We start from the raw sequence: 72,089 nt of genomic DNA on the forward strand, positions 1-72,089 counted from the left end.
TTTACGGCATGGAAGACCTTCCTGCAAACGTAAACCGTTTCTTCATCCCCGGTGGGTCGCATGATAGGTATGAGGGTGCCATCTATACAACCAAGCACTTTTGGAAATCTACTATTAGTACTAATGTTATAAAATGCTTTCTTCGTGACACGTTGGTCGGATGTTGCCTTTGGGAACGAAATAAGTTTTAGTTGTTTGACAATGGCTTCATGACACAGTGGACTGGGATACCCCATGCAAGTCTGCTAGTTCAGTGAAGAACGACCCCTTACCATAAAATCTGAGCGCCAGTTGAACCGTTGCTTATCACCCAATGCGATACCTACACACCAGGAACACGCTTGTCAAACTTCTGTGTTTAATGGCGGACGTTACAGAGGCCGGGCAAGGGAGATAACTCCGGAGACTTGCCATTACAATAACCACAAACAATAATGATGGCGTGACCACCTTTTCGCCTTCTCTACAGGAGGATAATGAGTTTCAACCAATGGATGGACAATCATTGACATTTATAGTTGTAGAAATTGCAAAATAACTGCCTGTTTTATAAAGTCCAGGATTGTTGAATTTATTAAATACTTATTGATTACGCACTGTAAGTCCCTTTTTGTTCATAAAGTCACACCAAAAAGTCAATGTTTTGAAAGAAACTGAAAAAGAAGAGTACTGATGAACCATCATTGGACAGACTTACCTCAGGTTCATGGGGATTATTCTGCCCCTTTTTGCGTACTCGCAAACACAAGTATTTATGTTTCAATCATCTGACATTGTAAGCAAACACAACACAGTATTAGAACCGTCATAGGACAGACTAACATCAGGTTCTAGGAGATTATTTTGCCCCAATGAAGAAAAAAACATTTAAAAAATCTAACACAAAATCTTGAAGATGTGAGGGTCTCCGTCTTTCCCGTTTTGGACGGCTAGGTGTAAGAGGTTGGCTACTGTCCTGTATGGGTTCTGGAGGCTGGACTATCTCTGATGGAGGATCTGGATATTGTGGAGGTTCGCTTCCATTTTGATTGAATAGGGGTTGAACCATGACACGTTCTGGCGGAGCCTCTAAAGGCTGATGTGGACTCTTGTCTGTATGCTCAATGTCTACCATGACTGACTCGTTGGACTCATCATTGTCCTTTTGGCTGACTTGGGGTTCTGGAAGGGTTGGCGAGACATGATAACAATCTGAAGATTGGACACGATATGCAGTGTCTCGCAATTGTGTGCCAACAAACTTGTGTATATCGCACCATGGGCCATCAACATTGGTGACAAGATACCGTGAACGAGAGCAAGTTTTAGAGCGATCTGATGTCAAGTACACAATGTCCCCGACCTTTAAGACTTGGTGTGTTGGTAAGTTGCCACTTCCAGCTTTGGCTTTAACACTATGAGGGTGGTTTTTCACGCGAGATTCGTGTTGTGAGGATATTAATGTTCTGTCTGACATGGGAATCTGTAAGTGAGAAAATTGGTCTCGTTGGGTCCAAACTTCTCGAGCTGAGAGACCACCTTGACGAATGCGTGTGTTTAATGAGGCAACAGCTACAGCTAGGGTTGTTGATGAGATCGGTCCCCTTGACGGGTCTGTTCGTAGAATTTCAAGTTCCAATTCTTGAATAGTTTTCTCAGCCACTGGATTTTTGTTAACGTTTTTAACACGGCATATTTCAAGTGACATTCTGTGCTTCAGCAGCAAGGGGTCGTTTTGCAAGGACAGAAATCCTGGGGCAGGATCAACACGAAGGACGCATCTAGGGCCATCAAGTGGACACATGCCTACACACAAGCGAATAAGAGCATCACGCAGGGTACATGCCTTCTCATCTTCAATGAGACATGATACTGTATATGATGATACACACTCTCTGAGTACAAAAATCATTTGTCTCTCTCGGCGCATCACATCAGCTGCGTAGGCAATTCCTATCACCTCGGGGGGTTCGGATGTTGATTGTTCGACTCTTACTGTTGGTGTCTGTCTAAGAGCCGCACACTGATGACAAGCTGTTGAAATGCGTTCAATTGTTTTGTCAAAATCGAGGGCATAAAAGTATCTATGCAGAACCTTCTTCAGTTGATATGCTGAGGGATGGTTTAACTTGAGGTGTAAAGCAGTTACAACACCATCAATAACCCTACGGGGGATAATGACACACTCTCTTGGCGGTTGCAAGGGATCAGCATACTTTACGACCAATAATCTGTCTTTAGCCATAGTGGCGACAGCTAGATAACGTTTGATATCTTTGATATTGGTCAGTTTCTTGGAGGGGCGTTTGCCTTGAACTAGGTGAGCATGAGTACGCCTCAAATCATTACATTCCCCCTGTAATGATTGCCATGTACTGCGAGTCATAAATGGCAGACGGGTTTTCCTGGACATTATATCCTCAACTGTGGTGCTTCTTACGACAGAGTCTTCCATGGTTTCAATGAAGGAGCATATTTGACAAGACTGGTCAGAACACTCAGGTGCATTTCTGCTGGCAAAATCTGAAGGAATGTTAGACGTTCCTGCTAGGTGATCTATTGTGGCTTGATACTGACTTACAACAGAGAGGAAAGTTGATACCCTCGGACTTGCTGAGAACTCTCCCTTGCACAATTTCCGAAAGGCAAGTACACAAGGTTTACTCTCTGTGAGGACGTGTGTTTTGTGGCATGATTGTATCAAATATGGGCTGAAGTGCCTGATGGCAGCAGCAATCGCCAATGCTTCAACCTCACATGGGATCCAAGATATCTAGGTGGTTTCAACTTGGCGCTGAAAAATCCCGCTAGTTTCGTTTTTCCATCTCGGACAAGGTACATTGTGGCACCAATACCTGGTTTTCTTAAAGCGCCATCTGTAACAATCCAAAGCTCATCATCAGGACGTGGAAGAGTGATTGTTTTATTCATGGCTAAGGATTTTTGAGCAGAGTGAAAGGCATCCACTAGGTCATCAGTCCATGCAACTCTATCACTTGACTGACGTCCTGCAGTTAAAGAATCAAGAAGACCTATTGTTGCTGCACAGTGTGGGAGTACCCGTGACAGTATTTTGTAGGCTCCAATGAATGACCGTAGTCCAGAAACAGTTGTTGGAAGCATGCAGGAGGACAGAGTGGCAATGCGATGAGGTCTTGCTTGGATAGACCCGTCTTGCCACTTCCATCCTAAAATAGTTACTGAACGTGGAGCAATGAATGTCTTGTTGGGGGACAGTTTCAAGTTGTTTTTATCCATAGCCTGTAGGACCAACTGCCAGTTTTCAAACAACTCAGAGGGGGATGATCCACCACAATATAAATCGTCAGCAAGCTTCGCTACTATACCCTTTTCAATAAGGTCGCTGAGAACACGGCACATGAGTTCCTCCAAAGCAGTCTCGCTACCGGGCATTCCCATCGCTGATCGTGCATAAACCCTCACTCCACCGAATGGCGTTGCCACCCCACAATACTTCATAGAATCCTTCGACAGAGGAGAAGGCACTGGACAGGTCAGTAGTGATGAAGGGTAGAATCAACATCAGAGAGTTATGATGGTTGGGGTTTGCTGTAGCGTCCTACGTCCCCAAATGAAGTTACAAGACGGTATCCTCCAGATGGCTTTTTGACTAAGAAGGATGGGTTCAAGTATTCGACATTTATGCCTACATCTTCTGGGCGTTTGAATACACCTTTATGTTCAAGATCATCGAACATGTGTTGCAACTCTACAAGACGACCTTTGGAATATTGCGGCAATCGTCCTTTTATATTTCCGTTGAGGTGGGAGTACAGGACCCATGTTGACTTTAGCTTGGAAAGGACCTGAAGCACCATTGTACCCTTCACCAATGGGACTGAACACACTGTCATATTGTCGTAGTAAAGCATGGAACTTATAGCTTGTGTCCTTGGGGAGTATATTGTGAGGGTCGACCTGTACATTCTCAGAGAAGAAGGAAGATGAAGAATTTTGTGATTGAACATTTTCTGTGTGTTGTTGAGTAATGTCAGAAGAGTCTGTAGTAACCACAGCACGAACAGAACAAAAATGTTCATGTTTTCTTAAGGTCTGAGGATTGTTTGACATATTAGGGATTCTAACACGACCTGATAAACATGGCAATACACTTGGGGGAGGCCATGATGTTGATAGTGATGAACAAGATGGACGAGTGTCCTCACGTGGTTCGATAGCGACAAAGTTATCGGTTCTGAACTCCTCAGGTACCAGTACTTCCAAGTAGTCACCAGGCCAAACAGTGGTTGTGCTCTCTGGAGCCCTCACTACAACGGCTCTCCTCACTGTGTGCATATCCCGGTCGTCATTTGATTTGTAACACAGGTGAGTATTATCTGCAAAGATAACACGTTTCAGTGCCGGGCGTATGGTAATGTCATTATGTGACAAAAATGGTATACCAGCAAGTATCTCAACATCAAGGCTTTCTACTACGAGACCTTCAAAATACAGCTCTCTGTTGTCTCTGTGCACAGTGAACTTTGTTTCCCAACAATGTTCAGTTTCGACATTCCATCCGCCTGTCTGGCAGACTGAGTGCTTTTGTTGATAGAAACACCTAGTACCTTGGCTGTATTGGCTGAAATCATGTTGCCTGTTGCCCCTGAATCGAGAGTAAGGCGAACACACCGGTGGTGGAAGAAGGCATCCATGTATGGAGATTTCTCAACGTGGACTCGCCTCGCTGATGTGTTATTATCAGGTAAGTCTGTCACATCAGTATTTGAGCAAAAATCCTCCTCATCACTTAAGGGTGTATCATCAAAAATGTGTGCGATCTGTCTTGCCTTCATCATATACTTGCGATCCCTCTCCGGTAGAAATTTGCACTCACTCAAAAAGTGGTTTACATTTGTCCGTTTTGCTGCTGTGCAGATCAAACAAGATTTTGAATTCTGAAAAAAACGCTTTGGATACTGGCTATGCGACGAGGCCTGAGATCGCATAACCTTTACATCTTCTGATGTGCGTATTTCCTCTAACAATGAGTCCAAAGCCTGAGAGATTTCAGGTTTGATAGAGGCAAGTGTGCGTGAACGTAACTCGGTTCCGTACCGTTGCTTAACTAAGCGAGGCAGGTCTTTGTGTAGAAGTCGTAGCCATGTCAATACTATGAGATTCTCTACAGTAGGTGATACTTCCTCATCTTCTGGGATCTCCTCACCGTGATGAGTAATACCTGAGTCGCGCTGAAGCAAGTTGTCCTCAATAAATGCTGTTAAACGCTGGTATAAGTCCTCTGGTCTTTCATCTACCCCTAAGTGAATGTCGTCAAAGTCAAGAAAATGACCTCCAGTTGACTGAAACCCATAATGAAGGCGAATTGATTGCCATATGTACGGTAATGAAGTTGAATTCCTCACTATTGTACTCCTTGATATGACTGGACAATAGTTGGCAATCTGGCCTAACATTAGTTCCAAAGTTCTAACTTTCTCAACGGCAGTTTTACGCCGTGCCTCGGCGACGCCCTCGCCATCGTCAGTGAACCCCCTGTTTGGGTTTGCACGAGATTTCTTTAGCCAACTAACACCTGCTTCTAATAAAGGGGTAAATGCGGTATCTGTTGATAAGGTGTACAACAAATTTTGTTTCCATCCCTCAAAGGAATTAATTGTCTCATTCTTTGTGAGAATCCACTGTTTTGGAGCCCTGTGTGTTTGTGCCATTGTGGTAACACGTGGAGTTACTAATACTAGCGCGTGCTAATCAAAACATCGATGCGTTTACCGATCCTGGTGAGAGCGTGACGCTACGATATCGCCTTGGAGAGGTTTACCAGTCTCATAAGTTGCTACCGAAGGGTGAATACGTTTCCACGCTGCCACCACGCCAGTTGAACCGTTGCTTATCACCCAATGCGATACCTACACACCAGGAACACGCTTGTCAAACTTCTGTGTTTAATGGCGGACGTTACAGAGGCCGGGCAAGGGAGATAACTCCGGAGACTTGTCATTACAATAACCACAGACAATAATGATGGCGGAGGGCAATCAAAACTTGTGTTTCCGGGGACAATGCCTGGGAATGCTCTGTTTGGGAAGCAGGATATGGTTTTAGTGTGTCTATAAGTTCAAATATGGAATGACGTGGTAGCCGGTAGCGCCGGATTATGCTGTCATCATCGAGCGTGTCAAGTACTTGACTTCGGTCTCGAAACACCCTTGGTCGTGATCGTATTGCCTTTTCTTCTAATAAGCCAAGCAAAAAATATGCCGCCATCTTGATACTAAAGTTACGTCAGAAATGCTTGATTTACGATAGGAACTGACCACTCATAATTTTTCTCTTAACTTTACGAGATATTTTCACTAAGATAGCTTTGTGGATCGCTTAAGATTTTTGTCATAAAGTTACGACGGGTTTTACGAAGTTCGTAGCGCTACGAAGGCTTTGTGGATCGGGGTCATATTTTCCCGATTTCCATTTCCGTCCCTGCTTACATCAGCAGCCACTGAGTGTCCATCAAGCAGTATTAAAGACATGGAACCACTGATCACATACCCAAAAGGACTGTATCAGCTAACATTTATTACAGTCAGTTGGATGTATATGTGATTTTTTTCATGAAATGTTCAAAGTATAATCAAAATTTATCTCCATAATTAATCTTTCTGTCGGGAACTTTTTGATGAAGGATTTCCATGGCGATGTCGTAGACTAACTGTTATGAATACCATTATCCGAAGTATATTTCAACGGACATTTAATAAAATGAAACTATGTATAACTGGTAATGTTTGACGAATTTGAAAAAGGTAATTTGTGAAGAATTTGAAGAAGAAAGAAGGCACAGGTTACCCGCCTGAAAAAAAAGGACATTTCAGATTAGCACAAGCCGTAACAAATACATTCACGGCTTGATGTCTTCTCTCACATCCGCGCTTGCACGTGGCATTTACCGCTAAAATTTATGGATAACATTATGTCAGTTGAGCGAACTTTGTCAGAATACGTTACGGCAAAGATGTGCATGTGTTGCAGTGGTTGAAATTGGCACTTGTCCAATAGTCCTTGCCAAACTGACCAATAGTTAAGTTAAAATACGGACAAGAAGAAATTTGCAATTTTTAAGGGTTTATCATTATAACTATAAGGAATAGAAGAAAAACGTTTAGTTTCTATAGTTGTGTAGATGTATGTACGTCATTGATTATGATAACATTGGTGAATCGATTTCTATATATCAATTAATAATTAAAATTGTATGCTTACAAATGCATACATGAATAATCTGTGAACATTTTTGAATATTCTGTTAATATTCCAGAGGTACACCCACACTTTCATAAGCCACTTTCTTATGGCTGTAATGGGAAGAACTTAGAAAACTATTTCTTATTCAAAGGTCCTTACTGTTATACTTACTGTCCTTAATATCCTTTATTTAATCTTTTGAAAAGTATCATCAGTCACAAATCTTGTAACTGTTTAAATGAGATATATAAGACAAATGTACAAATCTCTCAATATATACATATTTATTGTCAGTATTTACATGTGAATAATATGTACAATAAAAATAAAGTTTTAAAAAAGTGACGCATCATTGCTGGATACTGCTGAAAGCGGCATTAATCATACTCACTCTATTTACATGAAGTACATAATTGTGAACAAAAGATAATCCAAATAATCCAAATACAATGAATCGCCACGAATTAACTGGAATATTGCAAATGTGGCGTTGAATCATACTCACGCACCAACATGTCCTTTGATATATATACACAAATCCATTTTCTATTTACAGTAAGTATATATATATATATATATATCATTAATATAATTTAATCTATTTACAATGAATCGCTGTGATGTTGCTGTTATATTGCAAATACAGCATTGAGTCATGCTCTCTCACAGAAATATCCTTGTATAACATTGGAGAATATACACATTAAGTATTTACAGTAAGTATATATATATATACAATATATATAATCTATTTACAAAGATTCGCTGCGATGTTGCTGGAATATTGCAGATGCAGTTGGAATTCCTACTCACAAACAGATCCTTACATACACACACTAATTACATGTACAATAAATAGAGAACATAATATGAACATATGTACATTAAACTGCCATATTTTTGGGAATATTGCTAAAAGAGGCATAAAACAAACTCACTTCATTTACAATAAGTACATTATTATTACAATAGACAATGATCTATTTACAATGAACCGTCATGATGTTGCTGTTATATTGGAAATACGGTGTTACGTCATAATCTCTCACAAAAACATCCTTTAATATATTTACACACACATGAAAAATTTACAATAAGTACATATATACAACAACTTGCTGTGATGTTGCTTTAATATCGCAAGTGCGGCGTAAGTCCTACTCACTCACTAGTTATTTACAATGAAGCACACAGATGGGGAAACTGCTTGAAGGGTTGATATGATGGAACATGAGTCATGTTCCATCATATGCCAGTACACACAGCCTTTCACTCTTCAATGTGATCAGCTGTGTGATACTGACGGAAACAGCGTGCACAGAGGCCAACGTGCAGTCAGGACACCAGGTCCTGACCTTTCCTGCGGAGCCATCGATGGTCCTCTGTCTCCTTCTGCAGAGAACACACTGTTTCCTCTTCCCTTCAGGCAGCACTTCTATGAAGTGACGTCCGGCCAGTCTTCGGGAAGGAGGCTGGGTCCTGGGCCTGCCAGTCCTCCTCTTCACATGAGTGTTCCCGACGAGTGAGTGGAGAAGGGACATGTGGAAGTCCAGACGGGAGGTCGTTCTACCATGAGTGTTCAGGAATGTCTGATAGGCATTAACTGAAATGAAATGAGTATGAAACATTAAAATCAAACATTATGAAATAGCTGTTCAGAAGATGAGGTTCATGTTGATTAATCAGTACAATGAATAAACAGTGGACATGGTGGAAGTGGTACCAGATGCGAAATTATTCCATTATTGTATTCAGTTAATGCCATTCATTACATATTGGTTGATATTATCATGATTATGACCGTATGGTTGGTAGTAATCAGTAGAGGACGTCTCGCGTACAAGTGACCACCTGAGAGCATGGAGAGGGGGTCACTCGTATGCGTGACGGCCTGTCAGTGGACCATGGATTTCTGCATGTTGCACAAAAATGTATCTACAAGCGTTATTTGTGAAAATAATAAAACAAAATTAACTACAGTTATTGATCATTCTACTAGTTATCGAATGACATGAAAAAAATGTCATAAGAAAAATAGACCGCCTCCGTGGTCTTGTGGTAGAGCGTCCGCCCGGAGAGCGGAAGGTCCAGGGTTCGATCCCGGGCCGCGTCATACAAAAAGACGTTAAAAGATTGTACTTGTTGTTACCCTGTCTGGCGCTCGGCATTAAGGGGCTAAAACAAGGACTGGTCGGCTCGGAGTCAGTATACTGTGTCTGAGTGGGGTATTCATGTTAAACTGCGGCATGGTATCTCAGTGAGCTAGCACTATAAATCGGCATCAGTCCGGACTAGTACAAGCAGCCACACACACACATACACGTGCATGCACGTCGCTATATAAGTGCAATAATCTTGGACGCGACGTTAAACCCAATTTCACCTCACCTCACATAAGAAAAATAATAAACGGTCAAATTGGGAGAAAAATGTGCAAAAATCGAGCAAGATGTTCTGTTTTTGACAGCGATTTTCTCCTATGTACATATTTTTCAGAAACTAACATGTAGTATTTTCTAAAAGCTTATTCATCATGGAGTTACACAATGTATAAATTATTTCACGCACACCAACGCACACCCATTTTCCATCGCGTTGAAACATGTTTACTTTCTTTGAAACTGCGCGAACCGTCTCGCGTACAAGTGACTGATCGACAAGCCGATAAAGGGAGGTAACCGATGCCTGACTAAAATGTTCAATCGGAACATCTGTCTTGTTACACTAAATGTGTCTGAATCAGAATGATGCGTATAATATGCACGATATTTATTTAGCGCGTAGTTTCGTGGTTAGAACAAGGAGGAAATGTATTTTGATCACGTATTGGGAAAACAATTTTGGTAATGACATAGATCTAGAATTATAAGTTATTCCTAAATTCCTTGTTACCAAATTATTTGATTTTCAAATGGATAAAATAATTCTTACCTGATGCTGTGAGAAGAAAGTTGATTAAAACTTTCTTCCACAGCTTCACAGAGTGGACTTGGGGATCATACACACCCCAGTGAGTTGATCCCCAAGGTCAACTCCAACCATTAGAGTGTTGTACAGTCTAATGACTGAGGGCGAGTGACAGACCGGCCCCGTGAGTTAAGCCCATCATCCTTTCTGTAAATAAAATATTTCATATTAATTTTTTCAAAAACATGTACATAGAATCTCTATATTCTTTTCATCTTTATGAGAAATTTAAAGTTATTGACACTCATCAAAGCGTACATGTATGAAAGAAAATGGTCACTTGGAGTAGGAATCATACTGACTGAACAGCATTAGAAATTGGCACTAGTCCTAGGACTATTAGAAATGTGCCTTCTATAAGGGTTTTGCTATATGTCATTATAATGACTAGTGGACTGAAACTGTTAGTTTCTAACACTGCTGAACACTAAACAGAATATTGAGAAATATATTTAATATTTTGAATTTACCTTGGACTATCCATGGTAGATAGGATTGTGAAGACCTTCCTGTCTGAAAAGAGCACTGCCAGCAATGGACCCTGTCTTCTCACAATTGTCAAGCCCCTGGGTGGTCGTTTCCCAACGAAAGAGCTCAGCATTCCCTTCCTCCGGACGGCGACAACTCCTGTGCAGAATGTCTTCCTGTCAACTAGAGCATGGCAGAGAGACGGACTGCTGAAGTAGTTGTTGCAGATGATGTGGTGGCCCTTGTCGAGATGCGGTTCCATCAAGTCCAGGACCACACTATGCCCAAGACCTTCCATGGGCGGTGGTCCTCCAAGGTTCCGGCCCTTGTAGATACGAACTTGATTGGTGTAGCCAGTACCCGCCTCGGCAAGGATCCACAACTTCACCCCCCATCTGTGTGCTTTCTTGTTGGCCATGTACTGTACAAGGTGATGTCGCCCTTTGAAGCCAACCATCCTTTCATCAACGAAACACTCTGGGTCAGCCTGAAAAAAAGGAATTGTGTGTGATATGCATTACTTACCGGTAGAAGTTGATGGATGACAAAATAGACACAATGTATGGATAACAACTTATTTATTTACTGTCAACATGGTCAAGGTGACGTTTTGGTATAGATCCTTATATCTTTTTTTTTACTTAAGAAGTTTTCAATAAAAAATAGTTTTACAAATGTACATGTAACAAATCTGTAATTTTTGGTATATGTAATTTTCATATTGTCATTTACCATGTTTAATTCAATAGGACCTCACATCGGTTCAACATGAAATAAGTTCCATAATGAATAGTGTTCCAATACTTTTCATATGATATATCAGAATGGAGAAAGTTTAAAGGTAACATACCCATGAAAGTTTGCGAATGATCCATTCACAAGATCACGAACCGACCTGATATTGTGGAGGGGGTCGTGATCTGGCTGCCCTCGGGGCACTGCAACAGAGTTGTCTTTGCAGTGGAGGAACCGCATGATAACTTTGAAGCGATTCCTCGGCATGATCCCCCCGAAGGAAGGTGTTGACGCCAGCCAGTTGTTGTCCCCCTCATTCCAGTAGGAAGCGATGGTTGGCTTCTTGACGACACCCATGGCCAACAAGAGTCTAAGAAATGCTTTATCAGCCACAGGGTTAGAAATAACCGAGTTAAAAAAGAATCGTAGTGAAAATAACACTTCTTGCGCACCGGTGCATTGTTGACGTCATTCGAATCTCATTGTAACGTAAGGACGGAATGACGCCACACTAGAAATGACTGTAGATTGTTGACGTCATTGGACAAATTATGGTTTCATAGGACAGCAGTGGTGATCAGTGAAGGTTCTTGTAAACATGGTAAAGGATGAAGCAATAATGGGTAATAAAGAAATTATTACACGCACATGTGTGTCATAATGATTTGACAAAACTGGCTCTCGCTCGGGAAAGACAAGAATTCTGACACTCATAAAACCAGTAAGATACACATGCTTGTGTAATAATCTCCATCTATAAATGACGAGGGCAAGCATATCGGGGTTCATAAAAATCATATACTCAACAACAAAAGTTCCTGTGACACCAATATTTAGTGTATTTTTCAAACAAGTAAAGTTTGGTTTTCAATATTGTAGTGCATGTATGGAATCAAGTCACAAAAACGCAACTGCTACAGAAAAGCATGCATTCCATGCAAAAGTTGACTTTTATGCAAGCCCCATGTATTTCACTACCCAAGAATGGGTATAAAAACATGTGCGTTAACGGGATTCCATATGCATTGTTTACCATCATACTGACAACAACCACACAGAAAAACAACAAAATTACGCAATTATTCAACATTACAAAATGCTATGCCTGTCCGAAAATGAGCATCTGGGAGGCAATGGTATGCTTGAAGCAGGATCGAGTCAACGTGAATGGCAAGACAATTTAACGTCCACAGAAAGACCATTTGGTGTTTATGGCAACGTTGGCAACAGACGAATACAGTCAGAGACCATCCTCGGAGTGGCAGGCCATGCGTAACCAATAATCGACAAGACAACTAGATTCGAACAACACACCTACGAAATCGATTCCAGCCAGGAACAGTGACTGCAAGAAGAATCCCTGGCCTTCGACGAATATCTTAACAAACCATACGTCGCCGACTGAGATGTGCCGGGATTGTCGGCAGAAGACCCACCAGACGTCCCATTTTGACAGGAAACCACCATCAAGCATGTGGTGCAGACAGGTGAACGTTACGTCAGTCATCGTGTCATGGAAGAAGATCGGTTCGGGGGCAGCAGCGTTATGGTCTGGGGTGGGATTACAGCAAGACAGAGGACCCGCTTGATAATGGTAGAGGGAAATCTCAATGGACAGCGCTATCGCGACGAGATCATCGGCCCTGTTGTTCTACCGTTTTTGCGTCGTCATGGCCTGGGCATTACCTTTCAACATGACAACGCCCGGCCTCATATTGCTCGACTTGTTCAGGATTATCTTCAACAAAACAACGTGAATGTCATCCCCTGGCCGGCTCGCTCCCCAATCGAGCACATGTGGGATGAGATGGATCGGCGCCTTCGACGTGAACCACGTGTTCCACAGACACTCCAAGAACTTCGAAACATGCTCCAGCAGTTATGGACAGATATCGAACAGGACTTTGTGCGACGCCTGGTCCATTCCATGAGAAGAGGATGTGTTGCTTGCACCGCAACCAGAGGTGGACACACACGCTATTGATTTGTAAATTGACATTGTGGCATGTTCATGTTTTTTTATGAAATCACGCATTTTCTGAAGTCAGTATGGCAAATTAAACCATTTGAAAACTTACAGGAGTTTTTTATCTGTTGCAAACCGAAATTGTTTCAGATTTGGTAAAAAACATAATTTTGCATTAAATGTTATTCAGTGTCACAGGAACTTTTGTTGTTCTGTATATATGTGGGTCATATCACGTCACGAGACAACAGGGTATTGTCACCAGGTCGGGATTGTTGACGTCATTTGAATCTAAATGCGACGTGAGGTCGGACGTCATAGCTGAAGATGAGGTTGACATCATTCCATAAATTGTGGTTGCGCTGCATTTGCGACTTACTCGTGTTGTATACATAGTTTGACTTGAACACTCATATCATATTCTCTATTTACATTACGATGCTTGCTATTAACAGTAAACAACACTTGGCATTGTCCACATGTTTCACAGTTCTATCCTACAATCTCATTTAGAAGATACGATAGTTTAAGAAATTAGAAAATAAATCTCACGGTATTTTCAAGAAACCTCTTAAACTCACAGCTGGTTTCAATAATACTGCGTGAAGATTTGCGTCTCTAGTCGTGCCAGAAACCCATAATTGCAGGTTCGAATCCATGATCCGCCCTGACTATGTGTCCATACCATGTATACCATTGTAATTTTCACCAAAGTAGTAAACGTCTGATAACCATGATAACTGCATCACATTGGGATTACCACCCACATTAAAAACACACAAGAAAATGTTTGTTGTTTGTTTCTTTGTTGTTTAACGCCGCCCTCAGCAATATTCCAGCAATAGAACGTCAGACTCTTTTCACATTCGCTACTGTATCAAACGATATCGTGTTCAAGTTACATACAGCTTCATCTACAAATAGCATCTAGATTATGCAAATGGTTATTTACAATACAAAAACAACAAAGTTCATATAAGTTTGAAACTTGTGCTTTAATGTGTCAAATGCGTCTGGCCACAAAAAAATGTACGTCAAAAGTAGCCGATGTACATGATGTAAGATGCAAAATATAATAATTTCTAAGTAGGTGCATAAGGTTTAATATACATAACACACTTAGGGACTGCCCATTTTCTATTCGGGGGTGGAAGGGTGGTGGTGTCCTGGGATTTTGTATGGAGCTATTGTTTTAATAAAAGCTACGATCCTAAATATATTTTTTTCAAAAGAAAAAAAACCTTATAACAATATATTTTTTGTGTTAAGAGGCTAAAGCATATTCTTTAAAACTATAATCCTATGTGTATCTTTTTTGGAAAAAGACCTCACCTCATAACACTGTATTTTTGTGTTCAGAGTCTGAAGGATAATCATTATTATGCCTTGTATGGGACAAAGTATTGTTTCGACATAATCCCAGACACACCCACCCCACCCCACCCCACCCACCCTTAACATTAGGGTTGGGAATTGGACCAAAAAGTGTATTGCGATATATTGTAATATTTCAAAAACATATTGCAATATATTGGGAAATAATTTCTACCAAGAGAAAAGCTTTTTTCATATCCCTTTGACAAATATTAATATGAAAGCTGCAATGTTAACAATTTGGTCAAAATTATGAACCAATTTTAATAAATTGTACTATTATGTTTATCTACAATCAAATAAAGAGTATGAAGCATTTGTTTTTATCTTTGTTTTGATTTAATAAGGTAAGACTATACATCATGGCATATACATGTCAGTCACAGTCTCCAACCTTTTTCAATCACATTTGAATGATGTTACTCTCTGAAACAGTTTGAAAAACAATGAAACATTAACATTAACATAAATTTGATAAGAATTATACATCATGACAAATTCCATGTCAGTCATTGTCTCTCATCAAACATTGTGAAAAAAATTACACTCAATGTCAAAAGATACAACTGGTCAAATTTCAAATGTTTTACCACTACCAGCACTGTGATCAGTGATCACAGTACTGGTAGTGGCCCTTTTGTTCGGCACGATGTCAAAGGCGTCCGCCATGTTGGATAAACAATCAAGGAAAGTAACTCTAGTTCCAAGTTGTCAGCAACGTTCGTTCCCGATGATTTCCGATTGTAAAATAGGTATTTTTATCAGGTGGTGTTTGAATAAAGAGGGAAAAATCGATACGCCAAACACGTTTCGTGATGAATTTGTATTGCAATATACCGGTATACCGATAAAACCGCACATCCCTACTTAACATAAAACGCTGGATCCCCTTTGGTTCATGTAAATACACAATGCCAATCCTAAAGACAATCAATCTCTACTGAAAATAGATACTAGTACAAGTGTGCGTAAAATTTAAAAAAGCGTTGAACGTTATATGAATGGAACACTGCGAATCAGGGGTGACTTCAGGTGTTTGCAAAAAGGTTAAGCATATCCAGCTCTACCGATGGCACCCAACACTAACACATTGTGCATAAAAAAGTCAATGTTTGTTGCCTGATGCCGCACAGCTACTCCTGCCATACAAAGACGGCTTGTAAACAATCGAGTCTTCATATGGAGTGAGTGAGTGGGTATAATTTTACGCCGCTTTTAGCAATATTCCAGCAATATCACGGCGGTGCACACCGGTAATGGGCTTCACACATTGTACCCATGTCGGGAATCGAACCCGAGTCTTCTGCGTGACGAGCTAACGCTTTAACTACAAGGCTACCCAACCGCCCCCTTGACATGGAAGGAAGTGGCGGTTGTAGCCCACACGCTGAATGCTCGAGCACATTTCATTCACATAGATACAATGCGTGAAGCCCCTGTCTGGTGTCTTGGTATTGTTGGAATACTGCTACAAGAGGAGCAAAACCAAACGCGGGCCCACAGCCTTAATATACAATGACAAATGAACAGTTTGGAATGTATTTACCAAATAAATCTGTAAATAAACATACAAACAAACAAACGCTATCATAAAGAGCTGATTCAATAAGCAACACTAAAACATTAAGGTAGGGTACTATGTTCATCAATGACATGGTCTTACAAAAATAAAAAATAAACATAAAAATATAAAACGTATACACCCAGAACATGTATATAGTGGCATATATATATATATATACCGTATTCGACGTAATTGGCGCCCCGCTCTAATACGCGCCCATCGCGATATTTGCTAATATATTTGCTAGTGTACAATCCAAATTAGCACCCGTTCCGACTGATCAATGTGCGCACGACTTATTGATTCGTGTATAATACACACTCGCGTGTTATATGCACCCTTAATTGTGGGCAATTATATTCTGGAAAATATATCTGTCGTGTATGATACGCACATACTTTTCTTTTGTATCATTTCTGGCTGTCAGCATAAACTACGAAATTTACAATTTTTCAACTCTGTTTTTGTTCTCACCAAAATTATATTCTAATAAGAGCCCACTATTCCAATTTTGAGAGCGCCCCGGGCGCTTATTACGTCGAATACGGGTTTATATATATATATATATATATATTCTATCAAGTTCACATTAGTCCAATTTATATCAGTAAATATAAAGAAGATATTGGTATATGTGGACTTTCTTGTTTTATTATGTATTACATGTACACCGAGTGAACATTCGTGAACATATATAATTACACAACACAGATTGTTCTCCTACATATTTCAGCTTCATCTGTATATTTATTACTTGCCTCTAAAGAGATCCCCTGTTTAATAAACATACAGCTGTATTATACATTGTGTAATACCATAGCGCGTGCTTATGTACTGCGGGAACAACAACAAACATTGAAAGCTCTCATCATCTCTTGGCTTATTCAACCTGAGGAGATGATAGATCACTGAAAGGAGCTTATGCACACTCAATGACCCCAGGAACCCCGTTGCTAGGCTGACATCACATGGCATTGTTTCTCCAGTGGATCTTGCAACAAAATTCCACAAATCACGTCACAGAGTATTGTGACGTGATTGTAAAATTTGTGGTGCAGGCGATCATTTTGTAGCGTAAGTTTCTATTAAAGTATGTGAGTTAGATAACCTTATATATCCCGACACCATAAGCAGATACAGCATGTCCTTTATGATATTATAGAAAATATACAATATTGCTTTCCTAATCACCAGTTGGCATAAACATAAGCTGGAGGATTAATATTCAAATCTAAGACTAAGGGTTATATATACACAAAGAAAAAAGTTAAGCACACCCCTATTTCTGAAACATGACAAATGGCAAAAATCATGGCATGGGATGACTGACCACAGGACTTGGGCAATACCAATGTCATCGGATAGAACAAACATTTGACAACAAATAAAAAAGATATTGGTGAGTTGTGATTGAATTTTACTGACAAAAACATAGTAACACAGGTACTGTTTTTGACCTTAGACAATACCTGAAAAAAGTATGGAGCTGCAGGATTAAGTAATCGAGTTACGTTTGATGTTTAATGTGAAAATGTTCCTGAAAGTCTCCACTTGACACGACACGTGAAACAGATAAGTAGCGGGTATAATCGCCACGTGCCCGGATGACGAATACCACCCTACGTCGCATGCCTCCAGTCAGACATTGGATCTGTTGACTGGTCAACTACAAACACTCCTGATGCAATGCTGCTTCCAATTGGCGTAAATCGTGTACAGGAGGACCTGGTGTGTTTATGCGCCACCCCAGAATATCCCAAACGTTCAAGGGGGTTCAAATCTGGGCTCATTGCTGGCCAGGATAGAGTCGTTATTGCATTGGCCCTCATGTAATCCACGACTGCATGCGAACGATGAGGCCTGGTATTGTCATCCATGTACTGAGGTCGAGTAGTCAGTGGATGGTTGTCAAAATGGGGAACGACGACTGGCCTCAAAACGTCCCGGATGTACTGAATCCCTGCTAAGATGCCCCTTATGGTGACTAAATCCAACCTGCAATCATGAGAGACCCAAACCCAAACCATTACCGAGCCCCCGCGGTAGTCAACAGTCGGTTTAATGTTCCTGGCGGTGTAGGCCGTGTTCCGGTGTCTCCAAACTATCCTTTTTTCCGTCAGTGACGTGGAGCAGAAAGCGACTTTCGTCTAACCAATGGATCCGTCTCCAAGTTCTCGGATTACAGTTCTGTCGCGCAATACATGCTAAACGAGCAGCTTTGTGGTGATCTCTCAACAAGGGACGTTTTATGACGTTAGGGTTCTCGGCGTATGAGACGAAGAAGGTTCCTGTCTTCGCGATGTGTCGTCACAGGAGGTGTTCCGGATCTTGGACGTTCCTTTACATCACCGGTCTGAGCATGTTTCTCGACTTAACGGCTTACGACAATGTGATGATACCCCAAATTCCTACCAATGGCATTACAAGACATTCCTGCGTTATGCCATCTTGTGGCTTTTGATAATCGCCTTCGTGCCATGGTCACACAATGTCATGGAATAACTGTTTAAAACCGAGCTTAAGTAAGCAATTTTAACGAGGGTAGCATGCTGCATTGGCATACCACGCATGTCACGTGAGCTTTTGTCACGCATGACTGATTACATCATCTCGAGAAAACATAATTCTTCCCGTAATTATATCTTTCATGACTGTTACAACTATTGGGACCAAACAATAATGAAATATATAAGGGTGTGCGTAACTTTTTTCTTTGTGTATATGTACGAACAAATAAGCGAAATAGCAGTCGTAATATCAAACCTGTTTGTGGAATTTAATGGAATGCTTGACCAACCTGTTTTACACACTGGGTTTATAGTAGATTTTGTATAAAAGATCGATATCTCATTTGACTGGGGGTTCTTTTGCATTAATAAATACACGTACATAAACACTTTAGGAAGGGACTTAACATCGGTTTTATACGTTGAATCGTTAGTCTACGCAAGATTCACTTTCACTTACATATTGATCTATTATTACGCTTGGATGTGCTTTATTTTCTACAATCACATGACCTTAGCATACGAGCATAGGCCACAAAACATTGACTCATATTTTTATCTGTTCTTGCGCTGTTATAAGTTCTCAGAAAAAACAGATATATAACATTTCATATGCATCTGGACAAACTGGTTGGCTATAGGTTACAAGTATTGAGTCATGTTATGAAATTAACACCTTTTAAACAATCTCAGATAATGTTATTTAAGCTCACAAATCATTAATCAGTACTATATTTACAATGTGTTCTCTGTAAGGAAACTGTTTGTCAAATATGTATCATCGTTAATACTTCACAGGATTGTGTGCTTGACGTTACTCCACCGCCCATAGGGGCGGTCGGGTAGCCTAGTGGTTAAAGCGTTCGCTGGTCACGCCGAAGACCCGGGTTCGATTCCCGACATGGGTACAATGTGTGAAGCCCATTTCTGGTGTCCCCCGCCGTGATATTGCTGGAATATTGCTAAAAGCGGCGGAAAACCATATTCACTCACTCACTCCACCGCCCATGTATGAATACAACAACTCTGGGGTACATGCTATTGTACATGCCTGTTAACGAAACTCACAGATGTTAAGTGGGCCTGACTATATATGAATCTTACCATTGCCTGATATTGAAACTATGTGAAGAGGACACGTTGCTCAAGAAACATAAACGTTTTATGTGATGTCATGTGGGTCACCAGAGGCTTCTAATCTGTTTTACATATTAAGAAAACAAATATAATTAGTGACGTGTTGACATTTGTGAATATCAGATTGCTTCCAATATATTGTGTCAACTGAGTACTTATAGACGCTACTTTGATAGCCATCGTAAGATCAAAATAGATCCAAATTGTTATGGGAATATGTACATTATATTGACTGAAACTTTCGGTCAATATGTACATTGCCTGACTGAATCTGTCAATACACATATTGACTGACATTTTCAGTAAATATACATATTGCCTGATAGTAGACATTGACTGTGACATATACAATATTCTGAGGAAATTGGTTAATTACACACTTAAGTGATGTTATGCATATCATAGAAAAATTGGTTAAGTCACTAAATGCAACCGAACTTGCATAATGGTTAAGTAAAGACTTAAGTGACGTTGTACGCAACCCCTTTCACACATTGGTTAAGTAAAGACTTCAGTGACGCTATATGCAACCCCTTTCACACATTGGTTAAGTAAAGACTTCAGTGACGCTATATGCAACCCCTTTTCACACATTGGTAAAGTAAAGACTTCAGTGACGCTATATGCAACCCCTTGAACACATTGGATGAGTCAGGACTAAAAAGACATTATATACAACATCCTGTACAAATTGCTTAAGTAAAGACTTAAGTGACGGTTTTTTTCAGCAACACCCTTAACACATTGGTTAAGAAAAGAGTAACATGACACTATAAATGACATTCTGGGGGAAATTGGTTACAAAGGAACTCAAGAGACATTTTAAATAAGACGTTGAGCAAACCGGTTACTCAGAGACTTAAGTAAGAGTGTATTCACTGTTCTTGGGAATTTGTATAATTGGAGAATTGTGTGACACTATATACATGTACGTCATGGACTAATTGGTGAACAATAGATGTACCTGGAATGTGAGATTATTAACACACCTATGACATATTAGCTGTGTAGGTACTTGTCATGGTGATTGTATTGGTTATGCTCATGGTACAGTAGGCATTGTACAATGGACAAGAGGCATTATTGACATCAGTGTGTTCAAATTGTTTTTGTAGAGCCTAGAGTGAAAGTTCAAATGGTCCATGGGAGACATCTTGGACAATTTTGTTTATGTACAATAAATTGGTTATGTAGAGTCTTAAGTGGCGCTATGTACAACAAATTGGTTGTGTAGAGTCTAAAGTGGCTTCATATGTACAACAAATTGGTTATGTAGAGTCTAAAGTGGCACTTTGTACAACAAATTGGTTATGAAGAGTCTAAAGTGGCACTTTGTACAACAAATTTGTTATGTAGAGTCTAAAGTGAAACTTTGTACAATAAATTGGTGATGTGGAGTCTAAAGTGGCGTCATGTACCCAAAAAGATCCAATACGATCGCAATGGAGGAATGAAATTCCATTGTAGTTCATGTGAACGCTACCCATATTCTAAATATACAATGAAAAATGAACATTTGGGAATGTATTTACCCAACACAACAGCTGTAAATCAAATACCTTTATCATAATCCACTATTTTTCTTGATTAAGGTAATCTTAAGTGTGAAACTGAAAATGATAAGAAATATTCTTATCTTTCTTCTTCTACACATCTTGAAGACATGCTTCATTAAGGCCAATTAACTGTACCAATATCGTATACCAAAATGTTCATTATCAAAGGAGATATCCTAGAGTTTCATTCCTCCATGGTTGTCATTTTGGACTTTGCGGCCACATAGGATTTGGTTTGGGTGGCCTCCATATTTGAAAATATTTGGAATGTCATTCCATACAAAATGTGCCAGGTTTCATGCTTTTGTAACAACATACTAAAAACTCCACGAAACGGCTGCACTTTAAGGCATTGATAAGGATTTGGATGGCTGCACGGACCACATGGACAGCAGCACTCTGGTAATACTCCATGGAGAGAGGACAGGGCTTTGAACTTGGGCCAATAAATATTCTGGCCACTTCAACCTTTAGCTCATGGTAGAAAAATGTGATTTCAAATTGCCAGTGACTCCAGCACTGTAGCCCCAATGCAGATGTCATTAGTCTCTGAATCCCCCATCTCGCTATGGCTTCTTTTCAATTCAAATGTAGTTTTAAGTCTAGAATGTAATACATTGTACATCTACACTTCAACAGTTTGAATTAAACATGGGAGTCCATAACTCGTGATCTTTGAAGCCATTCATAGCGATCCATCCGACAGACAGAACCACCATCATCTATGACATACGTTCTGGGTCCTTGTTTGTCATAGAACACAACACCATGACAATAACGAATGGCAACTTCCAAAACAACTGACTCAGCACCCTGAACTGGAAGTTTGTGGAATGTAATCCTGATCAAGTCCTTTGGCCCATCTGTAAATGTTCCGTCACCATCCAAGACACAGATGTCAGATTCCAACTTCTTGTAAATATGTTTTGCCAGCAACTCTTCTGGTATATGTAGCTTAAAGCCTTCGTATATTGGTATGCATGTGGTATATCCTTCTTTTGTTCTCATCATTGATTGACCGATTCCCAAGTAGTATGACCCCCCACCAACAACCTTGGACATGGATGTTATAGAGTCTTTTAAGCTCATATTGTTCCATATGTACTGAGTCATCTCCTCAACATCTCTCTGCATATCTTGTAGCATTTCTTTTTTTCGAAATGATTTCAGTTGTATATGTCGATTCATTTGAAGGTCTTGGACCATATCTGGTAGTTTCCTTTGCACAGGTCGGCTATGTGTCGCTCTTTCCGTTTTTCTCAAAAGTGACTTCATGTTTAATAAGCTGATGGGAAGATTCTCAACATCATTCGTCATTTTAGTATTGAAATCCACAGTACATACATTCTCAGTTTTCTTAACTTCTATCAGAACAAAGTCTTTCACGTCTTCAAATGTTTCAATCTGACACAACCATTTACGTTTATAAATGTCAGTATAAAGTTCGCCATTTTCAAGTAATCTTGATAAAACTCTTCCGATGGCCTCGTCCAAGTGATTGAGATACCTGTTGTCCTGGCTGACCCCTTCCAAATGTACCACCAACGTTCCTCCACCACTGTTGCGGAATGCTGACACTACTTCAGAAACCCTTTCTATGAATTGGGCCTTCTGACTGCATAGCCTGCGCTTAAGTCTTAGAACATAACATTCTGTGTGCAATGATGAACAGTATTTGAACGGTCCTGTTATCTTTGTGAATCTCATATTAACATGAGCACAACTGGAACACTCTTCTGTAACAGAAAACAAATCAAATATTTTACAAGAAATCCATTGTTCCCACTGACGCTTTTTTCATTCCCCTTGATTTGGTAATTAACTAATCTGCGTTATGCCTCAGAGTACACAAATGCCCTGAACCTTTACATTTAAAGATTTATGTTTGATAAGTAGATTAAGTCGTTGTTCATTCTATGTGATTTCGCAATGAAACTTGCCCAATCCATGGATTACGCAATCAGGTTTATTCCTGCTAAATGACGGCGGTCAGTAAATAATCGAGTCTGGACCAGACAATCCAGTGATTGACGTCATGAGCATCTATCCACGCAATTGTGATACAATGACATGCATCAAAAGCGTTAGCGAGTCTGACCACCCGATCCCGTTAGCATGGGTTACTGAAGACATATTCTATACCGGGTCTTCACGGGTACGCGAATTGGACAGTTGCTGAAGGAATGTATCCAGTTGATGTGACTGTGGTTGATAAATAACATTAAACTGTATCATGTGGATGCAAATAAAAAAGTTTCAGATAAAATCTCGAATGCAGTTGGTTTAATATGAGTTATACGCGAACACACGATTGCCTCGCGGTATACAATAGCATAAGCACCACCACACCTCAACATGCTCAATGCCTTGTCTCAGTGCATGAGCCAGTTTATATCCCGATGGCGTTTGTTTGCTGATGGCTAAATGATCAATGTCACCTGTATAATTGTGTATGCATTTGTTTCTATTTATAGATTCTAATATAATATAAAGGTGAATAGATAATATTTTATATATAAAGTGTACTGTGATGCTTTCAAATGTCATGGAATTGTTTGGTTCGTTGAAGGTCGACGATGTTCTTCACTCTGATGCCACAGTGTCTCTTGCATTCTTCTTTTTTCTGTGTAATAACCATAATCATTTCACTCATTTTATCAGATCAGCATGATAATAATCAATTTTATCTTTTCATGTCTTGTTTGTTTGTTTGGTGTTAAACGCAGCACTCAGCAATATTCCAGCTATATGATGGCGGTATTTTTATGTCTATTATCGAACAGAAACTATTTCACTCTTGAGTATTGAAGCCAAAAGGGAACATGTGTGTTGCATTAAGAACATAAAGTGAAAGTAAAGGGATAATAAACAGTTTTACATCATATTAACAAGACCATCTTCCTTCACTTTATCAAAATATTTTCAAACACCCCCAAATATATCCAAACACCTGCAACTAAACTGAAGTCCAAAAGAAACTTTACTAGAGTTTGAAATCACTCTTGCTCAAAAACAACAAAACATACATGCATTTAGTAAAGTGTATGAGAAGAACAATATATCAACATAATCAACACTGAAAATGACAATCATACCGCGACCGAGAATGACGTCACAGCCCCCCAAAGTTGGGTGTGGTACAAAACTCGAGCTTTCAAAATCATGGACAATAGGCAGAGTAGATAAACAATCGCTCACGTTCAATAACAAGTCATAAGTAGTGTGTGTGACTACCAAATGCCTCAATACATGCAAAAACACTTCGACGCACAGAAAAAGTCAGTCGTCTGATGAGGTCACGTGGAATTTGACGCCATTCTTCTTGGAGGGCCAAGATCAGTTTTTGCCGGTTGGCTGGAGAGTGTGGTCGTTGTCGAACACGACTGTATCGGCTCTAGTGTTGTCATGCTCATAAATGACACCACGTGGTTGCTGTTGGAGGAATGGTAGGACAACTGGACGAAGAATGTTATCCATGTAACGCTGAGCTGTCAAGTTTCCGTCAATGATGACCTCTCCTGCCCACAGATCCCTCCCCACACCATCACACTCTCTCCACCATATGGTACGACCTCCTGCACACAACATGCCGCCGTTTGATCACCCAACACGTTGTCTTCCATCAGCCCTAACCATACAGAATCGACTTTCGTCAGTGAAGACAACCGTCTGCCAGTCACTTCGTTGCAAACGTCGTACAGTCCGGGCCCATCTCAATCGCAGATGACAATGTTGCGCTGTCAATAGCTGTCCTCTGTATGGTCTAAAAGCCCTGATTCCATGAGCCCTGAGTCTCCTGGCCACTGTCTGTCGACTAACCCTGTGACCTAAGGCATTTGTCGCCGATGACGTCACTGTCAGGAAGCGATTTCGGAGGTGCAAGGTATGCAAGTACCGGTCATCATGGGGCGTGGTCACCCTGGGTCTGCCTGTTCGTGGCCTGTCAGCGGTCCACCCTGTCTGTCTTTAACTTTGCATTCAGTTGGTACCGGCACACGGGAGCAACCGAAGGTTCGTGCAATATGGGCGTGGGTGGCTCCCATCTGTACCATACCCAAGGCTCGTTCACGTTGTTCGACTGTGAGTCGTGGCATTTCTTTTGTGTTTTTTTATCCCTGTGGATGTCTGACTTGCCGTTGCAATCGTTTTATACCCTTTCCCGCACGTGCATTTGCAGCTGTCCGTGGTGCACGTGTTTTTCACTTTTTCGCGTGTTATCTAGCAAACATGTAACAGACGATTAACATTTTCTGCATACACTATTGTTGTGTTTTAGATAGACTTCATAAAAAAATAATTATACTTTATCTGAAATTTATATTTTCACTTGGTAAATTTTCTTTTGGACGTCAGTTTATTTACAAACATTTCCATTCTTGGAAATATCATCATCGCAATATTTCTTCCAGTGGTTTTCTCAATCATTCCAGTTGCAAAACACATATTTCCAACCAACAATGGAACGTTTGGAAACCTTTGGAAGGTGAGGTGAAATGTTTAATGTTTAAGGTTGCGTTCAAGGAAAGCTTGGGAACCCTTTCTTCCAGTGGATTTTACAATCAGTTACATTATGACAGTGCATGGAGGTATTGAAAACACACTTGTTTATTGTCATCATCTCTATTCCACATCTTATGAAGTCGGCATTTAAGAATGACTTTGGATGTTAGTTACATACATTTCAAGTGGATACAACCTTCATTACTATCTCCATATTCAATGTATAAATGGATTTATAGATAGGGTTGACCATTAGCAAAATACTTACGTTTCGGAGTTAATATCCCTTGGTCAACTGCTGCTGGTCTACTGTCGATCTTGATGACCCCTTTCTTTTCCAATACTCTGAAAATAGTGTGCATGTCACTGAGCTATCACAATAACAAAGACCAGTGTGTCAACTTGCAACTTGGACTGTTAAAAAGAAAGAGTTATGAAATAATAGCGAAAGATCCCTTTCCATATTCAAAAGAAATCTCTCCTAAAAGCAAAGTCAGTTCTGACTATATCCATGATATCGTGAGCATTATTATTTATATAATACATTTATATATCACACTTATCAAGATATTAGTATCAGCTGAAATGCGGATTAATCGTTCCCGACCATTGGATCCGTATACATTCTCAACTCCCTGGCGAGTGTACAGCTCATGCTGCGTACGGGCGCTGCTGGGATTTACATCCATCTAACATATCAGGTACCCATTCCCACATTTGTGAACAGAGGCACATTTGAACGAAGTCACGTGCCCAGGATAACCCACGAGGTTTTGACACGTGTGATGTTTATGTTCATATTTATGTTTATGATACAAGGTGTTAGCGAAAAGGTGAGCGTATCCTGCCCATCTGTGGCACTCGTTACAAATACATGCAAAGGCAAATCAATTGTCACCCTTGAAAATACAGGAGCATATGTTACATGTCAAAATTGGGAATTGCATTGGACATCATTTGGTTTCAATGATGCGTCAAATTTGGAAATGTCTTCCAAGTATCTCCCATAAAACATGTGACGCCCTTTGAAAAGTCCGTGGAAGAGCATGCTCTATAGTACCCCAAAGTCTCCTAATTCCGATTCATATGCATAAAGAAACAGATCAGCAAGAAACGGAGCACAATTGGTGTCCATGGGGATGCCTGCTTCTTACGATATGTCTTACCTCCAAACCCACCTGGATGTTCTCAATGAGAGCAGCATTTCAAATATTGTTTTCTAAGTAAACTTCAGAAAGCATTTGCTTTCATTTTCGGCAAGTTGTCCCGAACCTCTGAAGATAGATATGTACCTGTATCTGTGGTCACCGCGGTTGTAACAATGTTGTACCATATGTCCCCGTGTTGTTTTTCAGGTGACCAATTGACATGCCTTCGCATGTGTTTGTGACCGATGCACCTGGTGGGGCACGATATGCTCACATTTTTACTTGAACCATACGTTCCCATGTTGTTTTGGTTACGAGGGCTCGTCACAAAGTTCTAAGCCTGAATAACTTTCAACTATGGGCCATAAACAAAGTGAACTAGTCAATGCACTTCATTGTTTGAGTAGGTCATTGCACGTGTATTTGGTCTGTTGTGTATTTGGCCGTTTGTTTATTTGTGGCAGCAAGTTGAACGTCATAGGGATCCAAATGGACACAGAAATGGAAAAGAACGTTTACCGAGCGGTCATCAAGATTTTTACTTCATAGAAAAGCACAACCCAAGAAATTCATGACCGCATAACCAAGTGCTCTACCAGTGCTCTAACTGTTAAAGGTGAGGTGAGGTGAAATTGGGTTTAACGTCGCGTCCAAGATTATTGCACTTATATAGCGACGTGCATGCACGTGTATGTGTGTGTGTGGCTGCTTGTACTAGTCCGGACTGATGCCGATTTATAGTGCTAGCTCACTGAGATACCATGCCGCAGTTTAACATGAATACCCCACTCAGACACAGTATACTGACTCCGAGCCGACCAGTCCTTGTTTTAGCCCCTTAATGCCGAGCGCCAGACAGGGTAACAACAAGTACAATCTTTTAACGTCTTTTTGTATGACGCGGCCCGGGATCGAACCCTGGACCTTCCGCTCTCCGGGTGGACGCTCTACCACAAGACCACGGAGGCGGTCCTAACTGTTAAACGTTGGGCAGCTGTGTTTAAGGCTGGGAGAACAAGCCTTGATGATGACCTGAGGTCTGGACGTCCCCCATCAATAAAGATTCAATCAAGGAGATAGGAAAAACTTATACTGTCAGATAGACATATAACCAATGCTGAACTTGGAAAAGATAAACGTCTAAGCCATGGATCCACTGAAAGCATTATTCATGAACATTTACAGACGAATAAGATATCTGCTCGTTAGGTGCCAAAGTGTAAATTCTTATCTTTTGGAAAACAGAACTGAAATTGCGGGAGAAAATTAAGAGCTAATATTGAGTAAGATTTCATCAAATTGAAACAGAGATTAGTAACGGGAGAAGAAACGGGTCTACCACTATGATTCCGAGTCAAAACGTCAATCTATGGAATGGAACCATTCCACTTCTCTGGCTCCAAAGAGAGTGAGTGATTGAGGTTTTACGCCGCTTATAGCAATATTCCAGCAATATTACCAGAAATGGGCTTCACACATTGTACCCATGTCAGGAATCAAACCCGGGTCTTCGACATGATGAGCGAACGCTTTAACCACTAGGCTACTTGACCATTCCCCAGCAAGAAAGAAATTTAAGCATTCAAGATCAGTGAAGAAAGTTATGGATCCAATGGGTGTGATCCTTGTTGATTACCTAGAAAGTCAAAAGACGATTACTGGTGCCTACTATGCTGATTTGCTTCATCGCCTGAGAGATTCTATCAAAGAAAAGCGCGAGGAATGCTAATTGCTGCTTTAAGGCAATGCCTCATCTCACACCTCTCGACTTGCAAAGGCTGCTGTGCGGTAATGTGGTTTCGAAGAGCTTGATACTCGCCAGACCTGGTTTCCTGAACTGAAAGATAACCTTCCTGGAAAGCGCTATGACGCCAACAATGATCTTAAATCTGCCGTGAATGGGGTGGCTCTAGAAAACTTCTTCCTGACTGGAATTGAAAAGCTTCACTATCGATATTGAAAAGCAGGGAGATTATTTTGAAAAATAAAATTAAAAACAACTGTTGGTTTTAGTGGGGCAGTTAAGGCAGGATTTTAGTCAAAATTGTGCACTTTGGTTTAAAAGCACCAAACTTGGCACACTTCTACATTGAACCATTCCGAACAGTACTAGATAAAGCTCCACCTCAGCAGCGCCACCTGGTGGTAGAAAATCCAAGATGGCCGCCAAAATTGTTAAATCTCTTATGACGTCAATTTATATTCAATATATCATCATTATTTTGTCAGTTTTGGTCATTTATGTAAACTTAAATGTTGTATATTTAATTAAGATCTAATATGCAGCGCCTACTAGTGGCGGAGAATGACATTCATGTTGTTTTGTTGAAGAGAATCCTGAACAAGTCGAGCAATATGAGGCCGGGCGTTGTCATATTGAAAGGTAATGCTTGGCCATGAGGACGCAAAAACGGTAGAAAAACAGGGCCGATGATCTAGTCGTGGTAGCGCTGTCCATTGAGATTTACCTCGACCACTATCAAACGGGTCCTCTGTCTTGCTGTTATCCCACCCCAGACCATAACGTTGCTGCCCCGAACCGATCTTTTTCCATGAGTGAGTGAGTGAGTTGCATTTAACGCCGCTTTAAACACTATTCCAGTTATATCGCGGCATGTCAGCTTAATGTCGGTGGAAAGCCCGAAGTGATGCAGGTCTCAGACGTTTACCACTTCGGTGAAACCCACGAGCACGGGTATGGTGCTGACAAACCTAGAAACATAATCTGGGCGTACTGGGTTTCGAACCCACAATCATAGGTTTCTGGCATGGCCAAGGGACGCAACTCTGCACAGCGAATCGTGGCGCCTTAGACGACTAGGCCAACCATCCCCCCTTTTTCCATGACACAATGATTGACGTAAAGTTCACCTCGACGTCGGTACACTCGAATCCGTCCATCGCTGTGGCTGAGGTGAAAACGAGATTCGTCAGTGAATAGAACTTGTCCCCACTGCATGGCCGTCCAGCGTAGACCCTGTCTGCACCACTGTAGACGTGCTTGACGGTGGTTTCAAGTCAAAATGGGACGTCTGGTGGGTCTTCTGTTGACAGTCCCTGCACATCTGAGGCAACAACGTACGGTTTGTGAAGATATTCATAGAAGGCCAGGGATGCTTCTTGCAGTCACTGTTGCTGGCTGGAATCGATTTCTTAGGTGTGTTCGAATCCAGTTGTCTTGTCGATTATTGGTTACACGTGGCCTGCCACTCCGAGGATGGTCTCTGACTGCACTTGTCTGTTGCCAACGTTGCCATATACACCAATTGGTGTTTCTGTGGACGTTAAATTGTCTTGCAACATCATGTTGACTCGATGCTGCTTCAAGCATACCAATGCAAATGGAATCCCGTTAACGCACATGTTTATACCCATTCTTGGGTAGTGAAATGCATGGGGCTTGCATAAGAGTCAACTTTTGCATGGAATGCATGCTTTTCTGTAGCAGTTGCGTTTTTGTGACTTGATTCCATACATGTACTACAATATTGAAAACCAAACTTTACTTGTTTGAAAAATACACTAAAATATTGGTGTCACAGGAACTTTTGTTGTTGAATATAGTTATCGTTTGATATCTTTGTACAAAGGATAAGTTGATAAGTTTTGATATGATGAAACATTTTAAATGACATTGTATCAATCAATATGTATTGTCTATGATTTATTCTCAGCATATTATTTTATAAATGGTCTACTGAGAAATGTTCTACCTAGTTTATATTAGATCACCCCAAAATGGTAAAGTTTAAGGTTTGCCAGCACGACTACAGTGGTGTAGACAGCGTCTACGCTGGACGGCCATGCAGTGGGGACAAGTTCTATTTCACTGAGTCTTGTTTTCACCTCAGCCACAGCGATGGACGGATTGTGTACGGACGTTGAGGTGAAGGTTACGTCAATCATTGTGTCATGGAAAAAGATCGGTTCGGGGGCGGCAGCGTTGTGGTATGGGGTGGGATAACAGCAAGACAGAGGACCCGTTTGATAGTGGTAGAGGGAAATCTCAATGGACAGCGCTACCACGACAAGATCATCGGCCCTGTTGTTCTACCGTTTTTGCATTGTCATGGCCCAGGCATAACCTTTCAACATGATAACGCCCGGCCTCACATTGGGATGGATCGCCGCCTTCGACGTCAACCACATTTTCCACAGACACTCCAAGAACTTCGAAACATGCTCCAGCAGATATGGACAGATATCCCACAGGACTTTGTGCGACGCTTGGTCAATTCCATGGGATGAAGCTGTGTTGCTTACATCGCAACCAGAGGTGGACACACGCTATTGATTTGTAAATTGACATTTTGGCATGTTCATGGTTTTTTTTATGAAATCATGCATTTTTCTGAAGTCAGTATGGCAAATTAAACCATTTGAACACTTACAGGAGTCTTTTATCTGATGCAAACCGAAATTGTTTCAGATTTAGTAAAAACAGAGCTTTGCTTTAAATCTTATTCAATGTCTCAGAAACTTCTATTTTTCATTATACATCTGCTGTAGAAATAGACAATTTCTGAAACTAAAACATATTGGAGGCCATCTTGGATTTTCGCCATCACCAGAGGGAGCTGCATATAAGATTTGAATTTTATAAAGCATTGTTGCAATTGATCCTGAAAAAGATACTGTGATACATTGGATGAATAGACCAGATGATTATGATATGATGAGTATAGACTAAAGTTATCAGAGAATTCAACCATGTCGGCGGCCATCTTGGACTTTCATCACCACCAGGCGGTGCTGCATACTAGGTTTGAATTATATACAGGATTGTTGTGATAACTCCTAAATACATTACAAAGATAATGTGTATAAATTGGCCAGGTAACTATGATGTGTTGAGTGTAGACTGATATCATTAGAGATTTCAGCCATGCTTTCGGCCATCTTGGATTTTCTACCACCAGCGGTGCTGCAAACTATATTTGAATGATATACTGATCTGCTGCAATTCATTCCGCATGCATTACTATGGATATATGTACATGTATAAATGGATCAGAGAAGTATGATATATTGAGTATATATTGATATCATTAGAGATTTCAGCCATGTTAGCTTTCACCTCCCCACTATTTTGTTTGTTAGGCTCAGAACTTTTTTACCAGCCCTCGTACAATGGATTTGTCTTTGCCTGAAGTCCTCGAGTTTCATCATTAGCTCAGTAGCATTCATCAATTATGATATGGCTGAAATAATGCCTATGCCGAGTCATCAACAAGGAAATGTTCGGGCAAAACGAATATATTTCTGTGACGGAGTTTCTTCTTCACCTATAATTAGCAGAATCGTTGCACTTGTACACAGCAGACGTGATTCAAAATTAACGTATCAGCAAAATTAGTAGATGTGCAATCATATGACTGGATTGCCTGTCCATTACTTGATTGTTTCAGAAGCGGATGCTACGGGTAGGGCAGGACATGCTGACCTCTTTCTCGAACACTTTTGGTCATCACTGATTTTTAGTGATTAATTCTTATAATTATCAGCGCTATGTTGCCTTTTACCTTCCTTTTATTCTCTGTCATTGGCGTTTAATATTATGATCATTGATTTCAAGTGTGATTTTATTTCAGGCGATCGCCGGATCCTGAATCAACCTATACTTAGACGAGGGCGAGGTCGAGTATTGAGACTTGGCAGTCAACGTACCGTCGGCATCCATGGTTGCCACCATGCCTTCTGTGGTGGTATTCAATGATGGTAAGGGGGGTGGTTACTGTGGAGGACTGAACGCATTTAAAAAAAATGCCGATGTTAGGGACAGTATTATCGTACAAAGAAACAAAAATTATGTCGCTTATTGTACTATCTTGCGATCGTGCACGCTACATAGATCAACAATACGCCTGATTTTTACCCGTCAATAGCTCCCAAAACTCGCGCTTGTTACTCCAGTAGAGTGTGACAGGATACCCAAGATGACCATTGGTTGCATGTAATATTGACCCACTGATACCCACTTGTAACAGACACACATGTGAGATGCAAGTTAGTGACTTTGATGAAATGTTAACCCTCATCTTGCCTCTAGGAGATGAGATAGATACATTCAGGATTTCTCATATCTTTTATTGTTATGGAAGTCCAGAAATGAATCACCTCTGTACATTTGTCATTGTTGTATTTAAATATATATATATATATTAGTAAGTGCTAAACCATAATTCAAATACAACATTTACTAGAAAGTCAATTTAACTTTAACTGTTTGATGCATGATACTCTGTAGTCAACACTTACGGTGGTATATGTGTACTCTCCTCGTGTGACGATCTTGAAGATGACATCCTGAAAATATCACAGTTTGTCTTAGTACATACAGAAAACAGTAAATAGATAAGTTACATCAAAATAATTCAACACTTTTCTTGTAAAAATTAATTTGAAAACAATATTTTGGCTCAAGTTATAAATGTGTTCAATGGACATGCTCGATGTCATAAAAAAAGTTGTGTTATTGCTTTCCAAGAAAAAAGATGTTTGTGTTGAGGCGTTTTTCGAACAACAAAACAAAAAAAACATACAGGTATGGGTCCAAAATAATATTACCGTGAACATAAATAGTTTAGAGTTGTTCAACTTACGCTGATGTCTCTGAATCTGAAACACTATATGACATGTATGATGTCCATGAAGATGACTTCTCAACCCAGAGATCTACGTCCTTCACATCTTTAGTCAAATGCGTTGAAGACTGGTAGGACATATCATCGGACAAATCATCGGACAAATCATCCACGTCTGCTACAATTCCGCTTGTTGTATCACCGACGTCGGGAGGTGCTGCTTCCCTGGACACTTCTAAGCTGATTTTATGCAAGAACTTCCTCTTCACCTTGTCTTCATCTTGCATCATTTGGTTTCTATCCACTTCTGTATCATGCAGAAAAACAATTCACCGTTTTATTTCACAGCCATGAAATGATGTGCCTTAATGTAGGACAGATCTTTTGTGGTGATAATTACGTTGAAATCAAAGTATTTTCTTATTCATGTGTATGGGGTCATGGGTGGCCCAGACGCCGGAATTCACCTTGCAGAGTTGCGCCCCTTGGGCACGTCAAATACCTATAAGTGTTGGTTCGAATTCCGGGTCGCCGAGATTATGTTTGTAGGTTTGTTTCACCAAAGTGGTAAACGTCTTAAACCTACATCACTTCGGGATTTCCTCACACATTACACTGGCTGTTCAAAGCAGTGTTAAACCCAACTGACTCGATTACTCATCATTTATTCTTTAGCAACTGTCAATATATTGGTTCGGGATTATCAGTGATCTCACCCAAAACAATTACTTACCCGATATCCTTCTTTTAGCCGTTGCACCTTGAACAGAGCTGCCGTAGGTTGGAATTTCTGTAACAGAGCAGTAGATTACAAAACTAATTACCAATACATGTAGTTTTTAAGTCTGTCTGACAGTGAATTGAAGTGGTTACAGGCGATGTGGTTACTTTACAGTTGTATCAGAGGGTATTCTAGTAGTGGAGGCAAAAGATTCATTTGGTTCTTGGGGGTGAACATCAAGTTTTTTGGTGTCAGCAAAACTAATATTCCTTGTAATATTCTCTTTTGAGTAGGATGGGTGACTCCCTGTGCAGTTGATGCATTTTTGTAATTATCGTCACAATCTTCTGTTACATGAGTATTCTCACTGCAGTGAGCACATGTAACATCAACATTGATATTGCAATAGCCTGCATTTGGAATTTGGAGGAGAAAAATGGAAGAGATCGGTGATTGTAGGTTGTGTTTAAGAGTTTTTTCAGTAGGTCACTGTTGATTTAAACAGTTCAATAGGTATCCAACAGCATCATGTTCACATAAACTGCTGTAACACACAGGACGTGTGTAGAGAGTCATAACCCTCACCCCCTCACCCTCACCCCCTCCCCACGCCCACTCCCACACTTCTGATTCCCTCTATGCACCTGATCAGGTTCATAATCACAGCCTGAGGCAGGGCTTTCTACTCCCGGAGCAGACTGGCTTGCTCCGTCTCTAAAGCGTTGTGAAGTGAGATTTCCAACAACAACGTGTAATCGTGTCCTTGCAGTAGCTGTAATGCCACCCAGACCATTATAACCATCCCCAAATGGATTATGCGCTACTACAGTAGCATTATGAAAATGTTTATGTTGCCGTCTGTGTACTCGTCTACGGCCATCATCAGAAGACAGATTAAATTTCATCAGTAAACAGCACTGATGACCACTGACATAGATTCCAACGCTGATGACGTCGAGAACAGAGACCAGCAGAACGCAATCTGCTTCGTACGGTGGCGTGGCTAATGCGGACATTATTGACGTTAAAGTGTTCATCACTTATCTGACGTGACGTAAGAAATCGGTAAGTAAAGGCAAGGTTCACAAGGTACCTCTGTGTTCTGACCCAAGGACAACCTGGTCTTTGACCATAGGCAACTGTTCCAGTGGCCTGGTACTGCTGCCACGGCCTCCCTAATCACACTCTGGGTGATGATAAAGTGTGTAACCACCTGACGTTGACTGTTTCCAGTTTGGAGCCAAATAGCTCTGCCACGATTTTCATCCCTCAAAAATCGACGCATGGACACACGCGTGTCCTATCATTCGCTACTGTTAATTGGGTTTTAAACCACGTGTCAGTACTCTGATTTGCACATGCAGCTACTGTTGGGGTGATACGATTTTGTGACCATGAACACAATGTTTAAATTTGTGTTTACCTCCTCCTGCATTATTTACCATGGTTCGAATATTGTTCAAATACAGCCACAAACATTCACATTTGTGGTCTTTAACAACTGGGGTTTGGATCATTATTAGTTTGAGGTTTGAATAGGAGAACTTCAATTGTTTCGTTCTAAACTATATGGGTGACCCTTCAATAGTTATGTTGAGTGTTTATATAAATGTTGTTCTTTTTATAATTAAATTTTCGTTGTGTTCACTGAAATTCTTGCATTCTGATCAGCTGAATTGGTCACGTGTTATTGCATTCATTTTCCACTGAATGCAAAGCATTAAGCCAAGCCCACCGAGGCGGACTACTTTTATTACTACGGAATGTCGGGGAATCCCAATATTACAGGACAGGACATTAAGCGAAATTCATGATATTCGCTGTCCAAACAACTCTTTGAGTCCGAAGGCCGAGAAAGAATGAAACAGCAAACCTGCACATTCCCCTAGCCCCATCAAAGATCGATGTGTGGATGGCAGCCCTAGAAGAAGCAAACTTTGACGATCCAAGGGTGCTGAGGTTTGCACATTATGTTACTGAACAGTGGATGGAGAGTGATGGTCGCAGCATGTGGAACCACTTCAAGACAGTGGGTTCCAGAACCACAAACAATTTTGAAGGCTGGCATGGTAAGCTAGGCAAACAGGGGCCTAGCCATCCAAATATATTCAAATTCATTGACATAAAAAAGAACAGTGTTTTGTAGAGTCACTGCTCCTGCAAATCCAGGCTGGTGGTCGACTTCCTCCAAAGAGGAGGAAGTACCGCAATGTGGATAGCGGTATTGAGAGTGAAAAGCAGGAGGTGTTGGCAGGGCTCAAGTCACCAACAGAATATGCTGATTCTGTGGCAAGATTAATTGGTTTGTGAGTTAAAATGTATGTGAAGTGTAAATAATTAATTTAATTTCCGACTTTAAGTTTATATATTTTGTATGTATGAACACATGTATGATTTATAATGTATGCTGTATGTACATGAGAAATAAAATAACGAAAGTGATGTTGCCCTCTTTTAAATCCCTTTTTAATCCTCATAATCCCTCTATTGTACACTTGTCAGTAATGGTTGGGTAATTTTTAACCCAGAACAATAGGTGCCGGCAAACCGAGGTGTCCCCATTTTTACACACGGAATGTTTATAAATCTCGTCATTATTTGTCTGCTTTGATATATACAGCTGTTTTTGGTTTATTGCAGATAAAACATGTTTAAAGGTGTCAAATTTAATTATAAGCATTGACTTGTATTATTTTCGTTTCATTGAGGTATGAATCGAAAAACCGATCTGCACACTTTTGTAAGAACTGAAAATAATACACAGTCAATCCTTAAACATGTTAAATAGGTTTTACTTTTAGCAAAATACTTACTTGAAAGTAATTCGTCTGGGTGTCTGTGATCCTTAGACGAATGAGCTTCTGCTGTGCTACTGTCAATCATGGTGAGTCCTCCCTTGTCCAAAACTCTGAAAATAGTGTGCATGTTACCAAATTATCAAAATGACAAGGACATGTTAGGTGTATTTTCTGAGAATGTTATTTAGACTGTAAAGAAGAAAGGGATATTGAAATAAAAGCGATAAAACCCTTTCCATATTCACCAGAAATCTCCTCTAAAAGACAAGCTTAGTACAATTCTGCCTATACCATGAGCATTATCATATCCTATTATACATTTATATACCACAGATACGGTTACATATCGATCATCAGAGGTTCAAGACAATTTGTCAATAATGAAAGCATATGTCACTTTACTGAGAAAACAATATGCAAAACGTTTGATGTTCTGATTGATAAGGGGTGGTCGGGTAGCCTAGTGGTTAAAGCGTTCGCTCGTCACGCCGAAGACCGGGGTTCGATTCCCGGTACAATATGTGAAGCCCATTTCTGGTGTCCCCCGCCGTGATATTGCTGAATTATTGCTAAACGTGGCGTAAAACCATACTTAGTCAGTCAGCCTGATTGATAACATCCATGTACAATGTGAATGTAAAACATTTAGGCAAGAAGTAGGCATCCCCGTCTTGCTGATGTGTTTCTTTATGCATGTGAATCAGAATTTCAGCTTGGATTGGCAAAGTCCAAACAATGTCATTCGGCCAAGACGTTTAACGTTTCAGTTATATCGAAAAAGAAAGCATAAAGACTCAGAGGTAAAAATACTCTCCGCAAGACAAGAGGAATAGTCAACTTTACCTTAATATGGAGCAATATTCCAGCAGCCCCATATATTCCTGTGTTATTGTCAGATGAACAATTGACTTGCCTTTGCATTTGTTTGTGACGGGTGCAACTGGTGGGGCAGGATAGGCTCACCTTTCGGTATGATCATTATTGGATAGTGATTGATAAAGACATGCTCATGACACAATTGGGATCGTGCAGTCGCCTCGGCTTTTGGTGGGGATATATTGTGGCTATAGAACGAGTTCTGTAGCTTTTATTTAACGATTGTCTGCAGGAACAACAGAAGTAACTATAGGCGCAGATAAGGGTGCAGACAACGGTGGTACCAGAAAAATATACGATGGTCAACTTTCCCTTCGGGCAATATTCAAGCACCTCCAGCCTTTGATGTCTACACTTCACAATTTTGAGAGATATTTCAGCAGGTTCTTACTACAAACCTTTTAAAGAGCATCGTACGACTCTGTTGCTCAAAGGTTGTTTGATTAAGATAACAACATTCAAGGCCTCTGTGAAGCTTTAAAAAAAACTATGGTGGACTGTATGACAAGACGGACGACTTCAACTTTCCAACAGGCAACTGTCTCTTTATGTCCAGCAATATTCGATCAGCTTAAGCCTTTGGTGTCTACATTTCATACGTTTTGAGGGACATTCGAGCATGCCCTTTCTGCAATGATTTCTACGAGAGTTGTTTGGTCACGTTTACTAACTTCAAGGCCTCAGAAAAGCAGCCAAAAACGTTTTATGGAAGACATGCGGATGACATTTCTAATTTTTACGCATCAGTGAAAAGAATTATGTGCGATGGAATTCCTTATTCTGATTTGTACCATATGTGCCCATGTTTATTAGGTGCATAACTGACTCAATAAACTCAGTAGCATTTCTCAATTAAGCTGAATCAACAAACAAAAAAGATGTTCGGGCTGAGACATTAAAACTGCAAGTGCAAACCACTGTTGCAAAACGAACACTTATTCAAACGTTTCTCCTTTACTTATAAGCAGCAGAATTGCAAAATTAACAAATCGTTTTTAGTTTTAACAGAACGAGTAAATGTGTCATCATGTGACTGGATGTTTTTTGTCCGTCATATGATTATTTTAGAGCTACCGGTAAGCCAGGACATGCAACGCCTTTTCGCAAGGACCTGGTGTCATCACAGATTTTCGGTGATCCATTCATATAATTATCGCGGCTATCTTATCTTTTACACCTGATGTAATCTGTATGAAAATTGAGACTGGATATTCTCGTGCATTGACATTTTTATATTATGATTATTGCTGGGCTTATTTTATGTGTGATGTTGTCAGGTGAATTCAAATTCCCCGTATATGTCGTCATCCTTTATGGAACGTGCCGCCAACATCAGTAGCTGCCATCATGGATGTTTTTGTTTCAATTCAATGATTGGACGGATTGGGATTATGGGCTGACGGATGGAACACAGTCCAAAATCGACCATGAAATTATAAGGCATAGTAGTTTCGTGACAAATTTATGTCGCCTATATGTTGTGCTATCGTGCATGTGATGCTGGTTTACATTTGCCTTCCACATAACGGAGACCAGCAATGAGCCCGACATTTTCCCGACAACAGCTCCGACATCCTTGCAAGATGAACTCCGCCTTTTGAGTGTAACATGGAATCAATCGTATTGATAATGCCCACTTCTAGCGGACATATCTTGATGACTGTGAAGTATTAACCCCAATCTTCCCTTTGGGAGATGAAATTGATACATTCATCATTTATAATATTTTTTTCTTATGGTCTACAAATTAAACACATCTGTATATGTGTCCGTCTTGGATATCTTCTTGTGTTTAAAATAATATATATGGTAGTCCTAAACCAGTTAAAAAATAACATTTACCAGAAAGTCAATTAAACTCTGTGTGATGCATGATACTATATGGTCAACACTTTGGGTGGTATATGCGTCCAGTGACGATCGTTACGATGACACCCCGAAACCACTTTACTTTAAAAAAAATAAACCATCCATTGATCCAGAATACATTTGAAAATAATATTTTGGCTCAAGTTGTATATAAATAAATGTGTTTAAGGGACATGTTGGATGTCATGAAAAAGAAATTATTGCTTTTCGAGACAAAAGGTGTTTGTGTTGAGGCAGTGTCTAACCACAAAACAACCACACTAATATATTATGTTGATATCTCTGAATCCGAATCTGAACCATAAAATGACGTCCATGAAGATGACGTCGTTCACATCTTTAATAGTAAAATGCGTTGAGAAAAGGTCTGTGTCCGCTACAATTCCACTTGTTGTATCACTGACGTCGGGAGGTGCTGCTTCCCTAGACACTTCTAAACTGCATTTAGGTGCGTCCTTCTTGATATCATGCAAGAACTCCTGCATTTGCTTTCATTTTCGGCAAGTTGTCCCGAACCTCTGAAGATAGATATGTACCTGTATCTGTGGTCACCGCGGTTTGTAACAAAATGTTGTACCATATGTTCCCGTGTTGTTGTTTTTCAGGTGACCAATTGACTTGCCTTCGCATGTGTTTGTGACGAATGCAACTGATGGGGCATGATATGCTCACATTTTTTACTTGAACCATAGTTCACAAAGTTCTAAGCCTGAATAACTTTCAACTATGGGCCCATAAACAAAGTGAACTAGTCAATGTATTCTATTGTTTGAGTAGGTCATTGCAAGTGTATTTAGTCTGTTGAGGCTGTTTGTTTAATTGTGGCAGCCAGTTGAACGTCATAGGGATCCAAATGGACACAGAAATGGAAAAGAACGTTTACCGAGCAGACATCAAGAATTTTTACTTGAGAGAAAAGCACAACCCAAGAAATTCATAACCGCATGTCACAAGCGTATGGGATAAGTGCTCTATCTATTTAACTGTTAAACGTTGGGCAGCTATGTTTAAGGCTGGGAGAACAAGCCTTGATGATGACCCGAGGTCTGGGCGTCCGCCATCAATAAAGATTCAATCAAGGAGATAGAAAAAACTTATACTGTCAGAAAAACGTATTACCATTGCTGAACTTGGAAAAGATAAACGTCTAAGCCATGGATCCACTGAAAGTATTATTCATGAACATTTACAGACAAATATCTGCTCTTGGGTGCCAAAGTGTCTAAATTCTTATCTTATGGAAAACAGAACTGAAATTGCGGGAGAAAATTGAGAGCTAATGAGTAAGATTTCATCAAATTCAAACAGAGATTAGTAATGGGAGATGAAACGGGTCTACCACTGTGATCCCCAGTCAAAACGTCAGTCCATGGAATGGCACCATTCCACTTCTCCGGCTCCAAAGAGAGTGAGTGAGTGAGTGAGGTTTTATGCCACTTATAGCAATATTCCAGCAATATCACCAGAAATGGGCTTCACACATTGTACCCATGTCGTGAATCAAACCCGGGTCTTCAGCATGACGAGTGAGCGCTTTAACCACTAGGCTACTTGACCATTTCCCGGCACGAAAAAATTTTAAGCATTCAAGATCAGTGAAGAAAGTTATGGATGCAAAGGATGTGATCCTTGTTGATTACCTAGAAAGTCAAAAGACGATTACCGGTGCCTACTATGCTGATTTGCTTCATCGCCTGAATGATTCTATCAAAGAAAAGCTCAAGGAATGCTGACTACTGCTTTAAGGCAATACCTCTTCTCACACCTCTCGACTTGCAAAGGCTGCTGTGCACTAATGTGAATTCAAAGAGCTTGATAGTCGCCAGACCTGGTTTCCTAAACTGAAAGAACACCTTCCTGGAAAGACCTATGACGACAATGATGACCTTAAAGCTGCCGTGAATGGGGTTTTCGGGGTGGCTTTTGAAAACTTCATCCTGATTGGAATAGAAAAGCTTCACTATCGATATGTTGCATTGTTGTTAGTGGGGCGGGTAAGCCTGGATTTTAGTCAAAATAGTCCACTTTGGGTTAAAAGCACCAAACTTGGCACACTTCCACATTGAACCATTCCGAACACAACTAGATATGGATCTACCTCAGCAGCGCCACCTGCTGGTAGAAAATCCAAGATGGCCGCCAAAATGGTTAAAATTTCTTATGACGTCAATTTATATTCAATATATCATCATAATTTTGTCAATTTTAGTCATTTATGTAAAATTAATTGCAACAATGTTGTATATAATTAAGATCTAATATGCAGCGCCCACTGGTGACGAAGAAAATCATAGATGGCCGCCAAAATGACGTAATCTTCAAAAAATGTCAAATGTTTGTCCACTATATCAGTATCATTTGCTCATTATAATCATTTCAATCAAATCTGGCTTTAAAACAATTCCAAGTAATGCTTTACTGAATCTATAAGCTTTTGGTACTAAAATTCATTCATTTGAAGCAAAATTTGTATCCCCAGATCTGGGGAATATATTAGACTGCATGAACTTGGTTAAAATTCTGTAACTGAACTTGGAATGTGATAAAGATATTGGACCAGCACTGAAATATGCCTTTTTCATTCTGAATCATTAAGGCTAACTAAACGAGCAACATTTTTCCGCAGGCGTGATTTAAGGTTGAAACAAACTTTCAGTGGAACATTTCCTTCTGACTGCAATAAACAGTAAAACAGTATGTACCTACCTCTTTGAAAGCCCTAGTCAGTAAGAAATTTGTAGGACCAGGTATAAAAAAACAATCCTCAAGCATTCCAAACTACAGTAAACTACGGATATAACAAACTCAAAGAGACCACTAATTTTAGTTCATTGTAACCGTAGTTCGTTATAAACATATATACACCATATATACAGCAAATGACTTGGACCAAGAAAACAGTTCGTTATATCCGCCAGTTCGTTATAAGCATGTTTGTTGTAAACGTAGTTTGATGTATCTCAGAACATCTTGTCTTCAAAGCATGAATTCTCGGTGCACCAGCTCATCAACACAAAGACACCACTGAGACCGAGAAATATAAGTCCCAGTTTACTTGGTATTAAAGAAGAAAACGTGATCTTGTTGACACATTTCACAATGTGAGTTTGTGCATTTCAACAGATATAGCACAGTTCTTGGTGTTTATGAAGACGAAGGTGTGGTATACCCACCAACATTCTCAAAAGATAACATCTGTCATAATCCCTGCTCTAGAACAGCAAGATATCCACTTCATGGTACAAGCATTTCACTATTGCAGCAGCGTCCAACAGCTGAAGAGGACATGTTGTTCTTTTGGCTGAAGAAATCAAACAAGCAAGGAAAACAATTTCCAAACAGCCCACAGTATATACTTATGTACCCCCATCCTGTTTTAGCAGGATGGGTTATTATGGGCCTCAATTAAATGGAACTTTCACCAGGGATGTAGATACTGTTAACACAATGCCTGACCATGAGTAAAACTGGTCATATCACATTAAGGAAGTACTGGGAAAACAAGACAAACATAGCCTCCAAAAACAATTGCACATATGCCAATGTTCCAGAATGTGCACACTCTGTTGCTATGATACAGCATTCAATTAATGTGGTAGAAAAGGGTATTGAGCATTTGAATCCTGGTCGGATGCATGTGCTTGCCTCCAAAAACCACAATACACAATTGCTAAAACAATCCAGTGGAACTGTCCTGAATTATATCATGAAGTTCCTTATCATGTTTGGTAGATTTGCATATTGAAATAGTTGCTTTCAGGATTCTCAGAAACTGTCCCGAAGGAAGTAGATGGATAACTGCAATCTGTGCTGCTGGAATTGCCTCAGTCAGATTTGCTTGTTTCTTCATCATGTGTACCCACCTTACTACACCATCAGGCATATGTGCGATATAAAGAAACAGAAGCGAACACAGAAGATCCTTTCAGAAACTGGTGTGCACCGAAGTAAGCTGCTCAGCCAGTTTCACTACTGGTCCCTTGTTCTTGAACTTTGCATATTGTGCCTGGTGAGTGCAATTCAAAAAGCAGATTTCCAAAAGTTTGCAGCATCACTTGTCATATTAATGGCTTGCATTTCACAGATATGTCCCTCTAAAAGTAGAGCACGAGCACCGCTGTACCACGAATATTGGATTAGTGACACACAAGACTAAACGGACATTCTCTTGTGTGGCACAAGGTCAGACACATGAACAATACAATAGCAGTATGAGAGGAGATGGAGGTGCAGTTGGATTGACTGAAACAGCCGAGAGGTTTCTTCTAGAGGCCCACGGAATTCAAAGACATTGTTACTATTTCATGCCTTCAACGATTCATATGCTTGAGATACGTGTCAAGTATTTCAAGAAAGTCACCAATGCTTTCCCATCAGCAGCAGATATCTCTGACAACACAACGCAGATTCATGAGCGGTTAGTCCTTCTCACTGGTTTATTTGGAAGGTCAAAGAAAGGCACAATCTCTGTTCATGAAGATCTCAGACAATTGACATTTCAACCCAAAGAGGTAGCTCTAAGACAGCACCAATGCATGTATGAGACAGGTGCTTGACAAACGTCCCACACTACAGAATCTTGTAGTCAGGGGTTGGGAGAGGACATGCAGTAATATATAGATACCCAAGTGGACAACACTTGGTCAGGCACAAAGAAGTGTTATAAACTAACACTACACCTGCAAGAAGTCTGGCAAACCCTTGTAAACTTTACCATTTTGGGGTGATGTAATATAAACTAGGTAGAACATTTCTCAGTAGACTATTTATAAAATAATATGCTGAGAATAAATCATAGACAATACATATTAATTGATACAATGTCATTAAACATGTTTCATCATATCAAAACTTATCAACTTATCCTTTGTCCAAAGATATCAAATGATAACTATACTCAACAACAAAAGTTCTTGTGACACCAATATTTTAGTGTATTTTTCAAAGAAGTAAAGTCTGGTTTTCAATATTGTAGTACATGTATGAAATCAAGTCACAAAAATGCAACTGCTACAGAAAAGCATGAATTCCGTGAAAAAGTTGACTTTTATGCAAGCCCCATGCATTTCACTACCCAAGAATGGGTATGAAAATATGTGTGTTAACGGGATTCCATCATTGTTTACCATCGTGTTGACAACAAGCACTCAGAAAAACAACAAAATTACGCAATTATTCAACATTACGAAATGCCACGCCAGTCCGAAAATGAGCGTCTGCTAGCCATTGGTATGCTTGAAGCAGGATCGAGTCAACGTGACAGGAAACCACCGTCAAGCACGTCTACAGTGGTGCAGACAGCGTCTACGCTGGACGGCCATGCAGTGGGGACAAGTTCTATTCACCGACGAGTCTCGTTTTCACCTCAGCCACAGCAATGGACGGATTCGAGTGTACTGGCGTCGAGGTGAACGTTACGTCAATCATTGTGTCATTGAAAAAGATCGGTTCGGGGGCGGCAGCGTTATGGTATGGGGTGGGATTACCGTGTGAGGACCCATTTGATAGTGGTAGAGGGAAATCTCAATGGACAGCGCTACCACGAAGAGATCATCGGCCCTGTTGTTTTACCGTTTTTGCGTCATCATGGCCCAGGCATTACGTTTCAGCATGACAACGCCAGGACTCACATTGAGATGGATCTGCGCCTTCGACGTCAACCACGTATTTCCCAGACACTCCAGGAACTTCGAAACATGCTCCAACAGATATGGACAGATATCCAACAATTCCATGGGACGAAGCTGTGTTGCTTGGATCACAACCAGAGGTAGACACACAAGCTATTGATTTGTAAATTGACATTTTGGCATGTTCATGTTTTTTTTATGAAATCACGCATTTTCTGAAATCAGTTTGGCAAATTAAACCATTTGAACACTTACAGGAGTCTTTTATATGTTGCAAACCGAAATTGTTTCAGATTTGGTAAAAAACAGAATTTGCATTAAATCTTATTCAATGTCACACTGACAGGAACTTTTGTTGTTCAGTATACATCTGCTGTCGAAATAGACAATTTCTGAAATCTAAAACATATTGGAGGCCATCTTGGATTTTCGTCGTCACCAGGGGGAGCTGCATATAAGATTTAAATTATATAAAGCATTGTTACAATTGATCCTGAAAAAGATACTGTGATATTGAATGAATTGACCAGATAATTATGATATAATCGGTATAGACTAAAGTTATAAGAGATTTCAACCATGTCGGCGGCCATCTTGGACTTTCATCACCACCAGGGGGTGCTGCATACTAGGTTTGAATTATATACAGGATTGTTGTGATTACTCCTAAATACATTACAAAGATAATTTCTATAAATTGGCCAGGTAACTAAGATGTGTTGAGTGTAGACTGATATCATTAGAGATTTCAGCCATGCTGCAAACTATATTTGAATGATATACTGATCTGCTGCAATTCATTCTGCATGCATTACTATGGATATACATGGATATATGTATGTACATGTATAAATGGATCAGAGAAGTATGATATATTGAGTATATATTGATATCATTAGAGATTTCAGCCATGTAGGCGACCATCTTGGATTTTCTACCACCAGGGGGCTCTGCCAAAAATGTTCGGAATGGTTCAATGTATAAGTATGCCTAGTTTGGTGCTTTTAACCCAAAGCGCACATTTTTAGCTTTCACCTCCCCACTATTTTGTTTGTTAGGCTTAGAACTTTTTATCCAGCCCTCGTACAATTGATTTGTCTTTGCCCGGATTCCTCGAGTTTCATCATTAGCTCAGAAGTATTCATCAATTATGACTAGTCATGATATGGCTGAAATAATGCCAATGCCGAGTCATCAACAAGGAAATGTTCGGGCAAAACGAATATATTTCTGTGACGGAGTTTCTTCTTCACCTATAATTAGCAGAATCGTTGCACTTGTACACAGCAGACGTGATTCAAAATTAACGTATCAGCAAAATTAGTAGATGTGCAATTGTGTGACTGGATTGCCTGTCCATTACTTGATTGTTTCAGAAGCGGATGCTACAGGTAGGGCAGGACATGCTGACCTCTTTCTCGAACACTTGTGGTCATCACTGATTTTCAGTGATTAATTCTTATAATTATTAGGGCTATGTTGCCTTTTACCTTCCTTTCATTCTCTGTCATTGACGTTTAATATTATGATCATTGATTTCACGTGTGATTTTTTTTCAGGCGATCGCCAGATCCTGAATCAACCTATACTTAGACGAGGGCGAGGTCGAGTACTGAGACTTGGCAGTCAATGTGCGGTCGGCATACATGGTTGCCACCATGCCTTCTGTGGTGGTATTCAATGATGGTAAGGAGGGTGGTTACTGTGGAGGACTGAACGCAATTAAAAAATCGCCCATGTTAGGGACAGTAGTATCGTACAAGGAAACAAAAATTATGTTGTTTATTGTGCTATCCTGCTATCGTGCACGCTGTGCTGGCTGACGTTTTGTGTTCCACATTACAAAGATCAACAATAAGCCTGATTTTTACCCGTCAATAGCTCCCAAAACTCGCGCTTGTTACTCCAGTAGAGTGTGACAGGATACCCAAGATGACCACTGGTTGCATGTAACATGGAACCACTGATACCCACTTGTAACAGACACACATGTCAGATGCAAGTTAGTGACTTTGATGAAATGTTAACCCTCATCTTGCCTCTAGGAGATGAGATAGTGAGTGAGTGAGTTGGGTTTAACGCCGCTTTTAACAGTATTCCAGTGATATCGCGGCGTAGGACGATGAGATAGATACATTCAGGATTTCTCATATTTTATATTATGTGGTTGTCCAGAAATGAATCACCTCTGTACAATTGTCATTGTTGTATTTAAAAATATAAGTAAGTCCTAAACCATAATTCAAATACAACATTTACTAGAAAGTCAATTTAACTTACGGTGGTATATGTGTACTCTCCTCGTGTGACGATCTTGAAGATGACATCCTGAAAATATCACAGTTTGTCTTAGTACATACAGAAAACAGTAAATAGATAAGTTACATCAAAATAATTCAACACTTTACTTTTAAAAATTAATCCATCCATTGATTCAGAATACATTTGAAAAAAATATTTTGGCTCAAGTTATAAATGTGTTTAATGGACATGCTCGATGTCATAAACAAAATGTGTTATTGCTTTCCTAGAAAAAAAAATGTTTGTGTTGAGGCGTTTTCTAACAACAAAACAAAACAACCATACAGATATGGGTCCAAAATATTATTACCAGATACGCAAGATCCAGTGCACGTGAACATAAATAGTTTAGAGTTGTTTAACTTACGCTGATGTCTCAGAATCTGAAACACAATATGATGTCCATGAAGATGACTTCTCAACCCAGAGATCTACGTCGTTCACATCTTTAGTCAAATGCGTTATATCAAATATGATAATTATTGGTATCAAATATCAAACATTAGAAATCAGTGATTTTCCAATATCACAAGAATCTCAACATGATGTAAAGTGGATGATAAGCTCCGTTATAGTGACTGAGGTTCATCCTGTATGTGTGATGGTTCAAACGTTAACAATATACATAAATTACATGATTTTGCAGCGGCATCTGTATGCATAGGAAAACTCAAATCATTGACAAACTGGAAAGAGTCTGACTTTTCGTATTGTGGACAGCTGTTTGTGAAACCTGGTTATCTTTGGCATATGTTCTCCTGAATTGCATCTCGTCACCACTGTGTCATAACAACGTACCACATGGATAAGCACAAATGTCATACTTCTGTTGTTAATCATAACTTGCAAGTTATAGAAGAAAACTAGTCCAGATGCTAATCATATCAACATGGTCTTTCTTTACTTCAACAATATAAAACGTTGTTTGTCTTGTCATAATATCATCCCGTTAGCAATGATTCTTGTCACCATACCTAGAGGTGTGTGGTTAACAATGTTGAATCAAGCTGATCACAAATACCTTTCTGTCTATGGAAAACCCAGCGCCTATGTGCACCCGACAAAAGCTGGTGTAACTGTGGAGTCTCAGATGAGCGTGGTCCTCCAACTCGGTACATAACAACGTTCATGAGATCTTCTTCCTCTGCCATCAAGTCACTTTGCAGGATGTCATTGAATGTCTTGGAATCAATATTCTGCTTTCTGTAAGGAGGGCAGAGGTAGCACATTCATCATATGTCGTCGGTATCTGCCCACATGAACACATTTATCAATTAAAAAATAGCTTTAATAAGAAAAAAATGTTATAAATTGTTACCTTGCACGCTCGACTAGTTTGGGGTCATCTGATATTAGCAATGTCCGTCCAAGTTTCTGTAGACGTTGAGCAACTGTGAGAGACAGGACTCCACCACCGCTTGCCGTGCAGGTATCTACATGCACTTCAGTGTGATCAATGTTCTGTGTCAGGATACAGAACTGTTTGAGTGTCAAAAACCATAGAGTTTCTTCCTTTTCGTCACTAACAAGCGTTGTTACTGCTACAGAAGAGAGGAAAGCGCGGACAACATGTTTATACTTTTCCCTGTTCATGCTCAAAGAATCAGGAACACAGAGGCGAGACCTTTCCTTCTCTATCCTTGATAGAGATGATTCAAATGATTCTTGTGACGTGAGGTCCTTCTCATGAAGTAACCCGTATATAGAGTTGAAGGTCACAGTCGTAAACCTGCGAACATTCTTTGTAAGTTCTTTAGAGACAGCAGAGGTGTATCGTTGAGCAAGTTTCATATCCACAGGCATGTCTGTCAGAACAGAAAGAACAACTGCAGGACTGCCCTGTCTGATAAGACATATGTCCAAAATAACATCTCCGGGAGTCCTGTACTTAATGTCCATATTAGCAGTAGCAGGGAGAGATTTAGCGATGTATGCCAGACCAACATTCTCCATTGTTGAGATCTTATTCAGCCTCGTCTTCAAATTAACATATGCCTCTCCTGCTGAGAAATCCATGGGAAATGTCTTGATTGTTTCTAGTCCTGTGAAAGAAAAGTCCTGTGTCAGGTGTGTTGAATTTTAAATGTTCCGGAATAGATATAATACAGAATATTGGGAATCACTAAGTACAATCAGTCACGTCACAAAATCTTTCCATCTTATTTACTTTAGTTCAGTCATACAAGGAATATATAGCGAAAACCACTTCTAACCCTGTTGCCAACAAGTTGTTAAACGTTTGCTGTACCTCCATGTAAAACTGTGGCCTCTATATCCTCCAGACTCCTCTCTATCTGCATGCAGGGAGGCCTCCGCTGATACAGACTCCTTATGTCCACCCTCCCAACAGGACGGTGTGTCAGGTTCTCTGTTACAAGAACATATACTTTCTTTAACATACTATGATCCGTTAAATCATTGCTGGAGTTTTTCTTTATGTAAGTTACTGTCAAAATGTCAGTAAATCAAATGAAAATTGTGAGTACTGTGTGTTTATTGCTGTATTTATATCTAAAAATCTGTTTCCACAAAACTTATATTTGAACAATATTCAATGCTACAATACGTCAAAATGTAAGTGCAATAACCTTGAACGCGACAATAAACCCCATTTCACCTCATCTGAACTTTAACAATAAATTTAAAATCTGAGAACCAACAAACCATCTAAACGAGGGTTGCTGTCTTTTTCAGGTAGTGCCATATCTGCTTTCAGCCTGGGCGTCAGTCTCGTATTGGATACACAACCTGAAATCAATATTATAGTCAGATACCTAATAAAGCAACGAACAGGAATACCTCTTCACGAACACCGGGTACAATCACTATTTGATGGTGATTCGTAGACACATGCTAACGATATATTCGGAATAGTACACCCGATAATGTAGAAATTGTGGTATACAGAAATTGAAACCTTAATGTTGACAATATGGAAAATCGGATTTGAACCTCTTGAACAAAATCTGGACTGCACCTGGATGCTGTTGCCTTATAAGGAAGGCAAGGACCCGTGAAGATCCGGGGTAGAATTGGACTTAAGCACCGCATGCTTGCCGCATGCTTGCCACCGCACTGTCGACTAACTGGATCAGGTGGTCAGGCTCGCTGACTTGGTTGATGCATGTCATTGTATCCCAAATTTAACTTACCCTTCATACCACTCTTTTATTGTTAACCTCTTCAGTTCGTTATTTTCAAACTCGTAAGCTTCTGGTCCTTTTATATCGTAACACAGCAAACCGTCAACTGCTGCAACAGCTACCTCCAGCACAAACTTGTCTGCCTCTACTGGATGGAATGCGACTTGAATGGTGTCTCTAGGTGTGTTCTGTCGCTCTCCACTGTATGTCACGATAACAGTGTTGTTCTGTAGAGACTGCAAGATGGCGGTTTCAGTATCGTTACGAAATTGCAAATCTCTGAATTGTATGCCCACTCCTGTAAATGTCTTTGACTTGTAAGTCTCATTATGGTATTCTATATCGTCCTCGTTGATGCCAAGGAAGAACGATCCACCACCATCTACTTTAGAAAAGGCACTTATATATTCAGCTAACCAACACTTTTGCCAAAGATAGTCATTTAATGTGGCAGCATTTTGGAATAACCCAGCAGTTAGAGTTTCAGGACGGAAACCTTTCAATTGAATGTTTCGCCTTTCATTGATCTGTGGTATTCCACGAATTGATGTTCTTTTGTTTTGAAAACAGTTTTTGCCTTTGAGAAATCTGATGACTGCATTACTTTGCACATTAATTATAGCATTATCAAGTGGTTGTTTTGAATGGAAGTTAAATGTTGTCACTATACTAGAACCTGTTACATGGATAACAACAAATCCTCTGAAAGGTCTCTTTTCAATGTTTGTTTCGGTGTCTAGAAGCCAATCCTTTTGATAACTTTGCACAAAGAGACTGCCATCTTCGATCATATCATTCAGTTTCTTATCAACTAATTCATTGAAGTAGTCTAGACATGTGTCCTCATCTGCTAATCCATTTATGTGAACCAGCACTATACCACCTGCTGTGTTTCGCAGAGCTGATATGTACTTCTTCAGGTTGTTAACAAAGTCATTCCTCTGATCTTGTTTTTCCTTCTTCTGAAAATTACTCAATGTTGCATAGGGTTTGTTTATTAAGGCAACATCTACATCAATAAGCAGAACATTGTCCTCTGGTAGATCAAAATCTTCCTTTCTATCCAAAAGGGCAGAGCACGTTTGACAGTCTACAAAAAAAAACACATAACTATGTCTTAAGAATCATACAGTCATAGTGGTTGAATGGAAGGCATGAAATGTACTTCTTTGATAATAATTCATGAACTTCAAAATGCAGTCATAGAGGCCTACAATACACTATCAATAAATAAATCAAGATTAGACGACATTACCTAAACAACCATGTTGTAAATGTTCTTGTTTTTTGCAATAAGTATGTCCACAGCTCCGTACAAAAAAGTATTTAACATTTTCTAAAATAGGTACATCTAAAATATTTGTTGTTTAGTCTCACTGTCCATATGAAAACAAAGCATTATATTGCGCTAGGAACATGTATAACGTTTAGCCATTGAGTCAAACTATGCACCTTTTAAATAGCTCTGCATCAATGGACGATCAAAGAATTTATTTATTTTTTAACAACATGGATAACACGTTTATTTATCAGGTAAACATTATAATACCTTTTTGGTAGTTCAAATCGAACAAATTTAAGCATTTATGTACTTCCTTCTAACGCACAGCGACATTCTCTGGATGATGCCATACACTGCTATGACGTCACGCAACAAGATTCTAAAGCAATGACATTCTAGTTTAAAGAAGGTTGCAGCGCTATCCAAGTTGCTTTCCCGAAGGCAATTCAATGTCAAGCATGGCATCAACTGTAATTATTTTCCATGTTTTGTTGAATATATATGGTATCTTTGACTGTACACTGTTTGACTCTTAGTCTATTACTCACAGCTTCACCGCTTCATTGTGTCGTTAGAGCACCCAAAGACACGAGCTTATAACGAGTATTTGCTAAAAACGAATTACGATTATTACTAAAATTGGTGGTACCTTTGAGTTTGTTATGACGGTAGTTTACTGTAGATAGATAGATAGATAGATAGATAGATAGATAGGTAGATAGATAGATAGATAGATAGATAGATAGATTAGGTGTTACACTATTAAGTATAGTGCTTTTTCAATTTTTGTATTATCTTCATTTTTACATATGGTAATGTTATGATTCTAACACACCCGTGAGCAGGGTAATACTCATAGGGCAGTGAATATCACTATAACCACCAGAAGACGCTCCTATTTCATCCACACAGTTTGCTATCCATAGTGTGGAACTTACTCATTCATCATAACACACTTTACAACATATGACTGATATGGCTACTTACTGTTGGTGTCTTCTATTTCCTCATTTTGACCCTGCATGGCGCCATCACAAGTAGTCCATGTCCAATGCTGTAAACATAATGATTTGCATAGAGCTATAATTGTGAACAATGAACAACATGAAAGCAGCTTGTTCTTCGTGTTACTAAGCAACATTGCTGATTTATAGATCTGTGGGTAGCACGTCACTTGGGGGGACATGGAACTAATAAAGAAATAAACTATACAACGTTAATAAAGACCAAATATGGCATACGGATTCAGCAGTCTCCCCAATAGCGAAACCGATAGTAGGCTCAAACTGGCCAAACTAAATAAAAGCGACAAAACCGTTTCCATATTCATTGCACAATTCCGACTGTATCAAACGCATATGTTTATGAATCATTATCCTATAGTAAGGATACAAGATGTCCACGAAAACGTGAGCGTATCCTGCCCCACAGCTGAGAACCTCCCTTGTCACACCCAAACTGTATGACACATACAACATGAATCACCTACACGACAATAACTACGGGAATGCTTTATTCTAAATCAGGTGTAAGAGTGAACGTTGTGTGTGATTTTAACAAATCAGTTATACTTTGAAAAAGCAACCAATTAATTTGATTACAAATGTGAAACGGAACGGGGGACAATGAACTTAGTTCGTTCGTCCGTCCGTCCGTCCTTCTGTCCTATCTGCTTCTCGAAGAGGACAAATTTTCTCATAAGATATTTAAGTTAGAGAAATGAATTTGGAGCCGTAATTTCTTTACACAGTTACGGCCCTTGATCCATGTTATTTTACCTAATAGATAGTGGCTGCAATAGGGAAAGGTTACATGCTTATCTAAGAGATTAAATGGTCTAGTGGTAGAGCGTCCGCATGGAGAGCTGAAGGACCGGGGTTCGATCCCCGACGACGTCGTACCAAAAGATTTTTAAAAGATGGTACTTGTTGTTACCCTGAATCGCGTTCGGCATTAAGGGGCTAAAACAAGTATACTGTGTCTGAGTGGGGTATTCATGTTAAACTGCGGCATGGTATCTCAGTGGGCTAGCACTATTAATCGGCATCAGTCCGGACTAGTACAAGCAGCGACACACACACACATGCATGCCCGTCGCTATATAAGTGCAATAATTTTGGATGCGATGCTAAACCCAATTTCACCCCACCTATCTAAGAGATACTTATCTAGACTGAGTGGGGTGGGTGATAAAGGCAGGGAGTTCATCCGTTCGCCATTCTCTCCACCCCTCAAATTGGCCAAATTTTCTCAAAACTTATTTAAGTTAGAGAAATGAAATAGGGGCCGTAAATTATTTCTTTACACAGTTACGGCCCTTGATCCATGTTATTTTACCTTGTGCTTTGCGGCTGCAATTGGGACAAGGTTTGTCAGAAACAACTGAAGTTACATCAAAGAAAGTTTGCAAGCTTCTTAGAAATACCTATCAAGACTCAGTTCGAATTGGTGCCATAAATTAATTTTTCCCAGAGTTACTTCTCTTGCGACATATTTTTAGATTTTGAGCATACAGTTATGACCCTGGATCCTTGTTCTTTACAAAGTGCATAGTATCAGAAAACCTACTGAATGTATCTAAGATATAGTTATAAAGACTGCGTTATTTTGGCCTGAGATGGTGTATTAATTTTACATTTAATCATTTTTCGTCATAAAGCACCATAAGGTGACCCTAGTGCCCATCTCTTCTAAAGACACATATGACTCTTTTTTTTAATGTTTATATTGACTACTATACAAATAAACAAAATTCTAATGTGCCCCATGGCGGGGGATAGTGATAACATTGTTTTCTTGGTAAAAATATCCATGAAGTTCATAAACAGCAATATATAGGTACATGTGCCAGTGGGTATAGTAGCCTCACATCAGTTAATTGCTTCAGATACAATATTGACCTGTAAATACAACATGGTCACATTTATTTTCGCCTCGATCAAACAGAACATATGTATTTATATAAAAGAATCAGTTTTCATTTCGTCAAGGCGAAAAAAATAAAGAGTAGAAATAAGTTACTGTCCCTATATCAGAATGTGTTATCATTAGACATGGTGAGTCAAGGCAACCTTGAACATTGACCTCTCCTTTATTGCCAAGCGAAGCCCAGGCGCTTTGAAATATGTGACCTACTTACAGCAGTGTAAGGTTGAAACTTGATACCTACCACCCAGACCAACTCGAGTCACAAAACGTCCTGTAACAGTTTCAAATGTTGTGTAGTTTATGGAATCCTTGAAGGGCCATTGTCGCGTTGTCGTCTTTACGTTGTCTAAGAAACAAATGTGTGATAAAGCCGAGTCACATTTAAAATACTATGGACTCCTAGAAGGGCCATTGTCGCGTTACAAAAACACGGTTAAAAGTGTAAGAATTAACCAAAGCGCGACAATGCGAGAACGCATCATTTTTAAAGGTCAAAATATTGTCGCATTGTCGCCCTTTGGAAAGTTTAAAATATTATTCAAAGTGCGACAATGCAATAAATGGCCCAAATGTTGCGTTGTCGCATTGTCGCGCTTTGGTTAATTTTGACACTTCCCCCTTGTTTTTGTAAGGGCGACAATGGTCCTTCTAGGAGTCCATAGTATTTAAAATGTGACTCATCTTTATCACACATTTGTTTCTGAGATGCTGCGAGAAAGCCCTTGCTCTTACCACTCACAGTTTCTTTCTGAGAGGCTGCGAGAAACGCCCTTGCTGACTCCACTCAGAGTTTGTTCCTGAGAGGTGGCGAGAAAGCCCTTGCTGATACCACTCACAGTTTCTTTCTGAGAGGCTGTGAGAAAGCCCTTGCTGATACCACTCACAGTTTCTTTCTGAGAGGCTGCGAGAAAGCCCTTGCTCTTACCACTCACAGTTTCTTTCTGAGAGGCTGCGAGAAAGGCCCTTGCTGACTCCACTCAGAGTTTGTTCCTGAGAGGTGGCGAGAAAGCCCTTGCTGATACCACTCACAGTTTCTTTCTGAGATGCTGTGAGAAAGCCCTTGCTGATACCACTCACAGTTTCTTTCTGACAGGCTGCGAGAAAGGCCCTTGCTGACTCCACTCAGAGTTTGTTCCTGAGAGGCTGCGAGAAAGCCCTTGCTGATACCACTCACAGTTTGTTTCTGAGATGCTGCGAGAAAGCCCTTGCTCTTACCACTCACAGTTTCTTTCTGAGAGGCTGCGAGAAAGGCCCTTGCTGACTCCACTCAGAGTTTGTTCCTGAGAGGCTGCGAGAAAGCCCTTGCTGATACCACTCACAGTTTGTTTCTGAGATGCTGCGAGAAAGCCCTTGCTCTTACCACTCACAGTTTCTTTCTGAGAGGCTGCGAGAAAGCCCTTGCTGATACCACTCACAGTTTGTTTCTGACAGGCTGCGAGAAAGCCCTTGCTGATTCCAATCAGAGTTTGTTCCTGAGAAGCTGCGAGAAAGCCCTTGCTGATACCACTCACAGTTTGTTTCTGAGATGCTGCGAGAAAGCCCTTGCTCTTACCACTCACAGTTTCTTTCTGAGAGGCTGCGAGAAAGGCCCTTGCTGACTCCAATCAGAGTTTGTTCCTGAGAGGCTGCGAGAAAGCCCTTGCTGATACCACTCACAGTTTGTTTCTGAGATGCTGCGAGAAAGCCCTTGCTCTTACCACTCACAGTTTCTTTCTGAGAGGCTGCGAGAAAGGCCCTTGCTGACTCCACTCACAGTTTGTTTCTGACAGGCTGCGAGAAAGCCCTTGCTGATACCACTCACAGTTTGTTTCTGAGAGGCTATGGGAAAGCCCTTGCTGACTCAACTCACAGTTTGTTCCTGAGAGTCCGCGAGAAAGCTGTTGCTGATACCACTCACAGTTTGTTTCTGAGAGGCTGCGAGAAAGGCCCTTGCTGACTCCACTCACAGTTTGTTTCTGACAGGCTGCGAGAAAGCCCTTGCTGATACCACTCACAGTTTGTTTCTGAGATGCTGCGAGAAAGCCCTTGCTGATACCACTCACAGTTTCTTTCTGAGAGGCTGCGAGAAAGGCCCTTGCTGACTCCACTCACAGTTTGTTTCTGAGAGGCTGTGAGAAAGCTGTTGCTGATACCACTCACAGTTTGTTTCTGAGAGGCTATGGGAAAGCCCTTGCTGACTCAACTCACAGTTTGTTTCTGAGAGGCTGCGAGAAAGCCCTTGCTGATACTACTCACAGTTTGTTTCTGAGAGGCTGCGAGAAAGCCCTTGCTCTTACCACTCACAGTTTGTTTCTGAGAGGCTGCGAGAAAGCCTTTGCTGACTCAACTCACAGTTTGTTCCTGAGAGTCCGCGAGAAAGCTGTTGCTGATACCACTCAGTTTGTTTCTGGGAGGCTGCGAGAAAGCCCTTGCTGATACCACTCACAGTTTGTTTCTGGGAGGCTGCGAGAAAGCCCTTGCTGATACCACTCACAGTTTGTTTCTGAGAGGCTGCGAGAAAAACCTTTGCTGACTCAACTCACAGTTTGTTCCTGAGAGTCCGCGAGAAAGTCCTTGCTGATACCACTCACAGTTTGTTTCTGGGAGGCTGCAAGAAAGCCCTTGCTGATACCACTCAGTTTGTTTCTGAGAGGCTGCGAGAAAGTCCTTGCTGATACCACTCACAGTTTGTTTCTGGGAGGCTGCGAGAAAGCCCTTGCTGATACCACTCACAGTTTGTTTCTGAGATGCTGCGAGAAAGCCCTTGAACGGGGTGTCACAATAAACACGCGTTTGGTTTTGTTTGCTTCTGAATGCTTGGCTGATAGTAGTTCTGTCGATATATACATGTGTGTTTTCACTGTTGTGGATTATTAACATATATGGGGCACTCCTGACAGTTTCTATATGGTGTCTCCTTTTGCAAGTGACTTTGTTCTAAGCATGACTCTGTTCACCCAACAGTGAATGATTGTTTGTTTGTTGTTTAACGCCGCACAATATTCCAGCTGTATAAATAATCGAGTCCGGACCGGACAACCCAGTGATTGACATCATGAGCATCGATCCACGCAATTGGGATACCATTACATGCTTCAACCAAGTCAGCGAGCCTGACAACCCGATCCCGTTAGTCACCTCTTACAACAAGCATAGTCGCCTCTTACGGCAAGCATAGGTTGCTGAAGACCTATTCTACACCGGATCTTCACGGTTCACGAGACGAGTAACGTCTTCGGCTTTCTTGTCAAAGAGCAGCCTGGCAATAGGGTGCGGGCTTTCTTATTCTAAAACATGTTTGTAAACACAAACACTGCCAAGATATTAAGATGGGGGTAGGGCTCTACAGTGTGCACAGCTCTGGGAGTGCATTGTAAACCAAGCGTCGAGTGAGTGAGTGAGTTATGAATTGAATATGAAGAACGCGCCGGTATAGCTTTTTTTTTAAATAGGGTTGTATTTTTAAGACTGAAAGTTAACACAACGTGATAAGTGAATGTCAATAATCCAAAAAGCAGCTTGGGAATAGTGATTCATAAACACATGATTTGGAGTCGTGGAATGAGAATTTGTATGTTTCTGGTGAGGTGAAATGGGGTCAACGTCATCTTTTCCCAATTGCGTAGATCGATCCTCATGATGTCAATCACTGGATTGTCTGGTCCAGACTCGATTATTTACAGACTGCCGTCATATAGCTGCAATATTGCCGGGTCGAGCGTTAAACAACAAACAAACCTGGTACATTTTCTGCTGTATACCTCTCTTGCCTATTCATGTTCTAGATAGCGTGACAACACAACTACTGCAAATGATCAACGTCGTGACCTGCTTACAGCAGTGTAACATATGAATCTGATATGCTACATGTCAGGTATGTCGTAATACAGACGAAATTTCAAAGCTACCAGGACGAACGCGTGTGTCACCAAACGGTCTGACATGGAGATTACTAAACGAGTCCACGTTGGCTACAACGAACAGTATAGGTAATGGGGGTTCTGGACCACTTCAACTGGAGCCAGATTTATATACCTATACTGCTACTACAGGGGGAAATTTTTATGCAAAAAATGATGATGCAATTCAACGATAGTCATGATATTAAGTTAAATTGTAATGAAAATATTCTCTCTTATTTTCACTAATACGTGTACCATTACTTTTAACGAAGTGATATTCAACATTTTCACGAAGTTCTTTGTTCATTTTACTAGGAGACCAGACTATAAACTCTTCTTGTTAATTGGAAAGAAACAATTGATGAACGTATTTGGTTGGATTGATATCCCTGATATAATATATTCCTTGTGGTAATTCTCTTCATTTGATAATTTTGTCCCTGAGCATAAATGCTTCGATAGCTTTTTCAAGTTCTTTTGTTGGTTTGTATTTTTCCATTATTATATACTTATGTAAGCATTCTTCTAAATGTGATCTAACGTTAGTAAGCAATCTATTTTTAATCTCCAACCAGTTCTTTGGTTTTGGCACAGAATTATTGACGCGCTTGTTGCCTCCCCTGTTCTATGAAATATTTTTTTTCGTCTTCGCTAATACCGCTGGTCTTACGAGAATTGGATAGAATCTCCTGCTTCATTAAATTTGTATTTGGTGAGTTCTGACAACACTAAACGAAACTCCTCCTCGGATATCTTTTCAATCAGCCATTGCTGTTGAAATATGATCCTCAATGCTATTCAACTTTGCTTTGGCGAGTATCCAAATATTATTGTGTTTTAATGCTTTCTTTTGCAACTTACGAGTAATGAATTTTATCGCTATTCCTGCCAGTCCTGAGACTCCGGCGGCTATTTCCATGCCAAGTACGATAGGCGCGGCGATTATAGGTGATAATAAACCAACACCGGCTACACCGAGACCCATGCCAGCCGTTACAAGCGCGGTTTCAACTCCGTTGAGAGCATTCACGGCTCTGCGATACTTTTTATACAATCTAAGTCTAAACTCCCTCTCCTTCTCTATTCGATGTTTTATGTCGCTTATTTGATGTAATCGAAATCCATCAACAGTATCCATCTTTCATCGAGCGCTGGATATAAACTCATAGTGTATATTACGGTCACATAATAGTCTTTAATTGGTCTTGCTTAAATGTTTTGAGAGTATACATCAACCTTATCGAAATGCATATTATACGGCATGAATATCTTAGTAAGAGAACATCTGTCACTTTTAATAATTTGGACCCTGTCAAGGGTTGCAACGGGTGATGCTCCAATATGAATAATACTGCAACGTCGACGCTCGTGTTTCTTGAGCCATTTAATCGATAGACCTGGTGATATTTCGAAGGCATTTTCCGGTGCATCTCCGAACAAGACTTCAATAATAAGCGTAGAAATATTAGGTATTGCACTCAAGTTCTGTTTGATATCATTGAATTCAGTGACCAAATTTAAACTAACATTTTTTACTGCTGGACGACTATATAACATATAGTCAGTTTTCTGACAGGGGGGTGACTAACACACTTTTTAGTTTTGATGGGATATAAGCCGCGAGTACGATCCCACTATTTATTATCTTAGTTAAATTATGTGCCTTACCCGTCATCACATATGGTGGGGTAATGACGATATTCAATAGCCACTCGATGTTTGCTTCGACCATAGTCCATTTATTATCACCGTTGAGAATAAGATTGTACGAAGTGTTTTTATGGAGTCTACTAACATCGACATTGCTTAAATCTCCTAGATTACCTGTGAATGTAACTTCTTTCCGCTTGTATACATTATCTTGTAAGTGTAAAGCATATAACTTACCATCGGTACCGGGTTTACCGAATCCTTCTGTGTCTCCGAGATCGGAAAGCACAATTGTATTACATTGCCTGAGCGTTCCAGGGCCTGATGAATCCACCATTATTTATAATATGGAGTGTTACACTCAAGTATCCTATATGTACAGGTTGGTGTTTTACATATAATTTCTGATACAGGTTTGTCAGCACCATACGCTTTAATTTTTTATATTGTAATGTTGAGAAAGATTCTGTTCTACCGCTATTGTATTTTGCATCTTTGACTAGAACAGCTCTGAGTAGAGTTGAAGGACATTCGAGTTGAATATTATCAGTTGTGCTTATCTGATCAAGATGGATGCACAACTCTTAATAGGGAACTAAATCCGGTAATTTAACTCCTGTGCTGATGTCTTGATTACTGTTATATCTCCGAGTGCAAATCCAAGTGTAACTGATAAGTTCGTGAAAAGCTTTACATCCTTTTCTCCAGCGTTCAAAATCAGCATCCCATTCGACTCATTTTGTGTGAGACTAATTCCATTAGGCTTAAAAATTTCATCATTGAGTGAGCATACGCTGTAATACCCATCAGGTATAAATTTTGGTTTGACAATACCACTCTTTTCAAATATCCATATCCTATTATATTACCTCTCACAGCATATATATTGGTCCACCGCGGTTATACATTACATCACAGATAGCAGATAGTTATTGATGGTATGAAGCAGTTGAATAGACTGACCATTTGTTATTCCCGGGAGTGTGACATACATATTAAATATACAATGATACTATATCATAACTTAAATATGAAATCAACTTATGTTACTAATCAGTCGATTTTAGTAAGTGCCTCTGGGGCTAATTTTTTGTTGAATTCCCTGATATCTTTGAAAAATACAGGTTCACAGCAACTAGCGATAAAATGGTGCACGATTGGTTCCACAATCCTATGCAATTTTGGCAGAATCAGTTAAACTTTGCCATATGGTGTACCACAACAGGATGTGGTGTATCTCTTTATGCCCCACGATTTGAACTAAATAAGTCTGTTTTATCATTTCACGTGCACTGTCAGACGTATACTTAAAGAAATTAGTGCTCCATTACCGCAGGATCGAGCATGGAATGCATCAAATAATCCGTACAATAGGTTCGCGTATGAATGTATTTGTCAGGAATTTAATATTTCTATGAGTAAAGATTGGCGTATTAAAGGTATTAACCATCAACCATTCGATCCATTTAAGTTGTTACATAAAAACAATCTTTTTGTAAGATTACATAATCTTAATCATGGCTGGGAACTTTTGAGTAATGATTGGAGAGGTTCTCTCATGATTTTTAAGTGTGGTTCGCTTATATTGTTACAAAATTTGTACAACTGAACGATACCGCAAACGCTTGGAATGAATTTCTTAATGATAAAACAGAAAATAATTTTACTAACCCAGGAGTTGTAAGAGTTAATGAATCAATAAGAACTTATGTATGGGCAATTCTCGGTGCACAATCGCAAACACGAACGTCCATTATTGGTTCTGAGACGGCAATTCGATGCACAAAAACAGTTTGTCGCAAATGTTGAGGATGCTATTAATTCACCAGTTGACATACCATCTTCTATAAAACGTTATCAAGATGTATTACAGTAAGCTCAATCCAAGGTAGACAATGTTTATGCGCCGGGACTATACATGTTTCCGAGTAATATGGAACTTAAGATCGGTCAAGTGATAGGCTTTAATAATAAAATTGTTATTGCTACCGATCAACAAAAACCAGGTATAAATTCAGATATTAATACCGAATTAATAACGCAAACAAACACAGGCGAAAGGGAAAAGTCAAGCCACAGACACCACAAACATCTACTGACACACAACCACAAGTGCCGCCACATATTGCAGTTAAAAATCAATAACATATCGATGAAAAAACAACGCTTATAGAAGGTGGAGTCGCAGCTGGTTTACTCATGATTTGGTTAAAAAGTTCTTAGGGGATAGGTACAACAGCCCAGCAATTTCTACGAACAGTGCCCACTAGACTAAGCCAAGTGTTGGTCTTAGCTAATAAATTCAAGAGGCAGGAAACAACACTCCCTTTTATAACGTGAAGTGCAGATGCGGCTTTCCCAGCGAGCTTTCCCAGTGCTGAACCTAATGCTTTAAAGTTCTTTTTTTCCACTCTTTTATGCCACCCCTATCACTAGGCGGTGTGGGAGGTCTAGGTGGTCCACTGCCACCGGTTAACGCGAGAGTCAAAGTCGATATAATAAATCCTAATGCGGTTAAAATACTGGCAATGGTTATTCCCTATTCTCTGAACAATGTTTTAATTTTATCGGCCAGTGTAGTGTCATCGTTGAGGACTTGATCGCTTCAAAGAGGGGCGATCTTTCGTCTTCTAAGTTACGCAATCTTTCTGCAACGCGGCGTCTACTGAATTCATCACCTGCCTGTTCAAGTTTTGTTTTCTCATAAGCTATATGCTTGTCGAGTTCGGATAGCTTGGCTATTTTATTGATGAGTTCTCCCCACATTGTTTGCATTGCCTTGTCAAGACCTCGTAATTCCCTAATACTGAACTCCGTGACCGTGGAATTATCGTAGTAGGTATCCAAGATTTCTCTGAGTCTGTCCAAGGCCACCTTCGAGCTTTCTTCCAAATTATCTATGTTACCGAGTTCATCACGCACAGTCCGAATAACCTTAGTAGTCTTCGCGGAAAGTTTTTCTCATCGTGAGTAGTCCACAAAACCTAATTCATAACAAACAGTGCTGATACAGTGTTTAGCGGCTATCGTATGCAAGGCTAGGGGCTTACGAGTACGAGAATTCATAAGATCAATATCCGGAGTGCCACGCAGTTGCAATATTCCTTTACTATCTAATTCAAACTTTGAACAGTCATGACCAATTGGGGTTTCTTTAAAGGTATCTTAATAATCATTAACGGTTGATTGTAAAAGTTCATCATTAAGATTCATGCCACCAAAGCTGGTTTCATCAGTACCCTCTTCGATTGTACTAGTATCAGTTATGTTATCTAGATTAAAATCATCCATTTTTATATTAAACATAAGGTTACATAATTTCAATATAACAATGTCTTCGCAATACGGACGCAAGTTAAACCCACAACGTAGACTTAGAGATCCATTAGGGGTCAAAGCAATTCGTCAGTCTGTAACTATAACTAATAACCCGAGTACCATTGATCAGAATCAAACGCTTCTGGTTTGCTTTCCTAATCTCGGCTCACACGATGTGTTAGTTCCGGGAACTGTCTGACTAGCATTTACGATTAGTTTGACTTCTACCGACGTTAACAGGGAGCCTGTTCAGAACATAAGTCGTGCTATTGTTAAGAAATTCGCGATTAAAATTAGCGGTAAAGTTTTGAGTATCGTCGATAGCGATGTATACTATTGTTACATGGATCTCTGGAGAACGGTTAAAGAACGGGAAAACTTACAGTATCAAGGTATTTGTAATCGGAACACATTGTCTGCGTGTGGGTGCTGAAAATGGTGATAATACCGTCGTAAAAGATCTCGCTGTTGCCGGCGCAAAAGGTAACCGATTCTATATTCCGCTAGACTTTGAATTACTAGATTCCCACATGCCCTTTTATCAAGCATCCCTAGGTGATAGGTTAGAATACAAACTCACTTTTAATGACCACGGTAGAGTAACCAGAGCTGGTGAAGATGCTAGCTATTCCATTGACAATATCTCACTGGAGTATGATATGATAACAGATCCCGAATTAGCCAGACAAATTCATAACCAGTATACAGGAAGTTGAGCTATTTTGTACGATTGGGTGCTTCGACATCGAAAGATCACGAGGAACAAAAAAGATATGACGTGGAATATCAATCTAACTGTCCCCACGAGGTTGTTGAAGGGTATTTTAATGTTGTTCGAGGACCCCTCCGATGCATATAAAGAAATACCGAGAAGTTCTACAATCCCAAGATTAAAAAAGTAGAATTGACTATCAAGGGCGTTCCTAATCAACTATATAGTCAAGCAATGCTAGCGTATCAACAATGGGATGAGATTAAAAAACTCCCTTCTATAAAACGAAGTCAAGAAGTTAACGCGGTCGCGAATGATCTGTCTCTCGGGGGTGTATCGATGGGTGAATACCTCACCACGAAGTATGCGCTATGGCTCGACATGCGAAGAACGGACGATGACCAACTACACGGCAGTGGGCGGAGAATAGAAAATGCCAGCGAGGTGTCACTATACAGATAACGAAGCTCCAGGAATCGGCTGGTTAATTAAACATATATTTGTACGTGATTATGGACGCGCAACTTAATATACAGAATGGACGATTCGTGCAAGCACTCTATTGATAATCTGTTAACTAAAGAACAACACTGCGCTATCATCTGCGGGCAAACGGGTTGTGGAAAAACAGCTTTTATTCTAGATATTTTAGAAAGTCATTATCAGAACGTTTTCGATCATATTATTAATCTGTGCCCGACTATGCGCTATAATAAAACATACCTATCGAGAGATTGGGTAATGAATGACGATGGGGTACACAGAGTTGATCCGGGCGATCGTTTACAAGACTGTTTACGAGTATGTCATGAAAAATACAAAGGAGAATCAACCCTTTTCGTAATAGACGATTGCAGTGCGAGTAAAGAACTAACCCCCCAAAAAGATATGCTTTCGTATTTAGCATTCTCCGGATGGCATACTCAGCATAGCGTTTGGGTACTTACTCAAAAATACAACTCTCTCCTGAAAGATCTCAGAGAGCAGACCAAATGGGTAGCCCTGTTTCATTGCAAAGACCGAGATTCATTCGAGGAATGTCTACGCGAAAATGATGTTATTTATACCAAGCTCGAACGAGTAAAAGTCAGAAAACTGTTAGCAGCAACGAAACACTGTAAACTTGTATTAAAAACCGATCAACCAGCTGCTTATGCAATTGCTTAGCAAATGTAGCAGAATTATAGCAAAAATATGATCAATTGAACATTAGCGGTTATTATGACATAATGTGGTTTGAAATCCTCATTCTTTCACAACAGTTCATTATTACGGGTTGTATTGGATATGTTATATTACATTATGTTAGACTTAAATATCTCCTTATGTATTACATTATGGAATGCGACGAACTCATTGAACAAATGCTCGAAGATGAGCCAGATCAACATGCAGAAGAACCTATGACAGATAAATCTTTAGATAAACATAGAGAAAGACTTGCAGCTTTGGTAGCTGATGGAAAATGTTCCCAATACTTTGGGGAAAATTATACCATCGAAAAAATTGATAACATGACCGACGAAGAAATTAAAAAAACGGTACGCACGTTATGAGTCTAGACTGGGAGCTACCATGACTAAAATGATAGGGTCGGCTATATTACAACTATACACAGTCGTAGCTAGTATGTTTCTTCCTATGCCGGCAGAACATTGCATGTATTTATGCGAATCTCTCGAGAAAGACCCATTCATCGAACACGCTATAAGCTCAGTAGGCTGTGAGTTTTATCATAGATACAGAATGTTCTTAGCTCCACTCACCACAGCTTTAATAACGGCTAGGTATTGTCAATTTAAACATACATCCCGACTTAATAATAATGGAGACTCAGGTGACATCACAACAGATTGCGGAAACACAATCACAACAAGTGACACCACAGATTGTACAACAAGTGATCTGGGAAATAACCCCGATTGCAACACAAACACAACAGATAGTGAATGAGGAAATACCAGCGATAGCACTACAACAACAAACACAAAAACAAGCCAGAGTTACTAAAAATCCCAGAAAAATCGCGGCTGGTAGGATGGGGGTCTTGCGAGGAAAGCGAAACTAATGAATAATTCAAATATTGATCCGATTAAAACTAGTAGGAGTTGTTGCTATAGCAGCTGTATGGTTGTTTTATAAGACCGGAGAAGAGAAAACGTCACCCCCGATTACACAACAAGTTCAATTAGAGGTTAGCCCTCATATAATGCTATAAGAAGAATGATTACCCCAGTTACAGACGTTAAAATGTTGGTAAACACAACATATCATTCAGCAGTGGTCAGTGGCTTGGCCATTGGCTATGCCCGTATAGCTAAAATGATTACTAAAGTTACACCACCCAAGCTAAATTTTAATGGTTATGATATCGGTATGATCATTCTCGATATTGGATTGGCTATGGCAACAAAAGATATGCTCATCAAACAAGGGCTTATCCCGGAATACATAATGAAGTAATTAAACATTTGAATATATTATATTCATATAACTATGGCATCAATTGCGATGATGGTTGGTGGAGCTGTTGTTAATGCTCTAGCTTTTTGGGGGAGTAATTTTTTATTTTCTTGTATGAGAGGTTCTGAGCAGAAAATACATAATAAAGCACTAGAACAACTCGAAGCAGCCCAGTCACAATGGACCAGACGGAGAATAGAGAGATTAGATTTTATTCATGATGAACTGCGTAGGGAGGGACATTCAATTCAAACGTTTAAGGATGTCGAATCTGCCATGCACGAATACTTCCTCGTTTATGGGAAAAAAATTGACTCAATGCCAAGACCAACAATGAGTCAGTTTTATACAACGCCAGAGGCTCAGAAAAACCGAGAGATCATATTTATCATGTTGGGATTGACTGCTGTGGCTATTTATAGCTACGCAATAACTATGCATAAACCATGACCTAGTTAGGGTGGGCGATCGAGTCACTCTGACTGCTAATCTATAAATCACCAGTGGAGATGTAATTTGCATTTAGGCAAATGAAATGATAGATGTATAACCATGAATCTGTGCAGATTTACACTCATGGGAAAAAGAATTCAATGTAACCGACGTTCTGTGGGTATTTACTGTGGTATCCACACTTATTACATCAGGCGGGGAAATATAAACTATACATGTGCTGTATGTGGGATAGGGGTCAAAGGTCGTTATTGTTTATGTAAGAAACACAGTGCTGATAGGGTCAGGAACCAGATTATTTACGCTGAAAGAGAGATTACATCAATGAGAGGAATCGGTACGGGGGAATAAGTATTTAGATATATGAAAAATAACCAATTAGACATTTGAATCATTTTGCATATACCATTAAACCACAATGTTTTTTGTGAGAGAGTTGAAGGCTTTAGCAAAACAACGTGGTTTACATGGATATTCTCGAATGAGAAAAGCTGAATTGATCAATTTACTCAGTTTGGAATACAACAAACCCCAGACTGTTAGAGAACTCAAAGCTCAAGCAAAAAACACTGGGCTGAGAGGTTATTCTCGAATGAGAAAAGCTGAATTGATCGCTTTACTAGATAATAATGATGTTGATAATAAACAATAACATGATGTTGAAAAAAACCAAGATGATGTTGAGAAAAAACAACAAGAATTAAATTTGGTAAATATCTAAGAGGTTGGAAGATGGAAATTAATTCCAACATGGATGTTAATGATGTTAAGCCCATCATTTGAGTAAAATTAACGAGGAGTTAGATGATTGACATAGTATAAAATCCCAGCTGACGATTAAAATGTCATTGAGTAAAAGTAGCGCAGACGATAGCACTGAATATACTGAACCATATTTCCGAAGCAATCAAGAAGTTATAACCGAATCCGATACTATAAACACATCATTAGATACATCAATTCAGAGGATATAGGGAACTTTAGAACGATGGACAAATAGAGTTTCGGGTTGGGGTGTTGATAAAATTGATAGTTTATATTTAGATATAGCAAATTACATGCCCTTCAAAGGTGGAAAAAATAAATCGGATGGCTGTTTAAGAATGATGATAAGATCTGCATTGTTCCCCGTAGACAATCATCCGGATAGACCTTCTAGCATCCCCAAAACAATGTGCTTAACTTCGATGGCATAGACAAACCTACACCAATATCACAAATTGATAAGGTGGAAAAGCAAAATAATTCAGCTATAAATGTTTTCGGACATTCTTCTAAATGAATTGTTGTACACAGGATAAGCTCCGCTCCGGAACAGATTCCCGGAATCAATTCATTTCTGATCGAAAAAGATGGTAAATATCATTATACATGGATAAAGAGTTTAAGCAGACTATTATAAGATCATTCAACCCAAAAAGAAAAGAAATATTTCTGCGAAAGATGCCTACATGGGTACAGCAGACAAGATCTATTAGAAGTGCATAAAGAAGACTGTAGAGGTGTTGGACAGAATGCTATCAGGATCGATATGCCTTAAGAGGGAAAATATATATTAAAATTTGAACATTATTGTAATCAAATGCCAGTACCATACGTAATTTATGCCGACTTCAAAGCGCTTATCAAACCCATAGAAAATACTGAACGAATAATCAAGATAGTAGTTTTACATACAAAACTCAAGAACATATTCCTTGTGGGTTTGGATATATAGTTGTAAGGTTTCATGGGAAAACAAACCCGCCCGTGATTTATAGAGGTCCCGATGCAGTGGGAAAGTTCCTAGAATATCTACAAAAATGAAGAGAGAATAATCAGGGAAAATATTCATGTAAGAAACTCATGTATATGACAAGGGATGATTGGAGGGCGTATAAGAGGTCAACGAGTTGTCATGTTTGTAATAAACCCTTGAATGGGGATTCCGTAAGAGATCATTGCCACGTCACGGGTAATTATCGGGGAGCCGCGCATAACGAGTGTAACTTGAAACTAAAAATGAATTCTCAAAGAAAACCCATCCCAGTTGTGTTTCATAACCTTAGAGGACACGATTCTCATCTCATTATGCAAGCTATCTCAAAGACCGACGGCGACTTAACGTGCATTCCTAATAATATGGAAAAATACATATCATTCTCGTTGACTAAAACTATACATTATAGGGACAAGGATGGGTAAGCCAGAATAAAGCAAAGTAATGGGCTTAGATTCATAGACTCCGTACAGTTTCTGTATCTTCCGTGGACAATTTAGCTAATGCGAACAATCCCGATGACTTTGCGATAACAAATCAATATACCGATCGGTTAACTCGTCATTTGTTGCTGAGAAAAGGTGTATATCCTTACGAATATATGGATGATTGGTCTAGATTCGAGGAAACTAAATTACCACCCCTTGAATCATTCTATAGTAACTTAACAGAATCTAAAATAACTGATGCCGATTATGAACACGCTCTGACGGTCTGGGATAAATTAGGTTGTAAGAAGTTAGGTGATTATCACGATCTGTACTTCAACACCGATGTACTGTTACTCGCCGATATATTTGAGATATTTAGAAAGACATGTTTAAAACAATACGGCTTGGATCCAGCATGGTAATATTCCAGTCCTGGACTATCGTGGGATCCATTGTTGAAGAAGACCGGTGTAGAATTAAAACCACTCACAGATTACGATATGCACTTGTTTATTGAGAAAGGATTAAGAGGTGGTATATAGATGGTAGCGAAAAGGTATTCTAAGGCTAATAATAAATTAGTGGAAGGATATGATCCGAGTAAACCTGACACACATATATTATATCTCGACGCCAACAATTTGTATGGATGGGCTATGAGTCAACCTTTACCCACGGGTGGTTTTGAGTGGGTCGATGATATCAAAGTGGATGATATCAATGCGAATGATGCGAATAAAGGGTACATACAAGAAGTTGACTTGGAATATCCAAAATCGTTACATAAAGATCATAACAGTTATCCGCTAGCTCCCGAAAGATTAATGGTTAATAAAGATTGGATGTCGGAATATCAACACTCCTTGATGGGTAATTCAAGGTTAGCTAATGTAGAAAAACTCGTACCAAATTTGATGGATAAAACAAAATATATAGTTCACTACAGAAATCTCCAGTTATATCTATCGTTAGGTATGAAACTTAAGAAAATACACAGAGTTGTAAAGTTTGATCAAAGCGCTTGGATGGAGCCCTATATAAGGTTGAACACGGATTTAAGAAAGATAGCTACCAGCAATTTCGAAAAGAATCTATATAAGCTCATGAATAACTCAGTATTTGGTAAAACTATGGAGAATCTAAGGAAGCATGTTGATGTTAAATTAGTCAGATCTAATGAGGAAAAAAGACTCAGGAAACTTATAGCCAGTCCAGCTTTTAACAGAACCAAGATATTCGATAACGACTTAGCCGCGTTGTGTATGCAGAAGAGTAGTATAAAATTCAACAGACCGGTGTACGTCGGTATGAGTATCCTTGAATTGTCAAAACACTTAATGTATGACTTTTATTACAACGAACTTAAGAAGCAGTACGGCGATAGATTTGAGGTATTATATACTGACACAAATTCTTTGTTGATGGAAATACAAACCGAGGATATGGCAGAAAAAATAGATATGTACGACATGCGCGATTACCCTAAAGATAATCCACTGCACAGCATAGTAAATAAAAAGGTGTTAGGTAAGATGAAGGATGAATGTGCTGGGACCCCTACAGCGGAGTATGTAGGATTAAAGTACTCACGGAAATGAAAAAAAACTGTTTTTTCGACCTCAGATCTTGAACAAATGCAGTTAATATACAAAATATGTAAATATTCAAACAACTAAATTAGTACTAATTGGGCCGTGGCACAAATACAGCGTATCAAATGTTTTTATGCCTTTTTACACGTAAAACAGGGCATAACCAGGTGTAAGTAGATCAAGGTGACCTATGACACCTTGACGACAGGTGAGAACAGGTGCATAATGCCTATAGTCTGTTTCTGCTATGTCAATTTGGACTTCATTTAATTTTTGAATGTTGAAAGTGCCGACAAATTACCTCCTGTAAAGTACATTTTGTATTGTTCACTGAGATCAAACTAACAAATCCAGACAAGTACCTTTCGAGTTGTTTTGTTATTTCGTATTTACAGCTACGTAACACTTTGTGTTGATTTTTAATTTGAGAAAAACAGTATTTTTCCATTTCTGTGAGTACTTTAAGACCTAAGATGTATTCTATAAAGAAGTCCGATAATGGAGAGATAAGAAAAGCTAAGGGTGTTAAGAAGTATGTGGTAAAAAAGCATATCGAACACGAACAGTATAAAG

The 72,089-nt window shown here is 39.8% G+C and overlaps 2 protein-coding genes and 1 long non-coding RNA gene across 3 annotated transcripts; all 3 read right to left on the minus strand.

Annotated features, from left to right (window-relative positions):
• Positions 1-10,636: 10,636 nt before the first annotated feature.
• LOC125379246 lies at positions 10,637-11,730 on the minus strand. The gene is made up of 2 exons (XM_048395496.1): positions 11,530-11,730; positions 10,637-11,125 (listed from the first exon to the last, which is right to left on the minus strand). Exons 1-2 carry the CDS (start codon positions 11,728-11,730, stop codon positions 10,637-10,639), a joined length of 690 nt encoding a protein of 229 aa, XP_048251453.1.
• Positions 11,731-26,275: 14,545 nt separating this feature from the next.
• Positions 26,276-33,756, minus strand: LOC125379175. The gene is made up of 3 exons (XR_007220638.1): positions 33,728-33,756; positions 33,384-33,431; positions 26,276-26,322 (listed from the first exon to the last, which is right to left on the minus strand). It is a non-coding gene; the product is annotated as an uncharacterized LOC125379175 (long non-coding RNA).
• A 15,107-nt stretch (positions 33,757-48,863) lies between these two features.
• LOC125379174 lies at positions 48,864-51,367 on the minus strand. The gene is made up of 5 exons (XM_048395383.1): positions 51,057-51,367; positions 50,569-50,652; positions 50,153-50,272; positions 49,223-49,946; positions 48,864-49,107 (listed from the first exon to the last, which is right to left on the minus strand). Exons 1-5 carry the CDS (start codon positions 51,061-51,063, stop codon positions 48,879-48,881), a joined length of 1,164 nt encoding a protein of 387 aa, XP_048251340.1. The 5' UTR covers positions 51,064-51,367; the 3' UTR covers positions 48,864-48,878.
• Positions 51,368-72,089: the final 20,722 nt, after the last annotated feature.

The sequence above is a fragment of the Haliotis rufescens genome, unplaced genomic scaffold (assembly GCF_023055435.1).
Source record: "Haliotis rufescens isolate VD_foot unplaced genomic scaffold, xgHalRufe1.0.p SCAF_14, whole genome shotgun sequence".
NCBI classification, from domain to species: domain Eukaryota; kingdom Metazoa; phylum Mollusca; class Gastropoda; order Lepetellida; family Haliotidae; genus Haliotis; species Haliotis rufescens.

Bases quoted from the DNA above. Each gene is read 5' to 3' on its own strand.
- LOC125379246 (XM_048395496.1), bottom strand. From the start codon at position 11,730: ATGGGTGTCGTCAAGAAGCCAACCATCGCTTCCTACTGGAATGAGGGG. The intron at 11,126-11,529 runs GTTCGTGATCTT...CCTTTTTTTCAG, and splicing joins CCCTCCACAATATCAGGTCG to GCTGACCCAGAGTGTTTCGT.
- LOC125379174 (XM_048395383.1), bottom strand. The intron at 50,273-50,568 runs GTTTGTTGGTTC...TTCTTGTAACAG, and splicing joins CAGCAACCCTCGTTTAGATG to AGAACCTGACACACCGTCCT. The intron at 49,947-50,152 runs GTACAGCAAACG...TTTCTTTCACAG, and splicing joins GGCCACAGTTTTACATGGAG to GACTAGAAACAATCAAGACA.